Raw genomic sequence first — 68,682 nt, 5'->3', positions numbered from 1 at the left:
AGGAGTGAGTTGAGGACCAGATTCTGCAGGACCTTGCACAGGATTTTGGTTTAAAATGTAAAGAAAAGGGATTTGACCTTCTTGCCCCTAAAAAGGGGACCACTATAATCATGAAACAAATAAGACATTCTGTCATTTAATTGTAGATTCATTTGAGAACATCTTTTGCATACAAAATAAAAGTCAGTTTATGGATCAAGCCAGTTGCTCAAGGCATTTGATGTTTGCTAAATAACATTAGAAAAAGCCAGGAGAAAAACGATCTGTCATCCTGAGATTGAGTTAAACTTGTCACGCTCCTTGTTACTTCCTGGTGTGTCATTAGTTCGATATATGCCTTTGCTCTCCCTCAGTAACAATAAATGTATTGGATTTTTTTTAAGGGCCGAGAAGCAATGGAATGGGTAATACATAAATTAAATGCTGAGATTGAAGAACTGACAGCCTCAGCAAGAGGAACCATAAGGACTCCAATGGCAGCAGCAGCGTTTGCAGAGAAGTGATCGTGACAGTTGGTAGACAACGTCGGGTACTCCAGGTCTCTCCAAACTGACTATATATTTATTTGTTATTTTAAAAATACAACTATATTTTGGGTAGGTTTTTTTTGATGATGTAAGGCTATGTGACTTGATCAAAACAGATGCAGGGCCTCTAAATAAAAGGGATCATCTGAAATTAATGTTGTTTGAAATTACTATCTGATTTTGAGGGTTCCAGTATTTCTGTGAAAATTCAACAAGAACTCCTTGGAAACTGGTATTGATATTCAGTCTCCTTAAGGTAGAATTTTCAAGCTTTTCATACATTGGAACTCCACCTGACTTTGGACCAACCCCAGAACAGAGCAGAGCCACCTCCTATAGACGCCCATTGCCCTGCTGCTGTACACTTCAGCAGCTTGCACAAGGGAGCTCACTTAAAAGGAGAAATTGTGTAGTTTTAAAATATATTTTGTGTAAAATACCTTACTATGCTATAAACCACCATTAAAAACCAGTGTTTTGATTTGGTACTTAAATATTTTTGGAGTGAAAATTATCACTAAAGTAACATGACTCCAACAAAAGTATGGTTTCATTATAAAAGAGTACTGTATTGATTTGCCCAAGTTTTGTAACTTAGTAAAGGTATTAACTTCCTTGGATTTGTACTTTGTGATTTAGTATGCTGTATCGTGGGCTGGTTATGTTAACTGAAAAAAATAAAGTCATTACCTGAGTTTTGCGGTGCTCTAACTTAAACAGAAGAACAGCTGTTCACATCTTTTAGCATTTCACATTTGCCTAACTTAAAAATTGCCATGTGTCAAAATCATGGTTTTGTAATTGCTAAGGCATGATATATCAGGTTATTTGAATATAATTACTTTTTGAAGTAATTGTGACCACAAAACATCTTTTTTACATGAAGAAGCTGTACATCATTTGAAATTACTCAAATGATGTCTTGCTCTGAGGCATAAATCCAGGTACTTAGTGTTTTTAATAATATGGTGCCACTGCAGGATTTGGGGGCGGTGGGGAAGAACAAGGATAATGGTAGGGGGAGGCTTGGCCTGAAACTAACTACTGAGTGAATTGCACTGCAGGTTTTACTTACGGGAATTCCTTATTTGGGATGTCAAGAGGGCAGCTGCAAACTGAAAAACAATCCAATAAATGTACTTTGTTTTATGTATTGTAGCAGGCAATTAACCACTAAATAATAGCTTTGACATTTGCAATTGTTGCATAGAGAGTATTTTTGCTAGATGATTAGCTCTTGCCTTTATTTTACAGTGCTTAGTGTGATAAACTTCTAGTCATGTTTCCTATCAGAGACCAGTTAATATATGTACATAAACCACAGAAATAGTATAACACACTATTTTTAAATGATCGTTTTCCTACTTAAACTTTGTTTAGCTTAAGACTTCTTAGGACATTTGTAAAAGCAGGTTAAATTTAATAAGGTTTCTGATTTTTTTTTGTAACCGGAGATAGTTTTTACAAGTGAAATAACATTTCAGCTAAATAAAACATTGCTAAATAATTGATATTTGATGAAAATCTGCTTTGTATAATTTCTGTAAATTATCCTTGTTCTGAAAAAGGTGTAATGCCCTAATATTTTTAAATCCTTATCCTTTGATATTTTTAAAACTGACCTAATGATAAAACTATAAATTTTCATTTTCCAGTGCAGTTAGTTACCTTTTTAAACATAAATGCACAACAAGCAAATGAATTTAAGAGAACTAAACTGGAAAAAGTGTTGATAAATGAAACCCTTGGACTATTTAATAAAGTTGAAATGTGGATTAAGGAAAACTTTTGTTAATAAAAACTTTCTTTTAAGTGATGTTTTTCCTGATTATAATTTCTTTTTAGTAATTAAAGGTGAAGGGCAAAGGCTTTTTTTTCTTTAGGAGAGAAACACTTTAATTCCTAGACTGTGAGCCTTCACTGCGTTGGGTTAGTTTCTCGGAATCACAGGCACTGAGATGAGCATTTTCTCGGCCGCGTGGCAGTTCCCCTGTGCCTCCAGTGGGTTTTCCTCACATTTTTCTTCCTAGAAAAATGTCCTAGAACTACAGAAAACGCTAGGGGGTCCTCCACTGGGTTTCCAGGGTTTAGTGTCACTCCGAGAAAGGGGGTGCCCTAAGAGCCTTTCTAAATCTCAGCTCTCAGGACACGCTTGTCTGTCCACAGATTTAAAAAAGCCGGCGCCGTTTCCCTGAAGCTGGCGCAAAGCCAGGCCCTAGGGGCGGCCGTGCCTGCGCCGCCTCGCGTCCTCGCTTCCCGAAAGCACGCGGCTCAGTGGCCCTTAGCGAGCGAGGATGCCCCGGCCTTCTTGCCCCGGTCGTCCCCGCCGGGGTAATACGGAAGGTCGGGGGACACACGCCCCGGGAGCTCTTGGAGCCAATAGGTGGGCGCGGCCGGCCGGCCAGCCCGGGGATTGGCACCCGCAGTCCAGACCGCGCGCGCCCATTGGCTCCCGGCGCCGGGGGGCTTCCGCGGCAGGGCAGCAGGGGCCGTGCTCAAGGGCGGGGCCGGGTAGGAGGCGGTGATTGGCAGGCCCGTACGCCCCGCCCCTTCCGCTTCTGTGGTCCGCTCTTCCTGCGGCTGAACCGCCCGGCTGAGCCGACATTGCCGGCGTCTTGGCGATTCGGCCCGACGCGCTCGGCTTTCGCGACAGCATGGTGGCCTACTGGAGACAGGCTGGACTCAGGTAGGCCCAGGCCTCCAGAGGGAAGGGCTTCGCGAGCCGGCCGTCACGCATCCCGGTGCCCACAGGTCATGCAGGACACGGAGCAGCGGCCCCACGCGTGACCGGGGTTGGGCCTAGCCTCGGGCGTCGCCGTCAAGATGGCGTCGCTGTGGGCAAAGCGCTCAAGCGGGCGCGGCCTCGGCCTCGCGTGGGAGCGCGTCTGTGTCCTGCCTCGCTTCCCGCCGGTGTGGCCCAGCACCCACAGAGTGCCCCTGGACACCTTTGTGAATGGGAGGTTTCTCGAGAGAGAGAGGCCAGCTCTTATTCAGCAATTCTTCTAGAATGGTGCTGGAGCCGGGTGGTGAAAGTAGTACAGTCATATCCACCTCGGGAAACAGGAGATTTCTCTCCACGTGACCGCCGTTAGCAGCTTTGACCTTTAATCCAGCATCGAGGTGGAGCCTTTTACAACTTTACACATTTTTTTTTTAACTTTTAAGTCCTGTTGATTTCAGGTTTCCTTATGTGTAAAAGGGGTGAAAGCCATTGGTAAACTGTCGAGAGCCCTTCACAAAGATGAGAGGTGGCTCCTGGAAAGCTCAAATATGGAACCCACTTGAGGACATAGTGTCTCATAGTGGAACCGCAAACCATTGGTCTAGGTGTCACATCCGATTTTTTTTTTACCCGTGCACCTGAGTGAGCAGAAGTACCTTGCTCTAGGTGACACACCTTGTTAGTTGACTGGATGGTGTAGCACTTTACATTTTGTGGGTACATGTGACTACACTACAACAGAGCTTCCCGACTTGCTGATGCTGAGGTCAAGCCAGCGAAGTCTTGTAGAATTGGAAGGATGGAAGGATGATAGTCCCAGTAGTAGATACCGTTTATTAGGCAACCTACTCTGTGATCCATACTTTTTCACACTTGTTTTTCCTCCTCCCAGCTATCAGCAGGACAGGTATTATTATCCTTTTATTCTGTGGTTTTTTTCAGGTGAGTAAACAGTAAACATGCTGAAAAGGTTGAACAGCCTGAAGGTCACCCAGTTAGTAAGAATGGAAGCAGGCATTGGAACTCATACCTCTGAGTCCCCAAAATAAATTCTAAAACATGAGAAAATAGCACCCCTCCCCGCTTCCTGTTTTTCAAAAGTGGGAAAGGTGATCTGACACCTTTTGGAAACTACAGTGTTGATGGGAGTCCATCTACCAAACAGGAAGCAGGTTTTACAATTTTGCTAGAATTGATGATGTTCTCTAAGCACTTTTCAGTTTGATTTAGAAATCTTCATTAGGAGGTTATTCAGTGGCAGACTTGTGAGACAGAATTCAGTATTCTCAGAAAAGAGTTTAAATAATTTAGAACGAATTGTTTTAATTCAAAATAGTTTTCTCTTACTTGTGTATACCTTATTTTCCAATAATAATATAATTAAAGTTTTAAGGAGAGAAATTGAGGAGAGAATTGATGATTCATGTTATAGTCTCCAAACATTTCAGTCTTTTATTTTCTATGCTGTGGGATTTTTAAAAACATTTATGCATCTTTTATTTTGAATTAATATACACTAAAGAGAAAACACAGTACAAAGAAGAAAAATCAAAGATCATCCATCCAAACACCAGTTAATACTTTGGTACATTTTTTTCTAGTTCTTTTTCTTTGTATAGATACTTTTTGGCATTAGTCATATTTTTAAATCCAATTCTACAATAAGGTACAACCAAACCAAAATAAAAAGTACAGGAAGAAAAGCAAAAACACAGTAACAGCTGTCTGGCTGGAATATTGATAATTAACCATATATCTTCTCTCATTTTCTCCCAGCTACATCCGATACTCCCAGATCTGTGCAAAAGCAGTGAGAGATGCACTGAAGACAGAATTCAAAGCAAATGCCGAGAAGACTTCTGGCAGCAGCGTAAAAATTGTGAAAGTAAAGAAGGAATAATCTGTAAGTTACTGATTTATTTAGAAGAACAGTTGCATCTTAAGTTTTTGGAGCACCATAAAGATCAAAATAATTTTAGTTTTGGGTTCTATTCATTTTTTAGTCAGTGTATTTGGAAGTTAGTTATTGGGATAATATAATTTAAAGCATGCAGGTTATAGAAGTCCCCTGGCCTAATAAAAAGAAAGTCTTTTTGGGCCCTGACAAGCAGAAGTAATTGGCACATTGATTTTCAGTTCATTTAGCAATGCTTAGGTAGAGAGCCATCTTATTTTAATTAAACCTGTTTCATTTGTATGCACAAATCAAATAATTTGGAGGATGAACTCCCCACTTGTATAATTGCAATTGGAGTTACGTAACAGTCCAAGAGCATGAAAAACTACAGTTCTTTACATTTTTATTTCCCCCACATCTAATAATGTTCTCACAAATCACTACTTCCCGAACATAATAACTACAAGTGCAGGCAAGGGTCCTGCTGTTGTATCAAGCAATAAAATCTGCAAGACCCCGCAGTGAATACTGTTTTGCTAATTTATTATGCTTTCAGAGGGTTTGGTTCATTTTACTTTTTCAAAGATGTTGGTGATGTAAAGTTAAATTCTCGTGAAATAAAAAGGTCTGTACAGTTGATAAGTGTAGACTTTTGTGTTCCACATTATAAAAGTGATTTGATCTCCAAAGTACTTTCTTGACATTGTTATTTCAAAAGTAGGCAAGGCAAATTATCAGAGAGATGTTTTTCAGATTTAATTTTTCTTGTTTTGCTTTTAAAAAGCTTCAGACCCATAATAGCACAGAAATGTGATAAATATTAATCCTTTGGCAGCTTATGGTTATGAGCAATTTTACTTATTGGAACCATCTCCCCTAAGCACTTTTCATTTTCATTTTGAATTAGTAAATATTTTATTACAAGTCTGGAGATGCAGTGTTTTAAATTTAGCCCCTTTTCTAGGGGCTCTCTGTCTAATCTCATAATTCTGAGTAATGAGACCTGGTTTTATGTTGGGTTGTTTTGTTTTAACAATAAGCTAACAGAAGATCATTTAGCCTCACTCGGCTCAGAGCTGCCAGACTGCATCTAATGCTGAGATTTTGCAAAGTCCTGGGGGTCAGGAAGTAGTGTCGGATCCCCTTAAACAAAGCGTTAGACCCTCTCTGTTATGCCCGTCGGGGTTACAGACCCCACCTCATTAGCACAAGGAGATGTTAGTGTCTTTTAAAGGCAAAGTAGTTTGTTTATGCTGGGAGAGTGTTTCCTTTTACTCAGCGGAGAAATGCCTGCTTGACTAAGCCTGTGTACTTGAACCAGCGCTTTTTATATCTGAGCCACGGCCACAGTTACACAGTTCACTATAAGGAAGTTAGTTCTTATATTCATGTTGAGTTTTTAAGAAAACACAGAGAACTAGCCAGCAACTGTTGGATTTTCTTTTTCCTCCTAGACCCTGACTAAAGCTTGAAATGCTGCATTTCCAAGGTGAAGATGTGTGGGCACATGTTATGGCAGATTGAAAAGGATCTCATTTCATGGGGAAAAAAAAATCCTGTCTTGTTCATAAATTGACAATGTCAATAAATTGAAATATGATTCACTGTTACTCTTGATTTTTAGTTTGTGAGACTTTTTCATTTTCTTTAAAGGAACTGTCTGCACAGCTGCATGATTATGGCCATGTGAACCAGGGTTTCTTAAAAGCAGGGGAAGCCAGATTTAATATTTAGTGACCAAAGGGATACAGAAAGCATTTTGAAAATGTCTCAAAATAGTTGTTTCATGACATTAATTGGTGATCAAAATTATCTGCTCTCATTGAGGCTTTGTAGTCCCTTATTTTCGAATTGTTGTCATGTCAGAATAATGACATGGTTATCAGTACCAAATGGAAATAATTATTAAATACTAAAAGTGTAGATTAGAAGAAGAAATACTAAATTGTACTCGTTTTGTATTGTGCACTTAAAGCCTATAGATAAGAACAGTTACAGAATTTAAGCACAAAGTGTTTTTCACATTGTTTTGTAAATGAATCTTCATACTCTGGTAGCATTTCTCATAGGAAATGAGGCAAAGCTATTTAATAACTTGCTCATTGAGTTGATGGCCAAACTGAAATTAAAACCTAGGAGTTTTGACTGCAAGTCTGGGACACGGTGACCACAACAGCAGTTTCGTGGTATTTCCATAGTGATTCATTCATTCATTATTTAGGGATGAAAAATTGTTGCAAGTTATGTTTTTATCTTTCTTTGAAACTTGAAAGGGCTTGGGCAAGTAAAACACCATTGCAAACTTAACTGCCTGATTTTAACTGTTTTTGGAGACTGGAGAAATAAATTTGAACTGGAAATTTTGAAACACCATTCTAGGACCAGTTCTCACATGGTACTTAAGCTCACAATAATTTATCAGGGCCACTGTCAGCAATGCCGAGGATAAGCCGAAAAGAACGTCTTTGTTCTCGGCTTCTGGGAATGACTTATTGTCCCGACACTTGACCTGTAGGTTTTACTGAATTCTCAGCACAGAGTGAGCAGGGAGGCACAGCCGATTGAGTGGAAGAGGGTGCCTCTGGACAACAGCAGGTTAGGAGCCCTTGGAGTCTTTCGCCTTGGAGCTGTCATCCTGCTGTTTGCAAGTTAGGACACCTCAGTTCAGTGCTGTGGTCCCCAAGATTAAGGTACTAGGAAGTATCCTCCATTACAGGGAACAGGAATAAATGAATCAAAAGGCTGTCGGGCCTTTTTGACATGGGACAAATAAAGTAACTAATAGGCAAAGGGGCTAAATGATTTCCAGTCAAGTAATTAGAGATAAGTCGTTTATTAAGGAGGCAGATGGGGTATCATTGGTATATAGATGGTATAGTAGATTGGTAGTATATTGGTAGATTATTGGTATATAGATGGTATAGTAGATTGGTAGTATATTGGTAGATTATTGGTATATAGATGGTATATTAAGGAGGCAGATGGGGTATTATTGGTATATAGATGGTATAGTATATTGGTAGTATATTGGTAGATTATTGGTATATAGATGGTATAGTAGATTGGTAGTATATTGGTAGATTATTGGTATATAGACGGTATATTATTAAGGAGGCAAATGGGGTAGAGGTGAGACTTAGGGACAGGGCTTATGATATGGAAAGGAGTGAAGTAACTGAGTAAAAGACAAGTTTACTGTCAGCAGAGATTCTTAGAGGCTCTTTTCTCTGTGATTAAAAAAAATCCTAAACCAGTAGTATAATAAACTTCCTGCCTCCAGCAGTGCTGGGTAGCTGGCAGGATGACTGTGCCCAATGGTGAGGTGACCCCAATCAGACCAACTTAATGAGTATCCCACTAACTAGTTGGATGATGTTTGAAGTTGTCAATCTCTTAGTTCACATAGTTCTTGTGAGCAAAGTGAAGGAATCGGATAAGCTCTAAAATTCGGTGATTCTGCTGTTGGTCTCTGAGAGACCAAGGTCGCTGTAGCAACTGTACTGCTAAAGGATAAGCTCTTCAAAATCAAAAGGGACAGATTTCTTAGGTTTCTAGTTTGTTTTGTGTTTTTAAATCTATTTCTACCATACAAAAGAGTAGGATGGTGAGATGCATTTCTAAATATTTTTAACTACTCAGTCTGGATGGTTAGGCTTCAAGAAAACGAATTTATTTAGTCTGAAATAAAGCAATTTTGCCATTTAAAATTGAATTACTTTGTAGTTTAATGATGGCTATTGAGCAAACAAATCTTTACAGTAATATAAGTCAGCAAAAGTTTTTTAAAAGGTTTAAATCCCTCCTTCCTTACATCTATTTCATTGCTTTTTTAGGTTTGAGAAGTAAAGCATCAGAGGAAGCATGTGTAAATCCTTGTATAATCGCAGGCTGTAAGTCTTTAGCATCTCAGGAAGTTACTAACTTCAAACTAAGTATATAGGTAGAGTTTCTTACTAAATCTAGTGCTTCTTGAACCACAAGTAGAAAGCATTTAAAACATGATTGTTGTTTTCTGTTTTTTGAAGTTTGTAAATAGAAGACTTGTTGATGATCCGATGGCAAGGTATTTTTCTCTTGGTATGTATTTTAGTTATTTCCTCATGATGCATAAGTGAAGAGAGTGAAGTTTCTCAGAATGAGCAACTGTCATCCATCTATCTGCTATTTTGTTATTGCTGATTACAAAAGCAAATCAAGAGATGAGAACCCAGTTGCCTGCAAGTAAATATTTACTGCATTGAGGGTCGGAGCATTTTCCCACTACCGGTTATCCATGGATCAAATAGTGTATCTCAGTGGTAATTCTAGAGGGCCATTTAAACCCTGATGGTGCTGGAAGAGATGGCAGTGCTGCATGTCAGAAATAGGTAAACTGTAATTAAGAAGTTACAGATGATTTGATTACGCTCTTGTGTATTTGGTCCTGTTATAATGTGAGCAGATTAAAATCATGTAGTGGTTAAGTCTGTGTCATTATGCAGACATTTATGGCAACTTCTGCAAATTAATTTGAACTGTAAAAGTTCCCTAACGAGACGATGTCCTCCGTAACTGAGAAGGACACTGCAGCCATTGCTGCTTAATTCCTGCATTTGAATGGTTGCCGAGCGGATGGTGTGCCCTTTCTCAAAGAGCAGAGAGGCTGCGGAGCATTTTGGGGGGTGATGACTGAATGAAAGTGAAAAAAGCATTTCAAAATAGCCTTTAAAAGGAAAGCCAAGGATGATTATTAATGAATTCCTGGAATCTAACAGTAGTAAGAAATTTAAACTATATAAACATATATGTTAAAGGCTAGCTCTTCAGAAATAAAGATCAGAGGACTGCAGTTCTTTAGTTTTGCTTGTCTTTTTGTTTTTCTTGTTTGGACCAGGTATTTTTGTGGAGAGGACTGTGGCTTTTCTTTTTTCCTCTTTTCCAGTTAGCATGTTGTGTGCACAGGTCTACACAACATGGATATTTCTAGTGGATGTTGACTCACATTGACCTTGGCTCTGTAGCTCCCCATGTACTAGTCAGGCACCTGGCTCTTCTGAAGGCTGGCAGGCACTGGAAGGCAGGATGCCAGGCAGTGTTTGCTCAGAGGAAAGAACCTAAGGAAAGAGTCTTAGTAGCCCTCGGATAGCAAGTGAGGATTCCAGGGTGCCTATCAGTGCTGCTAAAGTATAAAAATGTAACACCAACTCCAGTGGCTCCCTGCAAATCCACAACGTGTAGTCTGGATGCCTGGCGAACACTTTGAAACAAAGAGAGCACTTTACAATAAATGTGCTATTTTTTTAAGTTAATAAGTATGCATTGAATATCAAACTCTTCAAGGTTAGTAAATGTCAGCAAAGACCCTAATGCCCGTCAGCTGTCCCCACCTGTCTCCCGCAGTCCCTGTGTGGAAGCTAATGATGAGTGCATATCATTCACGGTGCTGCAGTGCAGAATGGGTTTTGGAGTGCTGCAGGAGAAACACTAATCTAATGAGAAACTGTTCTGTAAGCGACTCCACGGCGCAGCTTCTCTCACGGTGAATGTCCCTTATCTTCTGGCTCCATTTCTGCCTCCTCCATGCCCTCTTCATCTTCCTCTAGAACTGCTTTGGCATCTTGAAATTGTTGGTACTCGGATACCAAATCATGGATGTTACTTTCAGCTTCCCCAAATTCGTTTATGTCCATCCCTTCGCTGGTGTACCAGTGCACAAAAGCTTTCCTTTTGAACATGGCTGAGAAATGCTCAGAGACCCTATTAAAGATCTCTTGGATGGCCGTGTTGTTGCCAATGAAGGTGGCGGCGATGCTCAGCCCCCGGGGCGGGATGTCGCAGACAGCCACCTTGACATTATTGGGAATCCACTCCACAAAGCAGCTGCTGTTCCTGGTCTGCACGGAGAGCAGTTGCTGGTCCACTTCCTTGGTGGACATCTTGCCCCGGAAAATGCAGGCCACTGTGAGGTAGCGGCCACGGCGGGGGTCACAGGCAGCCATGGTATTGCGGGCATCAAACATCTGCTGGGTGAGCTCGGCCACGGAGAGGGCTCGGTACTGCTGGCTGCCCTGGGCCGTGAGTGGGGCAAAGCCGGGCATAAAGAAGTGCAGGCGGGGGAAGGGGACCATGTTCACCGCCAGCTTGCGCAGGTCTGCGTTGAGCTGACCCGGGAACCGGAGGGAGGTGGTTATGCCACTCATGGTCAAGGACACTAGGTGGTTGAGATCCCCGTAGGTGGGTGTCGTCAGCTTCAGGGTACGGAAGCAGATGTCATAGAGGGCCTCATTGTCAATGCAGAAACAGGCATCTGCATTCTCAATCAGCTGGTGGATGGACAGAACCGCATTGTAGGGCTCCACCACCGTGTCCGACACCTTGGGAGAAGGCATGACACTGAAGGAATTCATGATCCGGTCCGGGTACTCCTCTCTAATCTTGTTCATGAGCAGAGTGCCCATCCCGGAGCCTGTGCCCCCGCCCAGGGAGTGGACGATCTGGAAGCCCTGCAGGCAGTCGCAGCTCTCACTCTCGTGCCTCACCACCTCTAGGACGTTCTCGATCAGCTCAGCTCCCTCCGTGTAGTGGCCTTTGGCCCAGTTATTGCCAGCCCCAGAGTTACCTGTGGCCAAAAAGAGTAACCAGCAGGGGAAGAAAAGTGAAACAAGAAGGGCACCAGTAAAGCATCCCCCCCTCCTCCTGGTGGAACCTTCTGGAAAAACGTACCATGGACAAAACTGTCGGGTTGAAAGAGGGCTCCTAATTTGCTAGATCGAATGCTGTCCATCGTCCCAGGTTCTAGGTCCACCAAGACTGCTCGGGGCACATATTTCCTACCTGTGAAAAATAGGAAAAAGTCAGCCTACTTGTTTTTCTAAAAGTTAATGTTTTATCAAAATAGAATTTTGTGATACTGGTCCAAAAAAAATCATGGATATTCTAGAAGGGGGCCCTTGGTAGGTCGAGATTTGAGTATCTAACATCATATTTTTTACCCCAACAACAATCCCACAAATCTATAGAATACCCAGAAACAATTTCCATCATTGTCTGCTCTGTGATATTGCCAGTGACAGAGATTCTCTTCCTTCATATTGGAAATGATTCTGGTTTCATTTGTGAAACCACAAAGGAAAGTGAGTACTTAACCTGCCTTGTGTTAAGGTGTCCCTATCCAGCAGCTCCTTCCCCATTCCTGCCTCTTGACCAGGGGTTGGGGACCCACCGCTCTAGGATGCTGGTACCCTGCCTGTCGCCTCCCTGAGCCTAGACATCACTGCTTTGACATTTCCATCTCCTGGGCTTCTGCCTTTCCTCTGCCTGTGTTCCCAGTTGCGGGACCACTGCTCCCAGAGCCCCGCCAGTCCTACCATAGGCTTCGTTGTAGTACACGCTGATTCTCTCCAGCTGCAAGGCCGAGGCCCCGCAGTCGCTCCCAGCCAAGTCGATCCCATGTTCCTCACCAATCATCTCCCAGAACTGAAAGCAGGAGGAAGGTCAGAGTGAACGGACCCCGAAAAAGGCTGTGTTAACCAGAGAGAAAGTTAGCATTCCCAAGCCTGTTTCCCTCTGGTTGCCTGACCCTCCCCAAGACATTCTTTTAGGGCCTTTTCATAAATAACCATGGCATCATTCGCTTTTTGCCTCTACTAAGCAATATGAAATAATATGAAGATTGCATTTTCTCCCCACCTGAACTCCTTAAATAAAATGTCAAACACAAAGTACTAAATCGTATTTTCCTCCTATTAAATTCAGGCCATTATATACATTACAGCTGTTGTTTTAGAATTTAATGTCAATATAGCTCTAATTTCTCCTTATAATGCTCCAAGCTAGTAAAGTGTAGATTCCATTAAAGGAAAATAAACTGAATTCTTATCTGATTTCACAATAATATCTCATTTCACTTTGGGGATTTCTTTTCATGAACTTTTCCAAACAACCCATAACTTGGACCTCTGTGCATGATTTTAAGTAATTAGCACCTTTTTTTTTTTTTGACGGAGTCTTATCTGTGCAGTGGCATGATCTCAGCTCACTGTAACCTCTGCCTCCTGGGTTCAAGCGATTCTCCTGCCTCAGCCTCCTGAGTAGCTGGGACTACAGGCACGCACCACCACGCCCAACTAATTTTTATATTTTTAGTAGACACGGGGTTTCACCATGTTGGCCAGGATGGTCTCTATCTCTTGACCTTGTGATCCACTCACCTTGGCCTTCCAAAGTACAGAGATTACAGGCATGAGCCACGGCACCCGGCCTTTCTTTCTTTCTTTTATTTATTTATTTATTTATTTTTTTTTTTTTTTTTTTTTTTTTTTTTTTTTTGAGACAGAGTTTCACTCTTGTCACCTAGGCTGGAGTGCAGTAGCACAATCTTGGCTCACTGCAACTTCCACCTCCTGGGTTCAAGCAATTCTCCTGCCTCAGCCTCTCAAGTAGCTGGGATTACAGGCGTCCACCACCATGCCCAGCTAATTTTTGCACTTTTAGTAGAGACAGGGTTTTGCCATGTTGGCCAGGCTGGTCTCAAACTCCTGACCTCAGGTGATGCACCTGCCTCGGCCTCCCAAAGTGCTAGGATTACAGGCGTGAGCCACTGCGCCCGGCCAATAATGTGCATTTTTGATGATCAGGTGTACATACAACTCAAAATTACACATAGTTGTCCTCTGGTAACTATTGGAAACATACTGCACTTCCAGTCACATACACAGTACTTATTAATATAGATATGTGCCAAGCTCTTAATATGGAAACGGTTACTGGGAAGACTCCTTTTGATCACCCTGAGAAGCACGTATTAAAATGCAATGAAAATGTATTCACATATATTGAAATCCCCAAGGGTATGTTAAAAACCCCAACCATATCTTCTAAATGACAGCGCTGCTCTGGCCATGGTCTTAATAACAAGGCAGTTCATGGTAAACTGCCAGCACTGTTCAGGGAGTGGAAGAATAAATAAATTCAAGTTCTAAGATACCCCAAATTAAATGTGTCTTAAAGTTCTTATAGCTCTAAATGATGAGTCAGCCAGGACTCTTAACCGCTAGACAATACGACTCTAGAGTGAGAACTAAGACCCTATCTAAACCTAACACTTTATCTCGAGGGCCCCTTTCCGTATTATCTTCCAGCTTCAGAGCAGCAGGGCTCCTGCCTCCCTCTTCTCTGTATGTGAGTTATGAGTGTCTTACCCCTGAGGCATGGAGGAATGGTGACTTCTTTTCAAGCAGTAATGTTCTTTGCCCCGGGTTTAAAACACCTGCATTTAAAAGCCTTAGTTGTTTCCTAGCAGCATTACTTACAGTAGCCAAAAGGCAGAAGCAACCCAAGTGTCATTGATAGGTGATGAATGTAGCTGTTTCAAAACCTTACTTTTAATGCATCTCATATTAGTAAAAGTAATTTCACAGTAGCAAAGAGAACACGATAAATTTTGCACAGTGCAACCGGTCCTTTTAAAATCAAGATTGGAGATCGTGGGTTCGGGCATCTGTGTTCTTGGGGTTGGCCAATTAAGTTACGTACTTGGGGGAAAATTTTAAGCAGGGGGGGCAAGGGAAAGAAAAACTCATTTATATTCCAGAGAGTGTATTTTAATTAATTATGTTACTGTACACAAAAACTTTATTTTAGGTCTCTCTCTTAAATTTTCAATTGCATACTAATAAAAGTGATTTTTTTAAGCGTTACAATAAACATGAGGGGAAGGAAAAGACACCATAGTGACAGGGTATAGAAAGTTTCTCAAAAAACTTCAAAAAGCTGTTTTGAGACAAATTACTGTTTTAGATATAAAAAGTTCATTGTTAAGATGATAAAAGTGGGCCAGGTACAGTGGCTAACGCCTATAATCCCAGCACTTCGGGAGGCCCAGGCGGGCACATCACCTGAGGTCAGGAGTTCGAGACCAGCCTGACCAACATGGTGAAACCCAGTCTCTACTAAAAATACAAAATTAGGCAGATGTGGTGGCGCATGCCTGTAATCCCAGCTACTGGGGAGGCTGAGGCAGGAGAATCACTTGAACCCAGGAGGTGGAGGTTGCAGTGAGCCAAGATCACGCCATTGCGGTCCAGCGTGGGCAACAAGAGCGAAACTCCATCTCAAAAAAATAAAAGATGATAAAAGTGCCAGGCACGGTGGCTTACACCTGTCATCCCACCACTTTGGAAGCCTGAGGCAGAAGGATCACTTGAGCCCATGAGTTCAAGACCAGCCTGAGCAACAAAGTGAGATCCCTGTCTCTCAAAAAAATTTAAAAAATTAGCCAGGCATAGTGGTGCATGCCTGTAATCCCAGCTACTCAGGAGGCTGAGGCAGGAGAATAGCTTGAGCCCAGGAGGTTGAGGCTATAGTGAGCCATGATTCTGCCACTCTACTCCAGCCTGGGCAACAGAGTGGGCAAAGAAAAAGATGATAAACGTATTATGTAATATAATGGTTGGCATGTATTGTACATATGTATCTATGGATAAAATTAACATTAATTAAATTAACACCCTAAGCCCTTAACGTGTGTTGTAGCTCTTTAATTAAAGATTGTTTCCTTCTTTTCCCATGGGAAATTTTTTTTTTAAGAATTTTTTTAAAGCCCAAAGGCATTTTCTGATATTTAGCAAGTACATTAAATCTGCTAGACTTATTGTCTTCCCTGCTAACTTAGGGTATTTTTTTGGTTGTCCGCCTCTATGGACTGTGGTAAAGCTAGGATTAGTAACCAGACGTTACTTACCTTGGCTCCGATCTGGTTGCCACACTGGCCAATCTGAATATGGACAATTTCACGCATCCTTGCTCTGAGCCCAAGTCTCAGATCTTCACGGAATCCTCAGACTCTCAGAATCCAGAGCTTCGGTTCACTGATGTGAGCCCAGCACAACTGTGGTCACTGCAGTGGTGGGACTGGCCAACCAAGCTACCCTCACAGTGTGACCAAGGGTGTGTCCACCCCAGAGGCCCAGCTCCCCGCCCTCAGCCAGTCCTGGCCCTTCTCTGCTTTCTGCCTGTCATGCTTTTGGAAGGGAGTGTTTTTCCTCTCTCAACACACAATACAGCCCCATCATTTCCTAGAGAGTGAGTGCAAGATCAAAGGCCTCCTCGGTGCACAGGGCCTGGAGGCTGGCACTGTTTGCAGGCTTCTAGGTGACCTTGCTGGCCCTGATGACCGTGGTGTGGTGACTGTGGCTCCTAGCTCACCCAGGTAACCAGACCACCTCCAAGGGTTTCCCTGTCCAGCTTCCCGGCCCCTTTTCCAGACTTTGGTCCCCAGAAGCCCTGTGCCCCGACACAGCAGGAGGCTCCACAACTGGGCCTCACAGATCCCAGGTCCCGGGATGGCCTGCATCAGGCACTGTCTGCCCGCCCCTCCCCCATGTGCCCTTTCTTGCCCCGTATGCAAGTTACTCCACAGTGTCCTGCAGGCCTCTTGGACCCCTGCCCTATCCGTGCCGGGGCTGAGCTGTGCCTCAGCACCCTTCCCAGCTCCTGCTCTGTCATCCTATCTCAGCTCATGGTGTCTGGGGTCTTAATGTTTGCCATAGGGTCCCTTTACCAGACCCTGAATTCTCCAAGTGCAAAATGGACTCCCAATTGTATTCCCTTAGACGTGGGTGTGGTGGCTCACTCCTGTAATCCCAGCACTTTGAGAGGCCAAGGTGGGCAGATCACCGGAAGTCAGGAGTTCAAGACTAGCCTGGCCAACATGGCGAAACCCCATCTCTACTAAAAATACAAATATTAGTCAAGTGTGGTGGCACACACATGTAGTCCCAGCTACTCGGGAGACTGCGGCAGGAGAATCGCTTGGACCTGAGAGGCGGAGGTGTAGTGAGCCGAGATCATGCCACTGCACTCCAGCCTGGGCGATAAAACAAGACTCTGTCAGAAAAAAAAAAAAAAAGCATTCTGTCATGCGCAGTACAGGAGTGGCAGCAGGCTGGGTACTCAGCAGCTTGAAAGCAGCTGTTCTGTCTCCTGGTCCTCAGTACATCCCCTGCCACCAAGCTTCCATCATCGTCGAAAGCCAGCCCTAGGCTTTATTACCTCCAACCAGGCAAGGGCATCCAGGCCAAACACCAGCTCCATATCCTTGCCCAGGAGGGTGGCAGTTCCCCACCGCCTGGAGGACAGAAGGTGGAAGCTTCCAAAGAAGATGGGGAAGGGACTCCCTGAGAAGGTGTGAGAGCCCTGGCTCGGAAGGGGAGAGCTGGTGGGCGCTGCCTTGTGCCTGTTGAGCTGTCGAGATGCAGGTGGGCAGGTACAGGGCAAGGCCTCACTCCTGAAGCCCCGAGGATGTGGACAACCACCATCCGGTGAGCAACCATCTCTTGAGGCCTCTCTTTAACGTCTGCCGGGCACCCTGAGGTTACCCCCATTCTTTGAACAGCTATGGACAGGGACCTGTCGTATGCTGGGCTCACCTTGGGTGCTGCAGACAAGGGAATGAAGGAGGCAGATGTAGCCAGATCCTGCACTCTTGGAACTCTGGCTTACTTAGGAAGAGAGCACTCCTAGCTCTGGAGCAGCTCAAGGACACCATCTCTCAGGACAGGGACTCAAGGCAAGACTACTGAACTCAGAGCCAGAAGCCCTGGAGGTCCTTCCCTTCCCTGCCTCTCGCCAGACCTGTGACCTTGGTTGAAGCATTGGAGCCCAGCCTGGTCCATGAGGGGCCTGTGCTTCCTGTGCCCCAAGCCCAGGCTTGACTCCTAAACCTTGTATTCCCTGTACAGGCCTGGTGGGGCCCAGGATGTGAGGTCAGGAACACAATCAGGGAAGTTCCTAACGATGGCGTGTCTGGGGGAAATCGCTTCTGCTTACTCCGTAAGGAGCTCAAACACACAGCCAAAGGGCCTGAGCTATAAACCAGACGAGAAAGCCAGAGGTGGGGAAGAAGAAAGCACTGTGTCCTAAGAGTGCCCGGACTGGGACTGCTTCTCACCTCTGTCTAGTGTGTAGATCCCAGGCTGCCCTTGAGTACTGACAGTGCACCCCGTGATCCTGGGCTGGATCCAGGACCAGGGAAGAGGGCTGCTATAGAGGATGGTATAAGGATAATTGTCAAAATTCAAATAAGGATTGTGTACATTGGAAAATAGTATTGTATCAGTGTTCCATTTCTTGACTTTGGTCATGGCATGGTGGTTCTAAGTGGAAGTCCTTGTTTCCAGGAGATCCCATATTATGAAGCACTGTACTTCAAGGTCGTTTTGATGCTGGCAGCTTACTCTGAAACAGTTCCACAACCACAATAATGTGATAAACGGAGAGAGAGCAGTTAAGTAAAGGGGCAAAGTGGTAACAATTGCTGATTCTTTTCAAAGTTAGCACAAGATTAGTACCCTTGCAATATATCTCTAAGTTTGGAACTTTTTTGTGCTCAAACCTGAATGTCACATGACTCACAGATGCTTCCGGTCCAGTCACCCCTCCTCCCTGCCCAAAGGTAAAGAAAAGAATGTGCAAATTCAAGAGGAGGATATTCATAGGTCCTCAGCAGTATTTTTCAGAAATTAAAACAGACCATTTTATTAATGATCTGTTTAAATTAAAACAGACCTATTCATAGGTCCTCAGCGATATTTTTCAGAAATTAAAACAGAAGATTTTAAAATTAAGAACAGACTATTCTGTTTCCATAGACGTTAGCCCATCTTGCCTCACTTCCAGCCTTTCTCCCGGCGTGCCTTGGCCTCTTTTCCCCTTGTCTCTGTCCCCGCCAGCTCTCCCCACCCAGGGGCCCCTGCCTATCAGACTTCTCCAAAGATCAAAGACAGCTCCATGATCTTCCCACAGGCAGGTCCCTCATCAGAGACACCTCGTCTCCTGGGGACCAGAGCACTTCAACCTGCGGTGCCCACACACAGTCCTGTTTGCTAATTACTTATACACATGCCTTATCTCCCGCCAGCCTGGGAGCTGCCCGTGTCATTTCATCTTTGAGTCCCCAAAGTGCCTGATCCATGGCAGGGCCTCAGTAAATGTTTATTAAGGGCACATCGACAGCTGGGCAAGTTTGAGCAGTGATGCTCAGAGCGGGCTGTGTTCTTAAAGCCAGTGATGTATTTATTCACGAGTGTGTCCTTCTCCAGGTGGGGTCACCTTTTTCCTCCATTCTATAAGAGGTGGTCTAGGCTGGAGATATAAACTGTTCCAAGAAAGCTGGATGTTGGGGACAGACTGTAGATGGAATAACCGCAGTGAGCTATTACGGGAAGGTGTGACTGGTGGGCAGCCATGGCCTTCTGTGGCCCACCTCCTGAAAGGAGCCCCTGTTGGCCACAAACCGCCTTGCTGCAGGGACCACGGGGCTGGGCCCAAGGGGCATTTCTGATCTGCCTGTGTTCATTGTTTGCCATGTGAGCAGGATCCAGGGTGCTGGGGTCCTCCGCCCACCCTCCGCACTGCAGCACATTCCGCTTGGCCATCTTAGTTTGCTTAGGGAGGGGAAAAAGCCAGGTTTCCAGGTGGGCGCTTAAAAGGTTTTTCTGTTAATGGGGCAGTTGGCAAAAAGGAGGAAAAAGAGAGAAGCCCTGTTTGCTTTGATTCCTGTATCGCCGGCCATGTTTATTCAGGCCAGGCGAGTGCTGAGCTTTGGACGCTGGGCTGTGAGAGGGTGAGGGACGGAGTGGCAGCTCCTAGACCTGAACATTTTCACGTGAAAAATGAAATAGAAGTCTCCACGTCACAAGTCGGCGTGAGGACTGGGCCTGCCAGGGCTGACCCCTAACATGTGGCTGCTGGTGGTATTTTTCAAGCGGGCTTCGCAGGGTGGGAGGGGGAGATGCGGCTCTCGGTGCAGACTGGCCCATGCATTCCACACCTACAGACGGAGCACCTACCATGCGGCAGGCTTGACATGGCCGTGGACATCGGGGCCTATCTCAATTTAAAATGTCTGGGCAGAACAGAGTGGCAGGAAAGGCAGCAGTTCTGGAAAGCCGTGCGTCCTGTCTCAGCTCTCTTGTCCTTGTTTCTGAAGGTACCTGCTCCCCAGAGGAAACAGCTCTCCTCTGATTGCCAACTTAGTGACAGCAGTGAGGTGGGGAATACAGTCTGCCTTGCCCTCGGATTGGTAGAAGCGAGCCTTGTGCAGGACAAAGGTGAACACTGCCCCTGGAGATGCCGGCATGACCCCACGGTCTGTTTTGCCAGGCTGAAGGTGACCGCCCCCAGTCCTGAACCACAGCAAGTGATTAACAGTGGCCACTGTGATGAGTGACAAAGTCGTTTTCTGCCCCCCCCTACAAAGGACTGTGACCAAGGCAGGTTAGCAGTGACTGCATTTAGGTGAGGGGATCAGCAAGCATTGCCCCAGAGGGCAGGAGCTTCCTCCTAGCAAGTGTGGTGAGGACGCCCATGGCCCACAACACTGAGATTCCCAACCAGGACCAGCCCAGCCCTGAGCCTGAAACCCTCTCCTCCAGTGGCCTGTCACAGCAATCCACAGAAGGCTCTGTAGCAGCAAGCCTTTTCCTGCATGACACTTGGGTCTATTACAGAAATAGAACCAGAAAGATAAGAAAACCCAGTGTCACCCAGAAACCCCGAATCGGCTGCTTCCAGACTTCCCCCAGGAGTTATCCCCCAGGGGTCAGATGGAGCTGCCCCCACCCTCCATTTGGCAAATGAAATAGAATTCAGAGAAAAACAGAGCACTCAGAGAATTCATTGATTTCATCCGCCCTGATCTTCCACTTCTGAGTGCGTTGAAGTTCCCTGAATAACTCAGAGAAGATTGTTGAATTATACCGTTTGCGTGTGATTTAGAACCAGAAAATTTTTCCAAATGTCTTAGCAAGAAAATGACATCTGAGGGGCCATTATGAGTGACTCAGCGGGTGTAGGCAGGCCGCCAGAGGAGCTGAGCTCCACTTTCTTGTACCCTGCCTCGGTGTATGTTCTCTTACTGGAAAAGAAAGTTCTAGGAGGATGAGTAACTAACTACAAGAGGAGAGAGACTAGGAGGACATCGCTGAGTTTCGCTGAGCCAGGAGTGTTAACCTTCTTCCCCCACAGCTGAGATGCTCATGGTTCCTGTACCAGGCAGACTCTGGCTGCTCCTCATGCCTGTCCAGCCTCCAAGCCCAGAAGGTGGAAACACCTTGCTGTCTCTCTGGGTGCACTGGTGAGCAGCATGCAGGCTGTGGCATCCCTGATTTACAGGAGAAAACACACACGCGCACACACACACACCTACCACCACCACCACTTCCCCTGAACTGTGCAAAGATCTAAGAGATGGACACCTGAACCCTCTCACTTGCATCTTTCCTGTCTCCCAAAGTTGCAGCTAGTGATAAGTGATGTTCTGTGGCATGAACAGAGATAAGCATAAAATGGGTCAGCACCTGGAGCTGAAATCGAACAAAAATATGTACTACTTCAAGCCCAGTGTTTGTCCAAGAAATCTCTGATATATGAGTTTTGAGGGACCTCAGAAAAGTAGAAAATATGGGCCCTGCCCTCCAGGGACTTAGAGGGTGAAAGCAGCACTAGCCTCCCGCTCTGCCGGTCTTTACCAGTTAATCTGCCGCCACCACCGTCTACCACATGCTCCCTCGTTTAGCCTGCATGACACCACCACCTTCAAGAAGAAACTAAGGCTCAGAGAGGAACTGACATGTTCAAGTCTCAGGATAATGTGGCAGAACCAGAAGAAGAAGATTGCTGGTCTTCAGACACCTACATCCAGAGGTGTTACAATTCAAGGGGCCAAGAGGCAGGCTCCAGGAGCCCGGGGTGCTCACGTCCCCTGCTCCTCACTCTGTAACTGCATCCTGCAAGTCCTGCTCCCAGGTGGATGTCCTGATGCATCTACTCTCCCCTTCTCTCAAGCAGCGTTCCTCATCCATCACCTGTGGCTCTCCCCTCCAGGGCCCTTCCTGTCCCACAGCTGTCTCCACTCACAGCATCCTTCCCACAGCCACCAGAGGGATCTTACAAACAGAAATCAGCTCTCAGCCACTGCCCTCCTGGAAAGCCAGTGGCAACCGGGAGAAAACCCAAACCTCTTACAAAAGGAAGGTCGATGTGTGCCTTCAGATCTTCCAAAATGCACACGCCCCATGAGACAGGGATGGCAAACCCGCTGGGCAGGGAAATTAGGTGGGGGATGAAGGAGGTCAGCAGAGCCTCTGTCAGATGGCAGAAAGGGGAGGGAAGGGGAGAGGTGGGCTGGCCGTATGAAGCTGGCCTGAGTGCCCGCATGGTCCCTGCAGCTTGGAGGCTGAGCCCACCTGTCTGCAGCCTCCCCGCGGGCTTTCCCCAGTGCATCACACACTTACCCAGTGCACTCACATTCTCAGGACTCTGCAGACACTCTTCCTTCTGCTGAGTCTCCTTCCAGCACCTTCCATGACTGTCATTATTCAATCCCAACTCACTGGATACCTAAAAGAATGGTCCCAGACCAAACTTCTCCAGAGACCCCCCATCTCTCCTGTTCCCCGTTTTAACTGTTTTCAAGCACTTCCTACCTCCTGAGCATTTTACTTTTCCACACGTTCCCTTATGCAGAAAACATAAGTCCTTGCAAACAGGGACTTTGTTCACTGCCGAATCCCCGGGGAAGAAGACAGTAGCCTGCACATACTAGGTGCTCAACAAATATTTGCTGACAGCCTAACTTTAGAGGGCAAACAAATTCAGTCGGGTAAATAGTCATTGAGTGCCCCTTTGAAAGACTTCCTGGTGAGTTCATGGGTGGGCTGTGTCTGTTACATGCTGTGCTGCACAGGGTGTGTCCCAAAGGTGATGCTGATGAGGCTGCCCTCATCAATGTCAGCCCAAGGAGCCACCTCCACTCCCAAGCAAGTGTGCTCCACCAGTCACTGTGCAACTGTCAGAGGCGTTTGAACCAGAGCGACTCCATCTTGAATACAGACTGGGTAAAATAAGGCTGAGACCTCCTGGGCTGCATTCCTTGGAGGTTAGACATTCTACATCACAGGATGAGATAGGAGGTCAGCACAAGGTACAGGTCACCAAGACCTTGCCAATAGGCCAGGCACGGTGGCTCAGGCCTGTAATCCTAGCACTTTGGGAGGCTGAGGTGGGTGGATCACCTGAGGTCAGGAGTTCAAGACCAGCCTGGCCAACATGGTGAAACCCCATCTCTACTAAAAAAAAGCCAAAAAGTTAGCTGTGCATGGCAGCAGGCGCCTGTAATCCCAGCTACTCGGGAGGTTAAGGCAGGAGAATCACTTGACCCCAGGAGGCAGAGGTTGCAGTGAGCCAAGATTGTGCCATTGCCCTCCAGCCTGGGTAACAAGAGCGAAACTCTGTCTCAAAAAACAAAAACAAACAAACAAAGACCTTGCTGATAAAAGGATGTGATAAAGAAGCCAGCCAAAACCCACCAAATCCAAGATGGCTATGAAAGTGACCTCTGGTTGTCCTCACTGCTCATTATACGCTAATTATAATGCATTAGCATGCTAAGAGACACTCCTACCAGCACCATGACCGTTAAGATGCCACGGCAGCATCAGGAAGTTACCCTGTATGGTCTAAAAAGGGGAGGAACCCTCAGTTCCTGGAATTGCCCACCCCTTTCTGAAAAGCTCATGAATAATCCACTCCTTGTTCAGTGTATAATCAAGAAGTAACAGTAAGTATAAATAGCTGAGCATCCCATGCTGCTGCTCTGCCTGTGGAGGAGCCATTCTTTTATTCCTTTGCTTTCTTAATAAACTTGCTTTCACTTTATGGACTTTCCCCAAATTCCTTCTTGCGTGAGGTCCAAGAACCCTCTCTTGGGATCTGGGTTGGGATCCCCTTTCCCATAACACAACCAGGCCAGAATGTGATGCATGGTGGTGCCTGGGGACAGTGGCATGGTGGATTGCAAACCTGATCCACCCTATCTGAAGGCCTGCACTGCAGAGATATCTGGGTGTTAGCGAGTGCCTCTGACCCGTTGACCAAGTGGATCAAGAAGAACTCCTGTAGCTGGTGAGGGAACCGTTGTGCCCTGCAAAACCAGCCTAGCCTAGCGAGCATTGTCGGCATCCACCCAAACAAATGCCGGTATCCAGGATGTGGCTAAACTCAGGAATGTGGAATAATAGGAAATGTCTGCAGCTTGCTGGGGTGGGAGCCAGACAATATGGCACAAAGGAAAAAGAAAAAGGATTTCGAGGCCATTCCACAGTCGATGAAAACTCATCTGTGTTCTCCTCCTCCAGGTTGGGAAGGTGGGCCAGCCATGGCCTGAGTGCTGATCTTTATCAGAATGAGGAGAAAAATCAGCCTTATTTTTAGAAATGAATAGGCTTTTGTGTCTGTGGCCTTGGATCATGTGTTTTCCAGGAGAATTCATGGGGTTAAAAAAAAAAAGGGGGGACTGGATTCGAACCTGCCACCCAGGAGCCTCGTGCTGAGCACAGGTCTCCTGACATCTCCAGAGGCTCAGTCTTTTTGCCAGTAGAATGGAGTAATAGCATCTGCCTCCCAACCCCCACCCCCACCTCACAGCGTTGTGCAAAGGATCAAATGTGGCTGCACAGTCCTCTAGAATGTCATTGGCTCAGCCCTCTGCCCTCAAGCACCACTGGGAGCAGGAATGACTCCGTTACCTCCAGGAAGGAAAACCCAGGACAGGTGCCAAGCTTTCCAGGCAAAGTGGTTTCAGGGGAGACGCCTCACTCTAAATACCTAGTCAATTCTGCCCCAAGCTGGAAGGCGGTGGCACACAGCTGCTTATAAAGAGCTGCTAGAAGCAATGCTTAGGCAAGTGGGGCCTCAGAGGTAGGAAGCTCTAAGTGCCCTGCCCCAAGCCTCTTCGGATCCCGGCCCAGATGAGAAGATGAGTCAGTATCCACAAAACCACCTTGCAGGCACCTGCAGCCAAGTCAGGAGGAAACACCTTTCCGGTTTCCAAGAGTCCCCAAGCTGCTCTGCAGGTGAGTCTGCTTTGAAGAGAGAGACACAGCTCTGGGGCTAAACTCAACCCCCAGCAAGCAGTCCCCATCAAGAAACGGCTGGGGTGGCCTGTCTATCAGGTTCCCAATGTGCTCCCTCCTCTTTTTCCAGTCCCAGACACCTCCTGGTTTTATCTGCGTGCCCTTCAGAGAACTCCTCCGGCTAAACATCCTTCACTAATAGCAGCACTGGAATTTGAGTTTGGGTGGGTTTGTGGCCATCCCCAACCCCACCCCCACAAGGAACATGTTTAAGATCTTGCATTGAGTTAAGGGAAAAACAAAAACAACCAACAAACACCCCAAAACCAAGAAAACCAAAAATCCTATTTAGGATCCTCTGCTGCACAATTTTAGTAACCCCCAAAATGACACAGCCCGCCAGCTTCCCGGAGCAGTCTGGCAGCCAGACATGCATCCACTTGACTAGGGCCAGGTTCGGAGATGAGGAGCCCTGTCTCTGCGTGGTTTGCTGTGTTGGACCCATCAGAAGGGGCTGAAGAGGTGAGTCTCATCGGGCCCCCTTCCTTCTTGGCTTGAAAATGATGATTTCAGACCAGGCGCGGTGGCTCACACCTGTAATCCCAGCACTTTGGGAGGCCGAGGCGGCAGGATCATGAGGTCAGAAGCTCGAGACCAGTCTGGCCAACATAGTGAAACCCCGTCTCTACTAAAAATACAAAAAATTAGCCAGGTGTGGTGGTGTGTGCCTGTAATCCCAGCTACTCAGGAGGCTGAGGCAGGAGAATTGCGTGAACCCAGGAGGCGGAGGTGGCAGTGAGCCGAGCTTGCTCCATTGCACTCCAGCCCAAGTGACAGAGCGAGACTCTGTCTCCAAAAAAAAAAAAAGAAAAGAAAAAGTAAATGATGATTTCAAATGGATGGGCTCCCTCCCTCTCTTCCTGCCCTATTCCATCAGATTCTGATCTTGAATTGCTTCTATGTTAGGGAAACCCAGGGGGCACAAGTTGTCAACTTTGGACGTCCTTTTTGTTACCAGCCTAAAAATATCCTTCCCTTTAACCAACTTTCAATAGGGTAAATCCGGAGAGTCTCCTCTTTGGAACTCCCCAGATAAATTAAGCTTTGTGCCAGCATTTGGGAGCAGGACTGTGAATGTTTATTCCCCTTCCTGACTGTCTCACCCCTCCTCCTGACCCTTGTTTGTGAGTCTGATTTGCTAGAGGCTCTGGGCTGAAAGCGGGTGATGTACAGGACTTGTGATGGAGCAGGTGTGGTTGCTGTCATCAGACCCAGCTACATAATTTGCAGGGCCCAGGGCGCAGTGAACCTGGAGAGCCCCTTGTTCAGCTCTGCATTACACTTCTGGACTTAGGGCCCCATGTGACTGCAGGGGTCGTGGGCCTGCCTTGCTGGCCCTGCCTGTCATGATACCTTCTACATGCACTGGACCTGCTCGGAGAGTCTCGGGGCATCTTCAGAGCACCCCAGCTCTCCCCATGCTACAGGAAAGAAAAGCTTACACCTTGGGTGCCTTTTCACCCAGATTTAGGGCCCAGGGCCCAGGACATCACAGCTCAGGCATCAGAGGCCAAGCACAAGGGGCCCTCCCCTCTCCAGGTTTGTTTTTCATGCTGTAGAATGTGCTGTTGGACTTCATAGCACCTGGATCATAACAGTCTATGGGTACTTGGAGGGAGGGGCACAATAGCTCTTACCGCACAATTTTGTGAGTTCTTAGCTTTTTCTTTAGAAGAAGCCAAAAACCGGCCGCTTTGGTAGATGCCACCTGATGACCTGACAAGGGCAGCTGTGTCTGGGTTTCTTCCTCACAAGGACCCAGCTCCTGTAGTCAGGGAGGCCAGAGAGTTGACGTGGGAGGAAGAAAGGCCCCCTATTGGCAATTCTCTTTCCACTCCTTTTATGCCCAGAGGTTGGGAGGCCTGGCTCCCACCCCCACCGCCAGCTCAAGCTTGGGGACTTCTCCCAGGATGGCCACCCCACCCCACCTTCTGATGACTGATGGACACTAATGGTTTCCATGAGCGACTTGCCAAACAAATAAGAGACACATCAGTAGACAGAGCCCCGGGTCCACACTTTGCCTCAGTGACCGCTTTTTGGGGAACAAGGACTGAAACTTCTGGGCTGACGGAGCAGTTCTCCAGCCTTGCTATCCGCTCGGACAGTCATGCGGGGATTCCATGGCCACCTCAGCCCTTCCGGGAATGGTCATGGAAGCTTTTGGAAGTCATGAGGCAGCCACTGTGACTTCCCCTTGCCCATGTGGCACCCTCGGAATGTGGTGAGTGCCACTGAGTATGGAGAGAGTCAGGCAAGCTCATCTGTGGGCCCTGTGCCAGGGTCCCCCAGCAAGGACCTGTCAGGCCCCAGCCCAGAACGCGGGGCCCTGTTCTTGCCAGAGAAGAAGGCCATGGTGTGGGCCCAAGGGCCGTGACAAACAGAGGGGCCGCAGGGAGCCAGAAGCCCTCCTCCAGTTACAAAACCACGTGCTGGGGGACCACTTCTGCTTTTGGTTCCTCATTTGACTAAGAAGAGTTTCGTTAGCAGAAAACCTTTTCAAGGCATCTTTGGAAGTCACATTGTAGAACTCCTGATGTGTGCGCCAAGTGGAATTTTCCTTTGGGGCATTTTCTAGAAGGATCCCTCCTTCCTTCTCTGCAAAAGGGAACCGTCCCTCCGAAAGGGCCTGGGCCTTCGGGAAAAGGGGTTTAGAAAGCCAGGCGCGGGGACCCTTCTTTGGGGGCGGTGGCCGCATCCCAGGATCCCTTCCTAGGGGAGGCCTGGGCCCAGATGTGAGGCTGGGGGCCTCTCCCCAGGGCTCAGGGCCCCAGGAATGCAGGGCCAAGGGGGCCCATGAGCCTGCGGCCCCCCACCCCGAAGCCAGGAACCCCGGCAAATGAGTCCAGCTGGACAGTCCCGCGCTCAGGGCGGCGGCCGGCGGCGGGGTCAGGCTTGGGGTCTGCCCGGCGACCTCGCGCCTGGCCCGCGAGTTCAGGCGCCCCGGAGCCAGGGAGGGAGCGGGGCGCGGAGCCGGGCGGGGAGGGCAGGGGTCACCGGGCGGGGCAGGAGCCGCGATGGGACAGCCCCGCCCCGGGGGAGTGTCCGGGCCTGGCTGCCGCAGTCTTAAGGGCCGGGCGGGGCAGGGGCCCAAAGTGCGGGGTCGGCCGGGTGCTGGGCCGAGGCCGAGGCCGGGGAGGGATCCAGAGCAGGAGCCGGCGCGGGATCTGGGACCCGGCGCGGGATCTGGGACTCGGAGCGGGATCCGGAGCGGGACCCGGGAGCCGGCGCGGGGCCATGGCGAGGCGCGGGCCAGGGTGGCGGCCGCTTCTGCTGCTCGTGCTGCTGGCGGGCGCGGCGCAGGGCGGCCTCTACTTCCGCCCGGGACAGACCTGCTACCGGCCTCTGCGGGAGGACGGGCTGGCTCTGCTTGGGCGCAGGTGGGCATCGGCGGGGAGGCAGCCCTGGGGGGACGGGAGGCCCATCGCCCGGGCCAGGCGCGCGCTCTGCCTCCTGGGGGCCCTTCCTCGCCAACAGGCCTTGGAAGGTCAGATCCAGCCGCTTCGTTTTGGGGGTCGCTCCTTCTCTTCCACATCCAGGGTGAGCCCTGATGTTTGTGGGGTTGGACAAGCCCCACCTGGCCAGAAAACCAGGCCAGCCCCACCTCCTCGGCCTCTGGGGGTGGCCCTTACGGCGCGGCATGGCTGGCGGAGCACCCCGGTTCCCTCCTTTCGGGGGTGCCCTGCCTCCTTCACATTCTGAGAGCGCTGGAGCCTCCTAGCGTGAGGTGGGCCCACACCTGGCTCACCTCTGGTGATTGTGGCCCCACTCCCATGCCCTCAGGTGTTGGGAAAGGCGGGAGGGCCCTACCGAGGGCTTCCTGGGCCCATGGCCCCGGGGGCCCCAGCACCGATCTGGGTGGGGATGATCTCTTCTCAGCACATACCCCCGGCCTCATGAGTACCTGTCCCCAGCGGATCTGCCCAAGAGCTGGGACTGGCGCAATGTGGATGGTGTCAACTATGCCAGCATCACCCGGAACCAGCACATCCCCCAATACTGCGGCTCCTGCTGGGCCCATGCCAGCACCAGCGCTATGGCGGGTGAGTGGCCGCCCTTTGACTGTGGGCCAGGAAAGCCCATCCCGGCTGCCTCTTTATAGGCCCAGGCAGCTCAGCCCGCGGTTCCAGGGGCCTGTGATTCAAGGCCAGGTCAGCCTGGGCTGGGGTGCTAAGGCCGAGGAGCGCGGGCCTTTGCCCTCTGCTGAGGTGACCCAAGCTGGGTCATTCTGGGGCTTTTGGGTGATAAGCAGGACTAGGACTGAATCCCAGTGACGAGTGGCTGCCAGGTGCCCTCTCTCCCCCAAAGCTTGTGACCTCAGCCATTGGGATAGAAACAGAAATGCAAAATCACTGAGTCCCCAGGCTGTATTTGAGGTTACAGAAGGAAACTGCTTCTCAGCACAGATGAAAGCCTGTCCTGAGCTTGGAATATTGGGTGAGGCTAGTTGGCTACAGCCCGTGGCCTAACCTGGTCACTACCTCCAGCGTGGTGGGTTTCTATCTTAGGCTTTTGGTGGGAGTAGGGTAGGAAGGCTCTCAGCAAAGAGGAAGGGGAAGCTGAGGCCCTCCCTATCAACGAGGCTGCTGCACCCTGCTTTGGGAGAGAATGTGGGAGAAGGGACAGCTGCAAACTAGCCCCAGGCCCACCCCACAGCATTTGGAAGGGACTCTGCTATCCCCTCTCCGGTCACAGCACAGGGTCCAGGAGCCTGGATTTCCCCTGGAGATGGGACTTGCGTGGCCTGGGAGTTTGGCCCATGAGCACTGTGGTGCTGTTGCCTCTTCCCTGAGCTTGGTCCTCCTGGGTCAGGCCTGCTGTACACCCATGTGAAAAGGATAGACTACAGTGTGGCTGCTGCTGTGGGCCAAGGCTGGGGGACACGCGTTTGTGTGCGCTCCATCTCACTGACGCCTCCTCAATGCCGTGATTGCTTTCAGTTTGCAGGTGAGGAAGCAGGCTTCTTGCAGAGAGATGGGGAGGCTTGAGCATAGTGTGAGTGACAGCTGAGATTTGAGCCCGGAAGCCTGGGCTTTGTGCCAGGATGTCTGATGGGCTCAGTCTTGTGAATGAGGGGTTCTCGCTCTGGGGGTAGGGTCTGGACCCCAGAGCCAGCCAGCTGAAGCTGTGGCATGTGTGGCGTCTCCCCCGGGGGCTGGAACACACTTCTGACCGTTCAAAGGTCCCTTTGATGTGGATGGAGCTGGAAGGTCTGGGAGACCTTGGGCAGGCTGCAGGGTGTGGGTGGGGCTAGAGGCAGAGGACTGGGCAGAGTCTAGGGGAAGTGTCCAGGCCTGGCACCAGCTGAGGAAGTGAAAGAGCCTGTGAGGGTGGGGTGAGGGTGACGGGAGGATAGAAAGGTCACCAGGTGCCTGTGGGAAGCCTTGAACTCTTTGAGAGGGAGTCAGGTGACAAGATGTACGTCTGTGAAGGACTGCGGGTAGGAAGGAGATGGCTTTCAGATGGGTGCAGGACCCTGGCCAGGGGTCAGCCCTGCTGCACTTCCCCAGGGGACTCTCTCCGGGCGGATGACTGCTTCACCCCACTTTCTCCTGAAACCTCCTTCTCAGCGCACCCAGGCCCAGGCCTTTGCTTCCTCTTTCACTGAGGACTAGAAGCCACCAGAAGGGGACTTCCACGGGGCCCTGGCCATCTGCCAGCCAAGGCAGCAGGTCCTCCATTTGTCTTCCCTCCTCTCCCCCAGGATCAAACGTCTTGTCCCCTCACTGAGCCCGTCCCTTCCCACTCAGGGAAGCTTTCCCACCTGGAAAAAAGGAACACAAAGCCCCCGGCCCCACCCCGCCCCAATTCTGGGCTCCCTGGGGAAGTATCTGGAGTCCCTCCACTTCCTCTTCTCTACCCTTGAAGCCACTCCAGCCTCAGTCCCACCTCTGCCACTCCACCGGCACTGTCCTTTCCACTGCCACCTGGAGCCCACCGTGAAGCATTCTCCTGATCACGTCTCCCCAGGATGCTTCCCTCTCCTGCACCACACTGCCCGCCCCCACCTCCCTGGCCACTCCTTTCCCTCTCCCCAGCTGTCTCCTCCCCAGAGTTCTGAGTGTCAGCTTCCCCAGGACCAAGCCTTCACCTGAACTCAGCTTGACATCCGCCTGCCCACTCGCCCGCTGGCCTGGTCACCTGACGCCTCCAGCCTCAGACCTTCAGGTCTGGATGGCTCTTTCCACCACTGTCACCCGACAGCCCATTTCTTCCCCAGTCCTCCCTGGCTGTCCTTCCTGCTATGCAGGCAACAGCCTGGACTGGTACCCGACTCCTCTGTTTTCTGCCCTCATATAATCCACCCACAAGTCTTGTCGGTTCTACCCTCGAAGCAGTTGCAGAAATCGTGCACCGCCCACCGCCTCCTCCAGGTCTAAGCCACACCGCCCCACTGCCGACTGCCCTCACTGGTCTCCTGGCCTCTGCCCCTGCGGCCACAGTGAGCCTCTGAAAACCCATCAGAGCATGTTCTTTGACTTGAAACCCTCTCAGGATTCCACTCAGATAAAAGACAGAACCCTCTGGCCTTCAAGAGCCTTCACCATCGGGCTCCCTCCCAGTCCCCACTTGCTCCCCTGCTCCTGCTGAGGGTGGAGCGGTGAGGTAGCTTCTCCCACCAGGCACCTCCTCTCTCCCTGAGGTCCCATGGCTCCTTCCCTCCCTCCTATGGATGTCACCTCAGCCACCCTATGCATATGACACCCCACTTCCTGAATTATCTCCCCGATTTATTTTTCTTCATGGTGCTGTATACTTTGCACGGTTACAGATGCTCCTTGACTTAACAGTGGGGTCGTGTCCTGACAACCCCATCGTAAGTTGAAAACACCGTGAGTGGAAAATGCGTTTGAAACACCCAACCTCTTGCACACCCTAGCTTGGCTTTGTCTGCGTTAAACGTATTCAGGACACTTGTGTTAGCCCACAGTTGGGTGTGAGTAATAAGCCCGTTCCCAGATGGGGCTGGTGGGATGAAGGATTGAGTTTGGCTGTGGGAGAAGCTTGTGCACACCTCAGTGAGCTGGTTAGGCCGGGTCCAGATGCTTCAGGCAGGAGTAGACGGAGAGGCCAGAACCGAAACTGCTCATCCATCTGAGCTCTGCCTCTGGGCCAGGACTGCTGTCGCTGGGTTGGGTTGGACATAGAAGGGTAGGGCTCGGGGCAGGCCATGGGACGCCCTGCACTGCCAAGTGGAACTCCAGAAGCCCAGGCAGGAGGTGCTTCCAGAAGGATGGAGCGACCGCTGTGCTGACTGCTGCCAGGGAGTGGTCAGCTCAGATGACAGTGGAGAAGTGACCTTTAGCAAGAGAGAAAGGGCTGAAGAGGAGCGGGGCAGTAGGGGTCGGGGCACTGTCTCAAACCATTGAGTAAAGCAGAAAACTGTGATAGTGAGTGGGAGGGGCCGGGGGCTTACTCTGTTGTTGTGAGAAAGGCAAGTCTGGGGTGTGCAGATCTGCTTAGAGGGGGCATGGCTGACAAGGGAGCGGGGAGAAGGAAAGCTGGAGGGAGCCAAGTCCCTGGGAGGAAACAGGATGGAACCTAGGGTGGGTCAGTCAGGTGGGAGGGGACGAACCAGCCACTGGCTGCTCCAGGAAGAGTGTTTGGGGTGCAGAGCATGGGCAGGCTGCGTGCCGGCAGGATGGAGGTCTGCTTTGGGACTTTTCAGTGATGTGTGAAGCAAAGTCACCAGAGCAGGGCCAGTTCCAGAAGGCCCCTGGCTGGGCGACCGGGAAGAGGCCAGGTGGTGAAGCAGACTGTGCGGCAGTGTGGGAGAGTCTGGAAGGTGACAGGAGATGGAGGGGATGTGCAGGCCCAGAGGGGGCTGCCAATGGGCAGAGGGGCCCCCTGCTCATTGTGCCCTGGGGGAGGGGCAGGTGAGGCTGCAGGGAGATTTCTGACTTGAAGGTGGGATCAGGAGATGAGGCCTGAGGCTGGTGCAGGGGTGTGTGGCTGTGAAGTCATTGTCCTGGGAGGGCAGAGAGTGAGATGACCCTGAACAAGGGCCTGGGTTTCCTTCTAGGATCTGTTTTATTGCGCGTGTGCATGGGAAGGAAAGCAGGTCCCTCGGTGACCACCCTCAGGTGTCCCTGGCTGCACCTTGGGATTTAGAGCCCAGGCACCTGGGCAGTGAGGGCGTGGTCAACCGGCCGCTGGGAGCCCTCTGCATCCCCCAGTGCCTTCGGGGCTGCGTCCCTGCTGGCCTTCCCCAGCCCTCGAGACCGCATCTGGCCCCTCACTGGGGCTCATGCGGCTCCCTGGGCTATACTCGTTCACAGAGCTGACACCTTGGCCCCCTGTCCACGAGGGCAGGGACGGTCTCTCCTGGCTGGCTTTGGGGTGTGGCCCACTTGCCATGGGTGGCTGAGTCTCTGTCCAATCAGCCCTTCATTCAGCAGGCACTTCTCAGGTGTCTGCAGGGCCAGATGCTGGTGACTGCCTGGCCCTAGCCCTGCTCTCATGGCATTTTTAGTAGGAGGTGTGGCAGACAGGACAGTGCCCAAAGAAGGCCAGGGAAGGCCTCTCTGCAGAGCGACGTCTGAGCGGAGACCTCCATGAAGAGGTCAGCAGGGAGAGGGAGACATAGGCAGCTGGGCAGAGCTGAAGGCAGGCCAGGCTGGGCAGCGCCTGCATCCCGCCGGAGGCGTCCAGGTCCATTCGGGGAAGTGGGTGGAGGGTAGGTGAGTGCTGACCGGCGGGTGCTGACTGTTGCAGATCGGATCAACATCAAGAGGAAGGGAGCATGGCCCTCCACCCTCCTGTCCGTGCAGAACGTCATCGACTGTGGTAATGCTGGCTCCTGTGAAGGGGGTAATGACCTGTCCGTGTGGGACTACGCCCACCAGCACGGCGTCCCTGATGAGACCTGCAACAACTACCAGGCCAAGGACCAGGGTAGGGTGCTGCCCGTGCCCCCACTCCACCGTCCTGCCCTCCACTCCCTCTTCCACAGGCATTCGTGGCTGAGGACCCAGCCTGACCCCGTGCTCCTCACATTGGCTGGTGGCTGGGGAGCTGCGGGAGGGCAGAGGTTGCAGCCCCCAGGGGCACTAGTGTTCTTGACCATGAGGGGTAGTGTTCCCAGCGCCGGTTCCAGCCTCTCCCTGCAGCAGCCCCCTCTGCTACCTTGCACCCGCTTGAGCTGGGGATCAGAAAACTGGACCCCGTAGTCCCTGTTGAGAAGCCCAACGAAAAAGCCTGCTGCAGGAGTGGTCTGAAGAGCATCCTTGGCCACGCGCAGTGGCTCGTGCCTGTAATCTCAGCACTTTGGGAGGCCAAGACGGGCAGATCACTGGAGGAGTTCAAGACCAGCCTGGCCAACACGGTGAAATCCCGTCCCTACCAAAAGCACAAAAATTAGCCAGGTGTGGTGGTGCACGCCTGTAATCCCAGCTACTCGGGCAGCTGAGGCAGGAGCATTGCTTGACCTGGTAGGCAGAGGTTGCAGTGAGCCAAGATCGCGCCACTGCACTCTAGCCTGGGTGACAGAGCAAGACTACGTCTCAAAAAAAAAAACAAAAAAAAAACCACAGCCCTGTCCCCATGTCTCCAGCCTTGTGGAAGAGTGTCTTGCTCCTGTGCCCCTTTGGCTGGGCCTGAATGTAGTGTTTGGGTTCTGACATGCTGGCATTTCGGTGGCTTTTTGGGCCTTTGTAGGGGAGAGGTGTAGGGGGCCTTGTGGAGGGAGAGTTCATTGTCCAGGAGCTTTGGTGGAGAGCAGGTGGGGAGGTGCTGCCCCAAACTGGAAGCAGCCATTGGCTTGGTTCCTGTTCTGGTGACCCAGGGCCCAGATCCCCCACATTCGGGTGCGGCTATGGCCAAGGGGGTGCTGTGTGGATGAGCAGACCCAAGCTAGCCTGGAATCCCTAGAGCTGGCACATTCCTTTCAGGCTGCTCCCATTGGAAACAGAAGGAAAGAAAAGTCCAGACCCTAATCCCATAATTGGTAGGTTTTGTTTGTTTGTTTGTTTGTTTTTGAGACGGATTTTCACTCTTGTTGCCCAGGTTGGAGTGCAGTGGCACGATCTCTGCTCACTGCAACCTCCGCCTCTCCTGCCTCAGCCTCCCAAGTAGCTGGGATTACAGGCATGCACCACCACGTCCAGCTAATTTTGTATTTTTAGTAGAGACGGGGTTTCTCCATGTTGGTCAGGCTCGTCTTAAACTCCCAACCTCAAGTGATCCACCCACCTTGGCCTCCCAAAGTGGTGGGATTACAGGCATGAGCTACTGCACCCGGCCATAACTGGTAGTTTTTTTTTGTTTGTTTTTTTGAGATGGAGTCTCGCCCTTTCGCCCAGGCAGGACTGCAGTGGCGCGATCTTGGCTCACTGCAAGCTCCGCCTCCCGGGTTCACGCCACTCTCCTGCCTCAGCCTCCCGAGTAGCTGGGACTACAGGTGCCCACGACCGTGCCCGGCTAATTTTTTGTATTTTTAGTAGAGACAGGGTTTCACTGTGTTAGCCAGGATGGTCTCGATCTCCTGACCTCGTGATCCGCCTGCCTTGGCCTCCCAAAGTGCTGGGATTACAGGCGTGAACCACCGCGCCCGGCCATAACTGATAGTTTTAAGCCACCTGACTCAGATCTCCCTCACAGCCAGAGCAGAGAGCTGGGAAAGCCCAGCAGCCGCTTGCTTTGCTGCCTCCACCCCTGCCCCAGGCTATATAGGTTGGCCCCAGCGCCCTGTGCACTCTGAAGTGGCAGAAGGTCCTCGGGCACCACCCTCTGCGAACGGTGCTCCCTTGCCTTGCCTCTCAGGCCTTATCGTTCAGCCAGAAAGAATTCTCCTGGACTGGTTTAGTGAGTCCTTCGAGAAGGGGGACAGATGAAGGGGCAGAGGGAAGGGCTGTCAGATGGCTCTGGAAGCAGGAAGCAGGTATCAGGTGGTCTCCAGGGCCACGCCCACCCCACTCCACACCAAACTGCTCTCGCCCAGCCAAGGCCAGGCCCCTCCAACCCACCCAGCCTGACAGGCGCAGATGGAGCTCATCAGAAACCTGATTGTGTGACTGGTGACCGCGATGGTTCACACCTGTCATCCCAGCACTTTGGGAGGCTGAGGCGGGCGGATGACTTGAGACCAGGAGTTCGAGACCAGCCTGGCCAACATGGTGAAACCCTGTCCCTACTAAAAATATAAAAAAATAGCAAAGCGTGGTGGCATGCGCCTGTAATCCCAGCTACTCAGGAGGCTGAGGCAGGAGAATCACTTGAACCCAGGAGGCGGAGGTTGCAGTGAGCCAGGATCGTACCACTGAACTCCAGCCGGGGTGACAGAGTGAGACTCTGTCTCCAAAAAGAAAAAAAAAAAAGAGAAAAGAAAAGAAGAAAAAAACCTGATCACGATAAATAGTCGTCTTTGTAGTGTTAGCAAAAGTGTGGCCACAAATCCACCATTTTCCCATAGTACTGGGCACTGGGCACTTGGTGTGCAAGGAACAAATTGAACCAGTGTCTGAGCCTCAAGGTGCTCACGTTCCTGGGGGAGGAATCCGGACAGATGTGTAACTATGACAGACAGGTCGCGCCAAAGCAGTGAGTGGCAGGCCGAGGGCCGCCATGTGGATGGAGTGAAAAGTGGGAACACAGCGACTCTGAGCCTTGCAAAACCGAGAGCTGTACTTTTTCTTCTTTTTAAATTAATTTTTAAATTTTTTTTTCTGTAGAGATGAGGTCTCACTCTGTTGTCCAGGCTGGTCTCGGACTCCTGGCATCAAGCCATCCTCCTGCCTTGGCCTCCCGAAGTGCTGGGATTACAGGCGCCTGGCCCTCTTTATTTTTTAAGCCTAATTCTTGATAACCTCTTAAGTCGAAATAACCAGAATTTTTTTTTTGGTCCCCTCAGCGTGGGCACAGAAGAAAATGCTTTTTTGTGGTTGTTGTTAACCAATGTATTAGCCTATTTATTCACCAGCCAGCAATAGAGACATTTTATTAAGTGCTAATCATTTGATTTTGCTCCATTTTCAGCTAGAAAGTATTGTGGAAAGGTCCTTCTCCAGCCATTAGAGGGAAAAAGGCGAACTCCTGGGTGCCTACTATGTGCTAATTAATGTCTGTCTCTTTTCTTCTCTGCCAAGGCCTGGGAAAGGGCTTTTCATAACTCCCTGGCAGCTGAAAGAAGAGCGTCATTAAGCAGCACCTAATAGCAAGATGATTTCCGTTCTTAGCTGCTGAGTGGTAGGCTGCATGATGAGAGTAGAGAGTGGGCTTGGCGGGCTTCTTTGTCAGTGGGTTGATGAGGAGACGGCCTCATGCTGACTTTTCTTGCTCTTCCCCAGAGTGTGACAAGTTTAACCAATGTGGGACATGCAATGAATTCAAAGAGTGCCACGCCATCCGCAACTACACCCTCTGGAGGGTGGGAGACTATGGCTCCCTCTCTGGGAGGGAGAAGATGATGGCAGAAATCTACGCAAATGGTCCCATCAGGTGAGGAGAGGTCCCACGGGCGAGTGGAGGTTTGCAGGTGAGGAAAGGTCCCGCAGGTGAGGAGAGATCCGCGGTGACAGCGCCAGTGTGGGCTCATGTAGGTACTCATGTAGACGTCTCCGTCTTTCGCCACTTCCCTTTGGCTGGTTGTATTCAGTGGGCTCGAGACAGCCACATCATTTCCCCTCTACGAACTTCAGTTTTCTCAGAGTTAACACTGAGCTGACAGCAAGTCTGCCCTTATGGATGGTTGTGCGGAACGCGGATGAGACGCTCCCCCAAGCTGTACTGAGGGGGCAGTTTCAGCGGGGAAGACACTATGAATAACAACAGAAGTTTTCCAGAACCGTCAGATATACACTATCTGAGTCAGGTTTACACTTTTTTGTCATATCAGATTTTTTTTTTTTTTTTTTTTTGAAACACAGTCTCACTCTGTCACCCAGGCTGGAGTGCAGTGGTATGATCTTAGCTCACTGTAGCCTTGACCGCCCAGGCTCAAGCGATCCTCCTGCCTCGGCCCCCTCCACCGAGTAGCTGGGACTACTGGCGCACACCACCGCACCCAGCTAACTTTTGTATTTTCTGTAGAGGTGGGGTTTCGCTATCTTGCCCAGGCTGGTCTTGAACTCCTGGACTCAAGTGATCCACCTGCCTTGGCCTCCCAAAGTGCTGGAATTACAGGAATGAGCCACTGCGCCTGGCCATATCAGATTATTTCTAATGACGGTAAATTGTCTCAATTTAAAGTGGTAATTCTTTAACTGCTTGCTCTCAGCTGTGGAATAATGGCAACAGAAAGACTGGCTAACTACACCGGAGGCATCTATGCTGAATACCAGGACACCACCTATATAAACCATGTCGTTTCTGTGGCTGGGTGGGGCATCAGCGATGGGACTGAGTACTGGATTGTCCGGAATTCATGGGGTGAACCATGGGTAAGATGTCTTCATTTTCTTAAGGTCATTCCTAGAAAAAAACATCCTGGTACTCCTCTCGCTTGAATGGTTCTGTTGACTTTTAGCTAAAAACTGGGGCCTTGACAGAGGCCCTTGCTCCAGCTGTCTCAGCCACCGCGCAAGTGGCTTTTGGGGCCAGACCTTTCTGTGTCATGCGTGGCTGCCGCCATCCTGTGCACTTTGGGTGTTCAGCAGCATCCCTGGCCCCTGCACCCACTAGGTGACTCCCCGCAATCCCAGTGTGACCAAAACTGTCTCCAGATGGTGCCTGGTGCCCTGGGGAAGTCCCTGTGAGCGCTGCTGGAGAGGAGCTCTGCCACCCTCTTCCTTTACAACCAGCTCATTCTTTTTCCTATCATGGTTTTTGGGCTCCCCTAAAATATTGTGTAGGTTTTTCAAAAATACTCGAGTTGGGCCAAAAATCCAGGAGAGAGAAATTAACTGCCAGACCTAGTCTTAGCCATTAATAATTTAAGACACAGAAATTCATTATTAAGAACTAGGGGGAAAGCGGTTCACGTGCAGGTGATGAAATATCATCTTTTTTACTGGGTGACTACTAACGGGGGTAGTGGTAGGTGGGAGTCACCAGTCTAGAGTCAACATGTTTTGTTAGATGAATTCACTTTTGGCATAGAGGGCCCTCATGTTAAACATTAACCAAGTGAAATCTTTCACAAAAGGTATTTCAGAACAGGGGTTATGGGAAAGCTGAGGGGCAGCTGAGTGGGTTGTCTGGATCCCCCAAGGCTGGCCTGAGATGGAGGCAGAAAGCAGGGGGCAGGGTGCTGACAGCAGCAAGGGGAGCGGGAGACGGCTGCAGATGGGCTGACGCGCGATCCCACTTTGCACAGGGCGAGAGAGGCTGGCTGAGGATCGTGACCAGCACCTATAAGGATGGGAAGGGCGCCAGATACAACCTTGCCATCGAGGAGCACTGTACATTTGGGGACCCCATCGTTTAAGGCCATGTCACTAGAGCAGTTTAAGAAAAGGCACGGTGAGCCATGACCAGAGGGGATCCTATGGTTATGTGCGCCAGGCTGGCTGGCAGGAACGGGGGTGGCTATCAATATTGGATGGCGAGGACAACGTGGTACTGGCTGAGAGTGTTCCTGAGAGTTGAAAATGGGATGACTTATAACACTTGCACAGGATGGCTCTGCCTCACAATGACTGCAGTCAGCCACCTGGTGAAGAAGTGATCTGTGACACAGGAAACGATGGGACCTCAGTTTTCTTCAGTAGAGGACTTGATATTTGGTATTTGGCAACTGTGGGCAATAATATGGCATTTAAGAGGTGAAACAGTTCAGACTTATCACCAGTCTTATGTCACTTTAGAATCAAGGGTGGGGGAGGGAGGGAGGGAGATGGCAGTTTCAAATCGCCCAAGTGATGAATAAAGTATCTGGCTCCACACAAGACTGCGGCTGACCGTGCCTTATTCACACACAAAAACAATGTCACATCAGGACCTAATCCAACCCAGCAGAAAGGCTTTTTAAAAATTTACTTATTACTTGTTCTTAGCAAATTAAGACAATTACAATAAAACATCAACTAACTGGGTTCTTGTGAGAAAACTGAGGTCAGCTTTGAAACGAGTTCCCCGAGTAGAGTTCCCAGCGGCCCGCGGCCGACGGCCGGATCTGTCCTGAGGGGTCATGGGAGCCCAGCGCCTGCCTTGAGGGAAATGAACACTGAAAACAGGATTTGGGAGCAGTATTGGATTGACAGCAGAGAAGGGACTGTTCGTAAGAGCAGTTTCTCACTGAAGCTGCTACCATTTTCCTTTGTAAAGAAGTCATCCACCTCCTCCCAGCGGTGCCCACTTTCAAGACGCTGCCCGAGCCTCTTAAAACAGCTTCTTGAAAGGGTTTTTTCCACAACTGGTTCTGGAATGTTCTGCTTCAGCTCTGGAGGATGCTCTAAATTAGTTCACCATGATGAAGTTAGATTTGCAGTGAGCTTTAAAGAGGAAAACAGTGACTGTGTTAGAAACAGGAAGTAGAACATGACATTTTCTTTTTTTTTTTTTTTTTTTGAGATGGAGTTTTGCTCTTGTTGCCCAGGATAGAGTGCAATGGCGCGATCTTGGCTCACTGCAACCTCCGCCTCCCAGGTTAAGCGATTCTCCTGCCTCAGCCTCCCGAGTAGCTGGGATTACAGGCACATGCCACCATGCCCAGCTAATGTTGTATTTTTAGTAGAGATGGGGTTTCTCCACGTTGGTCAGGCTGGTCTTGAACTCCCCACCTCAGGTGATCCACCCACCTTGGCCTCCCAAAGTGCTGGGATTACAGGCATGAGCCACCGCGCCCAGCTGACATTTTCTATTGTAGTAAAGGGCTAGGCAGTGGGCCTCACCTATAAACTCCGTCACAGGGTCATGCTCGCCTTCCGTTTTGATGGTACCTGCGATGCTGTCATTCTCCAGGATGGGGAGGAAAAGTTGCACGAAGTCAGAGGTATAAGGAGGAGCAATGACGTCCAGCACCTGTGTGGGGGAGCACAGGGTGACTTCTTCCGCACACTAGTGCGGGGCATCCACCGACATCCGGGTGAAATGGCCATCAGTGTGGAAAACAATCCTTCCCCGCCCCCACCGGCTTCCCTGGTGACACCACCCATCTCCAAGATTCAGATGCCCAGGGTGGTAATGGAGGTAAAGTGCGTCATGCAGCTGCCGCAGGCAGAAGGTGCTTTTTGGTAAACGAGTATCTGTCATCGCCATCACTACATCAGAAAGCACAGTTCTCAGTTAGGTACAAAATGAACTAAATTAAGCCAAAAAGGGCAGTGCTAGTGTCAACAGTATGAAACACGAAACCAACAGTGCATTGCTGACCTCAGTGACAAAATAGCGAATGAGTGAAATGTCAGTGTCCAGCTTCTCCAGACACTTTCGGATGTAACTGACAACAGGAAGTACATAACCTCGACTCAGCAGGTGAACCATCCTGTCCAGCAGTGTCTTCTTCAACTCAAGCTACAGAAGAAGGGGGACAGGGAGCTGGTTAGAGGGGGTCCTCCCCAGCCCCCTGGCGAGCCCCACGGGCACTGCTCACCTGCTCCATCACGTCCAGCTGGGAGTGCTCAGTCTCAAAAAGCTTAACAAGCAGCTGCAGGACCTGGGGGTGCAGGAGCTGGTGGCAGGTGCTGATCTACAAACAGGCCAGAGGGAGCTTCGCTGAGCAGTGTGGTCACGCTCAGCACACAGAGAAACCGGGCACTGTCACAGCCACCAAAGAGCTTATCACTGAGGAAGAAGGTCCTGACACCTAAGCCAGAGCCATCAGCTTCCAGTAACACTTGACTGAGGTTAAGAAATTTCTGCAGTCAGTGAAGCTAGGTCCTTAAGAGGAAAATCCTCACTTAGGACAGAAATAACTATTTCTGAAAAGAGTATCCTCTAAACTCACTAAATAGATGCAATGTTAATGCCAACGTAAACAGCATGAGACAGACACTGTGTACGCCGTGAACAGCCCTCCGCCCTCTTACCTCATCCAGCAACGCCAGGTGGACGGGGGTATGGTCAGTCTGCAGCTGAAAGTACCTTGGTTCTGATACAGTCCAATCCACCCACTTCAGCACACCCATTGCTACCACTGGAAACCTACAGTTAAGGCAGAATGCTTCCTTTAAAAAACAATTTAAAACACAAAATATGCTAGAAAAGCATTAAAGGAAGGTTAAAAACAAACTCAAATGACTCCATCATTCACCCTTCAATACGCCCCTCAACCCTTTTTTTTTTTTTTTTTGAGACAGAGTCTCACTCTGTCATCCAGGCTGGAGTACAATGGCACAATCACGGCTCACTGCAGCCTCCCGAGTACCTGGGACTACAGGTGACTGCCACCATGTCTAGCTAATTTTTTGTAGAGAGAGGGTCCACCATGCTGCTCAGGCTGGTCTCAAACTCCTGGGCTCAAGCGATCTTCTTGCCTTGGCCTTCCAGATTGCTGGGATTCCAGGCGAGAGCCACTGTGCCCGGCCTAAGCTCTGCTTATTAGTAAATAGTGTGAATGGATCAGCAGCCACTCAACATGCGGTGCGAGAAGCAGAGTTCAATTCTCTGCTCACTTTAAGCCACTTATTGAAAGGAAAAGATCATTAATGAGCGATACTCAGTGAGTTTGGTGGACTGGGTTGAAGTTTACCTTTATTTAGCAAACTCTTTCTTCATCCCTAGTATAAATTATTAGGGGAAAGACATGCCTAAGAGGACACACTATTTCTACGACACGTCTATTTATATGATTGGCATAATCACAAATCATTTCTATCTAAGCAATACTTTGTGGGCATAACTTTACCTATAAATAGACCCTTCAAATCAATTTTTGTTAACTCTGGCTATCTTTTACTTAGTCTAATTTGTACTCAACAGACTTCTGGCAAATAAACACCTGAAAATTACTCATGCTGCTAAAGCTGTTTAAAGTTCCCTACATACTGTTTAAAAATGAAAAAATAAATAAAATGAACAAGTATCGCTGAAGCTTTTGTTATTTGAGCTTTCAATATGAAAACTCAAACCACCTCCTCCCCAAAGGACTGATTTAAGAACTAAGTTTCGTTTTGCTTACCTAATACACTGATAAAGTGTGCTCAATTCTGCCACTAGTTCAGAGGCCCCTTTGTTCTCGTTGCAACACAAATTGTGAACGGTTTCGACAGCTTTTGACGTTGACTTCAGCTCATCTTTATTGATGCTCACTCGCTTGTTCTGAAAACACACACACAAGCTGGTGAGCCTGACAGGGCAGATATCCCTGCTGTCGGGGTGTTCTGGTGTCGGCCACTTCTCCTTGCAAATCACTTTCCCTATTTCTCCTTAAGTTGGGGGTCAATTTAATTGTCAAACTTCAGTCACACAGTGTACAGAAACTGAAAAGCAATGAGACTAGTGTTTGTCCATGTCTTAAGGAAATCAGTTTCATTTCTTTAGTCACATTTCAATTTACGATGTGCTGAGCATTGGAGACATTACACACATTTTCTGGAGACTTTTAGCACTTTCTCTACGCAGAAGCACAAGAAAAGACGTGCCTCACACTAGGGAGGATCAAGATTTCTTGCAGCCAAAACTCCAAAATTATATCAAAGCAGAGGAGGATATCTGTCTCCTCAAAAATCCACAAATTCCCAGAACCGATGGTACCTTCTTCCAGGTCTCAACCACGCTTGCTGCATACGCCAAGATGTGGATGTATTTGTGCTTGTGGTCCTGGTTGATCCGAGCCCCTGGTTTAAAGAGTGACTGCATGAACAGGTCCAGGAAGGCTGGAACGCGGATCTGAGGAGAAGCATATGCCCAGTTCAGGATGGCACGCGTGAGGGCACTGCTCATCCACCTCCCCTCAGGGTTCCCTACACAGCAGGGGCCTAACAGGCTCCAGGCAGAGAGTGTGACTGAGGAAGGGCCAGGACAATGATGGATTTGCATTCACAGCCTTCAGAGAATCAGACAAGCACAGACTTTCCAAAGTCACCCTACCAGTTGGCATTGGGGGTTCTTGAGAAGCAACTTACGAGTTCAACCGGAGGGGGGTCCATGCTTGTGAACATCTTGAACAGGACGGTGATGTCGGCAGGGTTCAGGGCTCCTTTGGACAACATGGCCCCGAGAGCCTGGCAGGCCCTGGGGTAGGAGGCAGCTGTGCCCAAGGCTAGTGTGATCTGACTGGCGTCGTGACCTCTTGATGAGAAAAACCATAGAGCCCGTTACTAACAAGGCAGCCTCTTTTTTCTGTTCTTTTATAATACTTTGCATTGTTGGGATCTGTTTTTCTGTCATTCACGAGTATACTGACTGACCCACAAAAATAACATTTACAACACTGGAAAAGTGATTCAAATACAGCTTGCTGGCTCTATAATAAAGGAGTCACATACTTTAAATACTTATGAACACTCTATTGGTAGCAGAAAATAAAGCTAATATGAGCTCATTTTGCGACACTGTAACAATGAGATTGCTGAGCAACTATTTCAGGACTAACTTTATTTGTTACTTATGAATCCCAGTGTAAAAACCCAGGTCCATAAATCCAACAAAGTGAAGAAGAATCAAGTGCTTTACAAAACAGTCCTCAAAGCAGCACTTTAGAAAGCCAGCTCTCCAAGTATACCAAAAACAACTCTAACTTTTCCAGTTCTGCTGGATAAAAGAAAGTTTTTTTTTTAATTTTTTTTTTTTTTTTTTTTGAGACAGAGTTTCGCTCTTGTTGCCCAGGCTGGAGTGCAATGGTGCAATCTTGGCTGACCACAACCTCCACCTCCCAGGTTCAAGTGATTCTCCTGCCTCAGCCTCCCAAGTAGCTGGGATTACAGGCATGCGCCACCACACCCGGCTAATTTTGTATTTTTGTTTAGTAGAGACGGGGTTTCTCCATGTTGGTCAAGCTGATCTCAAACTCCTGATCTTAGGTGATCCGTCCGCCTCGGCCTCCCAAAGTGATGGGATTACAGGCGTGAGCCACCACACCCAGCCAAAAGCAAGTTTACCTCTATGTTGAACAGAAGGAGCTAGCAGCTTTGGCTGTGGAACACGGGCCATGGGAAGGGTTTTGTGGGGAGCACTAGGGAGGGAGGGGTTGAGCAGAAACAGGGCCTCTCACTTCTCCTGGGCAAAGCGCTGCACTTCCTGGGCGATCCTGCGCACAGCGGAGCCCCCCTGCTCCTCCTGGGCCAGCACGGACATCATGGCCTGGGCAAACAGGTACGTGTGCTCCCCGTGGCACACCATCTTCTGAAAGATTGCAGGGAGAGAAGGTGTGGGGTTTACTACTCTAGCACAGATGGGCGGACGAGAGCCAAGCCTCTACCGGGCTCAGGCCCGGGAGTGAGCATCCTGGAAGGTGCCCTCAGAAATGGAGATTCTCTCCAGGGAAGAAGCATCTCATGCTTGAAAACCAAGACCCAAAGCAGCCTCCTTCTAATCTGAGGTTCATAAAGAAAGAACTTACGGCAAACTCAGGGAGATTTTTTTCAAGGTTTTCTTCTCCTCCATCTAAAATTGTAGCTAGAGAGGTCCGGAGCACTCTCGAGAACACTTCTAGCTGCTGGCATGCTGTGGACACACTGGTGATCTCCCCCTGGTACCCTGCGTCAGAAATAAGCTAGGACACAAAACAAGAAGTCAGAGGGGCAGCACGCAGTGACCGCGCCTCCACGGGAAGCTGGCTTGTCAGTGTTCGTGGTGAGGTGGAGTAAGTGTGCGCTGGTCGTGGGTCTCAGGCCTTCACTCCGCCCTCACCCTGCTATCACCTAGGTGTGTGCCCTGGGCTGACCACCTCTCCATCGTTTCTTCATATGCAAGAGGAAGATCAAGCAGGCACGCCTAAAGCTCCTCTCAAAGCACAAGAGAATTCTTGTGTCCCTGCTAAATCCTAAAACAGTCAACACTGACCCAAAAACACAGATACAAATTTTACACTTCTCTTTCTCAGTGTAAGGCTTATGAAAATAAAACAATAAAGACATTTATGAAAAAAAAGCAAATACGAACTGTCAAAGGAAACAGACCAACAACCAAAAATAAACATTCATAAACACTTTTCTCTTTAACTCTAGAACTCTTCCTACCTTAACGGTGAAGTTCAGCATCAAACAGTCTGGATGGGCTTCAGCCAGTTTATAAAAAAGGTCCCGCCATGTGGTATGTGCAATCATCTGTTCCAGCCACGCTGGGGTCTGCCAACAAATACACAAACAGCAAGATAGGAGGAGGCCCCGCTTTTACTTGAGTGGAGATTCTGTTGTATAAACGATCACAGGAGATTGGTGCTGATGGACTCCCCATGGGCATCTAGTTCTGGGGGAGGCAGACCCAGAGCTGGCCATGGCCACACAGTCGGCTGAGTGACAGGAAGGTCCCTAGATGCCCACTCAGCTTTCAGAAGATCGGACTCAACACAGGAGGGTACTGAAAGTTGCTTCCTAGGAGACACCGAGAACTGCATAGAGCTGCCTTGCACACACACGGAGCTCATGCTGCCCCAGCTGTATGCCCTTAGCAAAAGAGAACGAGGCCATTTAAATGGCACAGGTGGTCTGGCCCATCACCACATGGAGTGGCCAGAAAAACATTTCTCTCAGCTCTCCTATGTGACGGATGGCCTCAAGGGCTGTGCTCTGAACCTGCCATCCTGTTTGTGCCAAGGCCAGCTCCCCAAGGCTGCTCCCAGCCACAGATGGAATGCAGCAGGGCCTCAAAAGCAGGCCTGTTCAGGAGACGTGGGCTCCCAGAATGGGCACCTGTGGCTTAAAGATTCCCCACTGATATGGCTGGAACGTTCTGGAAACTGCACTGCAGCCTAACATTCTTCCTACTAATCCTCATTCCTTCTCTCTTGCCCTCAAGGGTCAGACTGCATCACAGCTACCCCAGCCTCCTCCAGCCCTACCCCATCTTCCCTCATAGTCGCTTCCCCATAATCTCCTGCAGGCCTGGCCCTGTCTTGGCAACTGCTTCTTGGAGGAACCAAACGAATCCACCACGACACTCCAAGGGCTGTGCCCTGGAGTCAGCCTGAGAGGCAAAATGGTGGGAACTTGCTGTTCATTCTCTTGATCTCAGCACCTGTGTGCCTCTTGTGTGCAAGCATGTCACGACCCTGGGTACAGAGTTTAAAGGGCAATTCTGACTAGATGCAACTTGTGTCTCACACTCTGATTTTAGTCCTCAACTCTGCCATTACTTACATGATATGCCACACTCCACTGTACACAGGGAATTTGCAAAAGACCCTAGGGCCTGGTACTAGACAAAGAAAAGCAATTTCTCACCTCTCCTTCTTCAGTAAAAATAGAATCTGCTTTGCGGGGGTCAAAATGTTTGATCAGCAAACTCTTCAAGTGATTTTCCACAGTTTCCTGAACCTGCACTGGCTCAACACCTGAAAGAGAATAAAAGCAACTAGACAATGGCAAGCTGTCCATTCACTGTGTGGCTTTAGAAAGCAAATGGTCAAAAGTCTCTATGTGAATCAAATACCAAAGAATTCCTTCTGTCCACTTATAAATGTAAGGTTTTGGAACTCTTCCAAGTAGTTATCAATGATAAGACCAAAAAGCAGCACAGAACAGAACACACAAGTCTGGTCCACCCCTAACTTCATGGAAAGGACAGCACCATCTGCAGAGCCTCACTAAGGATAAAGACAAATGGCCCCAGCAGACAGGTAGGGGGATGGAAAAACATCCCTGCCCAGTGAGGAGGGAACAGATGGCAGCCAAAAGAGACACACTTGTATCTAATCACCGGGACAGCAGTGTGTCCACAAGCTTCCGGACAGCACGCACTTCAGTGATGTCATCCACACCCGGCTCCGTGGATTTACAGTAAGACTCTACTTTGATCATATTAGCTAAAAGCCATAATCACAGCCAGTCCTAAATTATCCGTCATTTACTGCTTGCTGTAATAGACGTCTTGAAAATGACACACTGAACACACACTGTATAATCCTATAATTCTACAACATGGTAGGGAAAACAGCTCAATGAGAATCACGTTTGCAGGCTACCAGTAAACCTCAATTACTGAATCAAAGATAAGAGGCAAGCAGATACAAATGAGTAAGATAAAGATAAAAATGAGTAAGAAGTTCAGCTCTTTCTTACACAAGTCTCAGAAACCAGGAAATCAAAGAAGGTATCGTATCAGTGTTATAAGGACCCAAAAGTCTATTTTTAAAAAGGTGGGGGTGACTAGCCAGGACAGGGGCCACCCACAAAGCACCTGTCTGAATGAGCCACTCGGCCAGCAGGTTCACAGTCTGGGCCACAGCGGTGTAGTTTTCAGATAAGAGCTGGATAACATTCTCTGGAGACCCTCCTGCCTGAAAATACCTAGGGAAAGTAACAAAGCAGCAATTACACCCGAATGAATGGAATGATGGACAACAGGAAGGTAAGGAAGGAGGAAGAGAATCAGGTTTCAACATTTTTAAAGCGGTGGAGGGGGCTGGGTGCAGTGGTGCACACCTGTAATCCCAGCACTTTGGGAGGCAGAGGTGGGAGAATCACTTGAGCCTAGGAGTTCAAGACCAGCCTGGGCAACGTAAGGAGCCCTGTCTCTCCCAAAAACAAAAAAAACAAAAAAAACAAAAAATAGCCAGGCATGATGGCAGACGCCTGTGGTGGCCACCTTGCGAGGCTGAGGTGGGAGAACTGCTTGATTCCAGGAGGCTGAAGCTGCAGTGAGCGGTGATTGTGCCACTGCAACAGAGCAAGACTCTGTCTTTTAAAAAAAAAAAAAAAAGTGGCAGAGGGAACCCCCCCTTGAAGCCTTTAGTTCAGTTCGCATTACTCTTGCTTTACATAGCACCTTCTGGGTGTATTACAAAACTTTCTCTAAATTATCCCCAGCCTCCTCCCAATACAGACACCTTTCTCACATACCTCTTCAGAGTGTTGAAGATGGAGGGTTCCATGATATAATCCCGGGTGGAAAATTTATGCAGGCATTCTTGCTGAACCTCTGCATCATCCTCTCCTTCTCCAGAATCATCCTCCTGCTGTTGGTAAATGCCAAGAGCCAGGATTTTTTTTTTCATTAATACAAATACCCTAATCTCACCTTAAATCGTATAATGCTGCCCATTTTGAAAGTATTCTACACACATTATTTCATTTGACTTTCATGACAATTTCATGAAATGGTATGGACAGGTAGTGAGTGGCTAGGAAAATGGGATCCAGGATCACACTGAGTGGCTGTGTACAACTCCTCCCTGGCAAACCGCGTTCCATGCTCACACAAGTTACCCAACCTCTCTGAGTGTCCATTTCCTCCTCTGTTAAGTGAAGATAATAATAACGCCTATTCCCATTTGGCTGTTGTGAGGATTCCATGAGCTAATTTTTGGAAGAACCCAGCATAATCCCTGACATTTAGTAACAGTGCAATAAACAGTGAACTATCATCATTATTGTTTTCACTGTTCTTATTTCATACATGCCACTGGAGAGTAACAACCTGATTCTTGAAAGCGTGAGCCGTCACTCACCATTAGAAAGTAAAGATCACTAACTCGCCCTGCATCCACACTTCTGGCTGGACTCCAGTCCCAATTCTATGTGGAAGCAACCTCAGGCCTGTCACTCCATCTAAGGGCAAAGCAGGCTTCTTCACCTGCTGATGACCATGTGAGGATGGACTGTGATCCCAAACCCTGTCCAACTTTAACACTGCCACCCTAACTAACAAGCAGATGCTTTTTGAACATTCAGTCTGCACTGTGCTCATCAACCAAGGAACCTAAGAAAATATAAGACAAGACAAGGCTTTTTCCACCAAGGAAGTTCACAAACTAATAGGAGAGACAGACCTCCATGCAACCTACTCTAACATAATGGGGCAAGAGCTGGGCCAGGGGTCAGCAAACTATGACCCAGAGCCAAATCCAGCCCTCTCCTATTTTTGCAAATAAACTTTTACAGAACACAACCACACCCATTCTTTTAAGGAGTGTCTATGATTGCTTTCCCCTATAAGGACAGAGATAAGTAGTTAAGACAGAGACAGGCACAACCTAAAATATTTGCTATCTAGCCTTTTTCAGAAAAGTTTGCTCACTCCTGATCTGGACTAAGATCCTAAAAGCAGTGCTTTGGGAGCAGACAGAACCCGATGACTTCTCAGTAAAGGCTGTGGAGTCTTCTCTCAGACCAGATTTGTGTGGGGAACGCGGAGCCCCTAAGGGCGTGACAGAGGCCGGACTTCACCCTGAGCTTCATTCCCATGTGTCTGTTCTCTTGGGCTTCCACCCTGGGCACTCACCTGCCTCTTCCACCACCTCTTGGGTCATGCTATCTACCTGCTCACAAACCTAGAATTAGCCTGGATCTCTCTCTCCGTCTTTCCTCTCTTAAGCTCCAGACTCAGGTATCCAACATTCCATTCTCATTTCCAGTCAGATGTCTCACAAGTATCCAAACTCCTTAGGTCCAAAACTGACATCTTTTCCCTGGAAACAGATCTTCCTACAACCCATATTTCGGTAAAGGATTCCATCATATATCTACCTGTTACTCCCCAAACCTGAAAATCCTCAGCTTCTCTCCCTCACCCCACCCCCACATCCTGTCACAAAGACTCATCAGTTCCATCTCCCATCTGTCTATCCAAGGTGGTCCTTCTTTCCACATTTGCCTCTGCTCTTCCTTATTTTTGTATGCTTGCAGTAGCAACATTCCCCTAACGTCTCAGTCTTATTCCTTCCTTTCAATCATCTTTCACACCGTGGCCCCAGTGATCTTTGTAAGCCACAAACTGACGTCTCTCTCCTGCTTAAAGATTCCCATCTCCTTCAGGAAAAAACACCCCAGCTCTAGCAAAAGGGTGCCCTTCCCACTTCTCCTGTCCGTTCTGACCTCTCACCACTCCCCATTTGCAATCTGCAACAGGACTCATCTATTTGCATGTCTGTAGCTCTTAGTTTCCACCATCCAGACTGAACATCACAGTGGCCTCCTTACACATCTTCCTACCTCCCACTATGTAACATGGCGTCAGGCGAACAGAATTTGGGTCACCGACTATCTTTTAAAATCCAGTTCTTGCCACCCTCCTAACACCTTTCCTAACTTTCTGTCCCTCTTCCAAGCAGAGTCACACAATAAACATGAAATGAACGTCTGGTCCACCCCCCTCATCCATGAGAGCCCACTGGTGTCAATGGGCCAAATTAGGATCATGATTAAAATTTCCCAAACATGAGACTCCCCAATCTCCCATCAGTGGGGTCTAGGTCTGACTGCATAAACTTGGGCAAATAACTCACGCACTTGGTCTATAAAGTGAAGGTACTGATTAGATGGCCCTTATATGCCCCAGTTCTAACACTTTATGACTCAAAGCCTCAAGGTGAGGCTGGGCACGGTGGCTCACACCTGTAATCTCAGCACTTTGAGAGGCGGAGGCAGGCAGATTACTTGAGGCCAGGAGTTTGAGACCAGCCTGGCCAACATGGTGAAATCGCATCTCTACTAAAAATACAAAAATTAGCTGGGTGTGGTGGCACTGGCCTGTAATCCCAGCTACTTGGAGAATCACTTGAACCCAGGAGGTGGAGGCTGCAGTGAGCCAAGATGGCACCACTGCACTCCAGCCTGGGTGACAGAGTGAGACTCCTTCTCAAAGAAAAAAAAAAAAAAAAAAGGGCCGGGTGCGGTGGCTCACGCCTGTAAAATCTCAACACTTTGTGAGGTCTAGGAGGGCGAACCACCTGAGGTCAGGAGTTCAAGACCAGCCTGGCCAACATGGTGAAACCCCGTCTCTACTAAAATACAAAAATTAGCCAGACATGATGGCGGATGCCTGTAATCCCAGCTACTCAGGAAGCTGAGACGGGAGAATTGCTTGAACCCAAGAGACGGCGGTTGCAGCAAGCTGAGATCAAGCCACTGCACTCCAGCCTGAGCAGCTAAGCGAGACTCCGTCTCAAAAAAAAACAAAAAAAAAAAAGAAAAAAAAAGGCTCAAGGTGATATACTAGATGCCCCAAACACCAACCCACCACTAAGCTAATTCACACCTTCTCATCTGGACCACTTTGGTAGTCAGCAATTTGACGAAGTGGCAATGGAGGCAAAGGATGTGGGTTTGGGTCCCCTCTCCTTCCTTTATTAGTTTCATGACCTTGGGCAGGTCACTAAGTCTTTTCGTCTCATTTTCTTCACTTACCAGATAAGCAGAGTAACACCCAACTCAAAATCTTGTGTGGAAGGCGATAATGCATGACACACATGGCCCAGGCTCTCAGTTAGCTAAGTCTGACTCTATCCACTCCACCCTAAGCCTCCAACACTGTGAAATGATACAACATGCAAATCTACTCGTGTCACTCCCTGCCCCAAACTCCTGAACAAGCCATACCATTCAGCAGCTCTCCAAGGATCTTCAGAACCTGCTCCCTACTGACCTCCTGCCACTGCTTCCACCAGGCAGCTAACCTCACAGGGCTTCTTTCAGTTCCAGAAACACATCGCCTGCCTTGGCATTTCATACCATGGCTCCGAAGCCGCCATCACACCACCACCCATGTTCATCAACGTAAGCCCCACTTCATCCTTTATTCCCTCAAAATACCAGTTCAAAATGCACCAGACATCCCCAATCTTGATTCTTGTTAAAAATGCAAGTTCCTGGGCCACGAGCAGTGGCTCACGCCTGTAATCCCAGCACTTTGGGAGGCCGAGGTGGGCGGATCATCTGAGGTCAGGAGTTTGAGACCAGCCTGGCCAACATGGTGAAACCCCTTCTCCGCTCAAAATTTTAAAAATTAGCTGGGCATGGTGGTGGGCGCCTGTAATTCCAGCTATTCGGGAGGCTGAGACAGGAGAATCGCTTGAACCCGGGAGGCAGACGTTGCAGTGAGCCGCGATGGCGCCATTACACTCCAGCCTGGGCAACAAGAGCGAAACTCCGCCGCAAAAAAAAAAAAAAAAAAAAAAAATGCAAGTTCCCAGGCTCCCGTCCAGACCAACTGTTGGGCCGTCTCCAGGGGAGGGACGTGAGAAGCTACATTTCAATCATGCGCCGCAGGTAAGGTCTTTTAGAGTAAGGTGGGGACACACTAGCCAGACTAGAGCTGCCTGCCCTGGCTCTGCAGTCCCTGTCCTCAAGGTGGAACAGAGTGATCCCTCCTGGGCTTCCACCCCAAACCCTGGAAAGTCAAGGCCCGAAGATCCTTTCCATCAGTTTGCCCAAAGACAGATGAAATCAGCCCAAGGTGCTGAAGAGTAGTTTATAAAACAGTAAAGCACATGTAGGAATGCCCTAAGTTCTACTTTTTCCTCATGATGCTGGTGTGAAGTTTTTCCACTTTATTTTTGTTTAAAAGTGTGTGAGCTGCGGGCCAACCCTCCACCTTAGCGTTGGTGTCCCGCCCGCCGTGGGGGTCGCAAGGCCGGCGCCGGGCCTGGCCGGAGCGAGGGAGCACTGGGGGCCTCGGGCCGCCCCGCGCCAGAGCCTCCGGCGCCTCACCCCCACCCCACGGTCCTGCAGGCGAGGAGGCGGGGACCCCGACGGCCGCGCCGCGGGACCCCGGGTGGGAGGGCGGGGGCGGGGCGGGCTGTGCTTGAACCACACGGTGACCGCGCGGGCCGTGCGCGCGCACACCCCCCCCGCACGCCTGCGGCCTCGCGCCGCGCGGCCTCGCCGGGAGTGGGACTGGCCCACCGGCGGCGGAGACGAACGATCCTCTCTGGGGTGAGCCCAGTGCCCCGCCTCACCTGGCCGCCGTCAGCCTCGTCGCCCCACTCGGCCGCGCTCCCGTAGTAGTCCTCGTCCATGATGGCGCCCGGCGCGGCCCCCGCCATGCTCTAACGCGAGCGAGCGCGGCGCATGCGCGAGGCGGGGACAGGCAGGCGGGCGCACGCGCGGCCGCGCGCCTCGGCCCGGGCGGGAGGCGGGGCCTGGAAGAAGGGGCGGGGCCTGGAGGAAGGGCTGGGCCGCAGGCTCGGCGCTGGGAACAAAGGGGACCGGCGGAAGGAACGCCCCCAATCGATCCCGGAGAGATGCCGGGGTGGACCAGGGGCTTAGCTCCGGAGAGAGGTTTCCCACTGGATTTGTGCACAGCCCCGCCCCTGCTGCGCCGGCTCTGCGAGCGCCAGTTTCCTCATCTGACAGCTGGAAACAAATTCTTCCGGAAGTGTCTAGGACCCACGAAAGTGTTTTAATTTCTTTTAGTTTTGGTAAAAAGTACTAAACGGGCACCAGGCGTGGGGGCTCACACCTGTAATCCCAGCACTTTGGGAGACCGAGGCTGACGGATCACTTGAGGTCAGGAGTTCGAGGCCAGCCTGGCCAACATGGTGAAACCCCGTCTCTACTCAAAATACAAAAATTAGCTGGGCGTGGGGGCATGCGCCTGTAATCCCAGGTACTCGGGAGACTGAGGCAGGAGACTCGCTTGAACCCGGGAGGTGGAGGTTGCAGTGAGCCAAGATCGCACCTTTGCACTCCAGCCTGAGCGACAGAGTGAGACCCTATCTCAAATACATACATACATACATACATGCATACATACATAAAAAGGGCAGGGCACGGTGGTTCACGCCTGTAATCCCAACACTTTGGGAGGCCGAGGCGGGCGGATCACCTGAGGTCAGGAGTTCGAGACCAGCCTGGTCAACATGGTAAAACCCCTTCTCTACTAATAATACAAAAATTAGCTGGGCATGGTGGCCGGCGCCTATAGTCTCAGCTACTCAAGAGGCTGAGTCACGAGAACCGCTTGAACCCAGGAAGTGGAGGTTGCAGTGAGCCAAGATCACACCACTGCACTCCAGCCTAGGCAACAGAGTGAAACTGTGTCAAAAAAAAAAAAAAAAAAAAAAAGAAAAGAAAACGAAAGAAAGAGAGAAAAGAAAAGAAAAAGTACTGAATGCAGTGGAAAGTAGCATTTTTAATTTTTTTAAAAATGGAAGATAGGCCCACAAAGCAAAAGTGCCCAGAGCCGACAAAAATCTCTGGAGAAAGGATCTCTCTGGTCGTTGCCAAAGGGAGCAGCTGATGCTGTTGTAAAGCCCACAGCACGATTCCCAGCGTGAAGTAGGGGGTGAGAATATGACAGCCTCCTGATGATCACGGAAAGGTTTTTGTTTGGTTGTTGTGTTTTTGTTTTGTTTTAATTTTAGATTCGGTACATGTGCAGGTTTGTTACATTGGTATATTGCGTGATGCTTCTAATCCTTTCGCCAACCTTTTTCAGCCTTTACCCCCCTCCACACCTTCTGCCTTTTGGAATACCCCATGTCTGTTGTTCCCATCTTTGTGTCCAAATCACGGAAAATTTTAAACAGGGAGATTAATGCCATCAAATCTGGATGCTTTGAAAGGTAACGCCCATGGCTGAGCGCCGTGGCTCACACCTGTAATCCCAGCACTTTGGGAGGCCAAGGTGGGAGGACTGCTTGAGGCAAGAGTTTGAGACCAACCTGGGCAACATAGCGAGACACCGCCCCCCCTTCCCCCGCCCCCAGCCAGGTATGGTGATGCATGCCTGTAGTCCTAGCTGCTCGGGAGGCTGAGGCAGAAGGATTGCTTCAGCCCAGGAGTTTGAGGTTACAGTTTGCTATGGTCGTGCCATTGCATTTCAGCCTGTGTGACAAAGTGAGACCCTGTCTATAAAGAAAAAAAGGAAAGGTAATGCCCATGTCAGTAAGGAAAGAATATTAGAGAAAAGAGCTCCAGAAGATTGATAAGTGACTACTTTTGGAGAACTTGTCAGGGAATATGTCTTCATTTATTCAACAAATGTTTATTGAGTGTCCCCTAAGTGCACAGCGCTGCGCTGCTCCCTGGAGCTTGATGAACAAATTGGACGTGATCCTTGCTCTGGTAGAGCCTACATTCTACTGAAGGAGCTGAATGGGGGGAGGGGGTGGGGGGAACAAATGAAATAAAGACAGAAGGTGATCAGTGCTAGTATTCTGTGATAATAGAATCTTCTTGGGGAGATCAGAGATGGCCGCTGAGAAGCTTACATTTGAACTGAGTCATGTCATGAAAGGGGCAAGCTAGCTAAGACCCAGGCGAGAGCATTTCCAGAGAGCAGAACTGCCAGGGCAAAGGCCAGGCATGCGTACTTGGAACAGAAAGGCCACTGAGAGCAGCACCTGGCAAGCCAAGGAGAAATCTAGATGAGGTGGGCAAGGCAGGGAGGGCCAGATCTTGGGAGGGAGTTAGGTCTGTATTAACTGAGGGCCATCTCTAAGGATTGAATGTAATAAGATATGCCAAGCACGGAGCAGAGAGCTTGCACATGGTAGGTGCTCAGCAAGTATGCATCATTATGAGGAAGATGAAACGTTTGGATTTTTTTTTCTTGCTCTGAGCGGGTGAACGGACATATCTGAATTTTCAAAGGCATTTCTCCTAGCTGAGGGGGCCTTACAGAAGGAAGTGAGAAGGTGAGAATGTAAATTAAGAGGCTCCAGTGAGCATTAACGGAGGGGGTGCTGAGAAGGAGCTGCGGCTAACTGCTATGAAGTTAGGGTCAAGTCCAGAGGATACCACAGCCTTGGGGGTGGGAGATGGGGGCCAGGAGCAGGGTCAGGGAAGATGCCGCTGTGACCCCCAGCTTGTGTGCCTGGGGATGGCCCATGGCTGAGACAGGGAACCCAGGAGGAGGGCAGGTTTCTGCATGGGATGATAATGAGTTCAGATTGGGTTGTCCTGAGTTAGAGGTGCCAACAGAACACCCATGTGGAGATGTCTTGCAGGCGGTTGGAGGTGGAAGTCTGCAGCTCCGATTCAAAGGATCCAGCTCCAGCTTCTATTCACAAGATTAAAGTGTATTAAGTTAATGAGTGCCCCTGCTGTTGGCTTGTTTCAGGGTTCATTTTCACTTGCTTTCTCAAAATGTTGGAAAGAATAGATGGCTGTTAAATTCCTACTACCTCTCCTCTTAGATTTTTTAAAACATAGTGCCGGAATTGAAAGCAGACCAATTAATGTATGTATAACTAATTGTGCCTACGGAATTGGGGATTATTCAACTCACTTCTCCTTCAACCAAAAGGTTGGTTAATCCATTTATTGTTAAATGGATTAACAAACAACCCATAATGAAAGCATTACATTCAGTCTATAAGTCACAATGATTTGAAAGTAATTGGGTCAGCCAGGCGCAGTGGCTCAGGCCTATAATCCCAGCACTTTGGGAGGCTGAGGCAGGCGGATCACGAGGTCAAGAGATCGAGACCATCCTGGCTAACACGGTGAAACCCCGTCTCTACTAAAAATACAAAAAAATTAGCCGGGCATGGTGGCAGGCACCTGTAGTCCCAGCTACTCGGGAGGCTGAGGCAGGAGAATGGCGTGAACCTGGGAGGTGGAGCTTGCAGTGAGCCCAGATCATGCCACTGCACTCCAGCCTGGGTGACAGAGCGAGACTCTGTCTCAAAAAAAAAGTAGTTGGGTCTATAGGTCTTCCCTCCTGAGATATTGTGGATCTGTTGTTTTTTCCAAAGCCTTATCTAGATTGTCCAGATTAGCTTGCGTTTCTTAAATACTCCTAAAGTCATTTAAGTTCTAAAGTCATTTTCCTGTTTAAGAAGAATTCTGGGCTGGGTGCGGTGGCTCATGCCTATAATCCCAGCACTTTGGGAGGCCAACACAGGCGGATCACTTGAGGTCAGGAGTTTGAGACCAGCCTGGGGTTTAGTGAAACCCTGTCTCTTCTAAAAATACAAAAATTAGCCAGGTGTGGTGGCGGGTGCCTGTAGTCCCAGCTACTTGGGAGGCTGAGGCAGGAGAATCGCTTGAACTTGGGAGGCAGAGGTTGCAGTGAAGTGAGATCACACCACTGTACTCCAGCCTGGGTGACAAAGCAAGACTCTGTCCCCGCCCCCCACCAAAAAAGAAGAAGAAGAAGAATTCTGGTGGAGAATTTTTATGAAAATTAGAAGTTGGTTTCACTTAATCCATTGAAGAAATACTTACTGAGTGCCTACTAGGTGTCATGTGCTGGAATATAGCTGAATCAGAGACACAGTTCATCTGGTGCTAACGGCAAAAAAGGAGAAAAGAGAAGCTATCTCTAACAATTTTTTTAAAAAATGCAGCAACCTCAGAAAGAGGTGAAGAAGTCCTTTCCAGGGAAATTATGTTTAAGCTGAGACTTGTGACTTCAATCTGGAGGACAAAGAGAATAGGGTACAGTGGAGAAAATAACAAATGACAGTAAAGAAAATGGCTGGAGTGCAGACATCAAAAGGAGAGAGAGAGAGACAGTAAGGGGAGAGAGAGAGAGGCCAGACCCGAGAGAGAGAGAGAAAGGGAGAAAGAAAGGGCAGGCCAGAGAGAGAGTAAGGGAGAGAGAGAGACAGGCCAGAGAAAAAGAAAGAGAGAGAGAGAGGCCAGGCCAGAGAGAGAGAGAGTAAGGGAGAGAGAGAGGCCAGGCCAGAGTCTGTTTTCTTCTCTCAGAACATGGGGCCACCACGTCCTTAGTTACAAATACCAGACACCTGGAAATCATTTGTAACTTCTGTTCCCGCATGATTCCTATTTAACCCAAGGCAAATTCTGCATCAGATCCACTTGCAAAATCTACTTCAAATCTATCCGCTTGTCTCCATCATTATGCCACTGTCTTAGTTCAGGCTCTTACCAGCTCTCACCTGGGTGGCTGCAGTAGCCACAGACTGATCTGACTCATCTTTCTGTTCTCTATTACAGTCCATTCTCCAAACAGCAGTGTGATGGTTTACAAAATATATCCACGACTTTTTTTATACTCCTCTCTTCAAAAGGCGGAGCTTAATGTCTTTCCTCTTGAGTGTGAGCTGAACTTAGTGATTCACTTCTAATGAACAGAATAAGGCAGTGACAGTGGGGGACTTCACGCACCAGGTCATAAAAAGACACTGGGACTTCCATTTTGGCCACACTCTCTCAGATCACTCACTTTGGAGGAGGCCAGATGCCACACTGTGAACAGCCCCATGGAGAAACCCATGGTGAGGAACTGAGGGCTCCTACAGCAGCTAAGTAAGTGGGCTTGGAGGTGGATTCTCCACTTTCAGTCAAGTCCCAGCTGACATACCACTTGCAACTTCATGAGAGACCCAGAGTCAGAACCATCCAGCTAAACTGATGGCAAAATTCCTACAGAAACTATGACATAATAAATGTGTGTTGTAAGTAAATCAATTTGGGGTAATTTTTTGTGCAGCAATAATTAAGTAATATGAGTGTCTAAAGCAGTCTTTTAAAATGCAAACAGATTATTTCCTTCCTGTGCTTAATACATCTCAGTGGCCTCTAATTTCATCTGAAAAAAAAAAAAAACCAACAAACCATTTGTGTGAGACATGACAATGGAGTAAGGTCAACAAATCTTGCCCCTTAAATGCCACATTGATACTGGACAAAACTGTCAAAAATAACCATTGCAGGCCTCTGGAAATAATAGACCAAAGGCATACAGCAAACGGAGAAGCATTTATTAATTAAAATTACTAAACTTTAAGTAAGAACAGTGTGAATCTGTGATATTTTGGCCTGTGTATTTTCTTATTCTTGAAAGCAACAAGGGAAATGTAATTAATGACTTCACTGCTCATCAGAAAAAAATGGAAGCCAAAGGTAGTGGAAGGACATATTCCAAATGCTAGAATAAAGCAAACTGTCAACAAAGAATTTTATATCCAGCAATATCAAAATAAAGATAAAATAAATACATTCCCAGATAAAGACTGAAAGCATTTGTTGCTAATGACCTGCCTTACAAGAAACACTAAAGGAAATTCTTCAAGCTGAAAGTTACTCTAGATAGTAACTTCAATTCACAAGAGAAGAAGAATATCAGAAATGGTAAATATTAAAGTCTATAAAGAGACTAAAGAGACTCTAGTTCTTCTCTTGCCTTTTAAAAAATATGTAATATTAAATAAAGCATCATCATAACACTGTACAGTTGGGGTGAGACAAATACAAATTGGAGCGAGCGTTTTTTTGGGGTTTTTTTTGTTTTTTTTTAGACAGAGTTTTACTCTTTTGCCCAAGCTGGAATGAAGTGGCATGATCTTGGCTCGCTGCAACCTCCGCCGTTCGCTTGAACCATCATTCAAGTGACTCTCCTGCCTCAGCCTTCCCAGTAGCTGGGATTATAGGCACCCGCCACCACGCCCAGCTAATTTTTGTATTTTTAGTAGAGATAGTGTTTCGCCATGTTGGCCAGGCTAGTCTCGAACTCCTGACTTCAGGCGATTCGCCCATCTCGGCCTCCCAAAGTGCTGAGATTACGGGCCTGAGTCACCGCACCTGGCCGAGGTTTCTATATTTTACTGAAATTAAGTAAATTTGGGCCAGGTGTGGTGGGTCACACCTGTAATCCCAGCACTTTGGGAGGCCAAGGCGGGTGGATCACGAGGTCAAGAGATCGAGACCATCCTGGTCAACATGGTGAAATCCCACCTCTACTAAAAATACAAAATTAGCTGGGCGTGGTGGCGCATGCCTGTAGTCCCAGCTACTTGGGAGGCTGAGGCACAAGAATCGCTTGAACCCAGGAGGCGGAGGTTGCAGTGAGCCAAGATTGCGCCACTGCACTCCAGCCTGGCGAAAGAGCAAGATTCCATCTAAAAAAAAAACAAAAAACCAAATTTGACAGACTGTGCTAAATTAAGATGTGCATTGTAATCCCTAGAGCAATCACTAATGAAAAAACTCAAAAAAAAATAGTAAAAAAGAAAATCAACAGATAAATCCATGTAGTTCATGAAAACATATTTAACATAAAATAAGGCAGTAAAGCAGACCAGAAGAGACAGGAGATAAATATAAAACAAATAGCAAAGTGGCAGCATAAATCCAACCATATCTGGAATTTTATTAAATGTGAATAGACTAGATACCTCAAAAGACAGAGACAGTCATACTGGATGAAAAAGCAAGACCCCACCCATATGCTGTCTATAATAGAAACATCATAGATTTAAAGACACAAATAGGTGGAAAGCAAAAGGATGGAAAAAATTATACCATGCAAACAGTAACCATAAGAGAGTTCAAGTTTCTATATTAATATCAGACAAAATAGAATGTAAGACTTTGTCTTCCTCTTCCTCTTCCTCCTCTTCTTTCTTCTTCTTCTTCCCCTTCTTCCTCTTCTTCCTCTTCTTCCTCTTCTTCCTCTTCTTTCTCCTCTTCCTCTTCCTCTTCCTCTTCTTCTTCTTCTTCTTCCTCCTTCTTCTTCCTCCTTCTTCTTCCTTCTTCCTCTTCTTATCTCGCTCTGTTGCCCAGGCTGAAGTGTAGTGACACAATCTCGGCTCACTGCAACCTCCACCTCCCAGGTTCAAGCAACTCTCCTGCCTCAGCCTCCTGAGTAGCTGGGACTACAGGTGCATGCCACCACGTGTGGCTAATTTTTTTGTATTTTTAGTAGAGACGGGATTTCACCGTGTTGCCCAGGCTAGACTTGAACTCCTATGCTCAGGCAATCCATCCTCCTCGGCCTCCCAAAGTGCTAGGATTGTAGGCATGAGCCACTGCGCCCAGCCTTTCTTTATTATTATTATTATTATTATTATTATTATTATTATCATCATTATTATTATTATTTAGAGATGGAGTCTTGCTCTGTTGCCCAGGCTAGACTGCAGTGGCACCATCATAGCTCACTGCAACCTTGAACTCCTGGACTCAAATGATCCTCCTGTCTCAGTCTCCTGAGTAGATAGGACTACAGGTGCATGTCACCACACCTCACAAAAATCACTACATTTTTGAGAAGCTTTGCCCACTTGAAGATGAATTTGCAGCATCGCTTGGGGAACATCTGAATGAAGCTGTCCCTGAACCACGAAGCTGCTACCAGAGTGGATAGCAGAGCAAATCCCTCACCAGTGGCTGGGAGCACTGTGGCTGGGCAGAACAACATTAGGTAGTTCAATTTCAAAGTGACCCCAGGGGCAGGAGGGAGGAATAGGAAAGGAGGGAAACCAGTACAAGGGTGCTGTGCTGAGGTGGTTATGACTGTGGGCCATATTCTTGCAGGACCTTTGGTGGAACCATCTAAAATATGCCTCAAAATTGCTCACTTAAGGATAGAGGGGAACACGTTTACCTCCCCCTGGCTTTTGTTTTCTATTGGTCAAGGACTGCCCTAGGGGGCATTATCTTCCCTACTCTTCCAGGCAGCCCAGGTGCGAGTGTCTTGCAGATTTCTGCAATTGTCACATGTCACAGTGTCCTAGGAGTCCTGGGACAGGAAAGAAAAAGTAAGAGGTACAGCGGATGCAGGAGCAGCCAAGTCTCACCTGAGCAAAGTTGGCAGCTGTAGTAGTGCCTGGAGGGAACGGTGAGCCGAGAACAGGTGAGCTGGTGACACGAGGCGTCCAATTAATCACTTTTGGAGCATATAAGGGCGCCAGACTGTTATTTTCATTTATTTATTTTTTATTTTTATTTTTATTTTTATTTTTTTGAGACGGAGTCTTGCTCTGTCGCCCAGGCTGGAGTACAGTGGCGCAATCTCGGCTCACTGCAACCTCCGCCTCCCAGATTCAAGCAACTCTCCTGCCTCAGCCTCCCGAGTAGCTGGAACTATAGATGCCCACCACCACACCTGGCTAATTTTTTTTTTTTTTTTTTTGTATTTTTAGTAGAGACGGGGTTTCACCGTGTTAGCCAGGATGGTCTCGATCTCCTGACCTCGTGATCCACCCGCCTCAGCCTCCCAAAGTGCTGGGATTATAGGCGTGAGCCACCGTGCCCGGCCTATTTATTTATTTTTGAGACAGATTCTCACTCTTTCACCCAGGGTGAATGCAATGGTGTGATCATGGCTCGCAGCATCCTTGATCTCCCAGGCTCAAGCAATCCTCATACCTCAGCCCCCTCTCCAAGTAGCTGGAACTACAGGCATGTATACCACCACACCTAGCTAATTTTTGTATTTTTTGTAGAGATAGGGTTGCCCAGGCTGGCCTCAAACTCCTGGACACAAGTGATTTTCCTGCTTCAGCCTTCCAACGTTCTGGGAATACAGGCATGAGCTCGGCCTCAAACCATCATTCTGAAATTGAAAACTAAAAGAAAAGAATCCCACCTCTCTTGTCCAAGTTATCCAACACTTTAAGGAAACCAGATAGTGGATGAGGAAAAGTTCTCTTCTTTTTATAACAGAAGTTGGCAAACTATGGTCCATGGACCAAATCTGGTTTGCAGCCTGTTTTTGTAATGCCTACTGTCTAGGAAGATTTTCACATTTTTAAAGAGCAATAAAGAAAGAAAAAGATTCGACAGACTATATGTGGTTCATCAGGCCTAAAATATTTACTATCTAGCCCTTTACAGAAAAACTGAGCCAATTCACTTTAGAAAGAATTCTAGCTAATAAATTCAGAAGGAATGATAGATAGATAATGGATACTGAAGAAGAAATGGATCCCAGCAATGGTGATCAATATCTGCCAAAGCCCTCAGGTGGAAACCTGATGGGAAGCCCTAAAATGATGGCCAGGTGAGACACCTGAAACCTTTCTCCAGGCTCAGGAAAAGAGAAGCCAGCAGGCTCGCTGTCTCCCATCTTGATGCTGAGGGAGCGCCCGCCACCTGTCAGGTAGCTCGCCTGCACACCCCAGCGTGGGAAAGGAGGTCTCTAGATCTACCAGCCAACGAGGTCAGACAGAGGATCCTGTGGAAAGACCCTGCAGAGATGCCACACAAGGCCTGGAATGCGGGGAACTCTAGATGGCACATGGCTCGGTTTCTTGGGAAAAAAAAAAAAAAAAGCTACAAAGAGGAGGAAAAAAGAGGAGGAATTTGTAGATTGAAGGAGTCTGCAGAGACACAGCCACCAAATGCAATGAGTGAAGCTTGTTTGGATCCTGATTTGAAGCCAATTTTTCAAGTTTTTTTTCTTTTTTCTTTTTATTGAGGTAAAATACACATATGTAGTTTGCTCTCTTTATCATTTTTTAAATTTTTTGTTCTTATTTCTTTTTATTAACCTAATTCAAAAATGGTCAATACCTCTTTACCATATTTAAGTGTGCAGTTCAGTGGTTATAAATATATTTATATTCTTTTTTTCCCCTTTATTCCTGCCTCCCTGCTCCCCTTCCAGCCTCTGGTAACAAACATTCTACTGTTTCTCCATGAGAGCCACGTTTTTAGCTCCCACGTATGAGTGAGAATGTGTGATATGTGTCTTTCTGTGCCTAGCTTGTTTCACTTTACAGAACAGCCTCCAGTTCCATCCATGTTGCTGCAAGTGACAGGATCTTTTCTTTCTTTCTTTTTCTTTTCTCGATCTGCTGCCCAGGCTGGAGTGCAGTGGTGCAATCATGGCTCATTGCAGCCTTGAACTCCCAGGTTTAAGTAATCCTCCCCTTAGCCTCCAGAGTAGCTGGGACTACAGGCACACACCATCATGCCTGGCTTTTTTTTTTTTTTAAATATAGTAGAGATGGGGTCTCCCTATGTTGTCCGGGCTGGTCTTGAACTCTTGCCCCAAGAGATTCTCCTGCCTCTGCCTCCCAAAGTGCTGGAGTTACAAGTGTGAGCCACCGCTCCTGGCTTTTTTTTAATGGCTGAATAATATTCTATTGTGTGTGTGTACTACTTTCTCTTTATTCATCTGTTGATGAGCACTTCAGTTGATTCCATATCTTGGCTATCGTGAATAGTGCTGCAATAAACATGGCAGCATAGATGTCGCTTTGGTATATTGATTTTCTTTCCTTTGAATATATACACAGTAGTGGAATTGCTGGATCACTTGGTAGTTTTATTTTTAGGTTTTTGAGGAAGTTTTATAGTGTCCCCCATAGGGGCTATACCAGTTGACATTCCTATCAACAGTGTAAGACAGAGGGTTCCCCTTTCTCCACATCCTCACCAGCATCTGTTACTGTTTGTTTCTTTTGACACAAGCCATTTTAACTGGGGTGAAATGATACTGCACTGTGGTTTTGATTTGCATTTCTCTGGTGATTAGTGATGTTGAACATTTTTTCATATACCTGTTAGACATTTGTATGGCTTCTTTTGAGAAATGTCTATTCCAATCTTTTGCCCATTTTAAAATCAGATTGTATTTTGTTTTTTGTTTTTGCTGTTGTTTGAGCTTCTTATATATTCTGATTATGAATCCCTTGTCAAATAGGTAGTTTGCAAATATTTCCTGCCATTCTGTGAGTTGTCTCTTCATTTTGTTGATTGTTTCCTTTGCTGTTTAGCTTGATGTAATCCCATCTGTCTGTTTTCACTTGCTTTTGTTGTTCGTACTTGTGAGGTCTTACACAAAAAAATCTTTGCTTGCCCGAGACCAATGTCTTGGAGTATTTTCCAAATGTTCTCTTTTAGTAGTTTCATAATTTCAGGTGTTACATTCAAATCTTAATCCATTTTGATTTGATTTTTGTGTATGGTGAGTGATAGGGGTTTAGTTTCATTCTTCTGCATATAGTTTATCCAGTTTTTCCAGCAGCATTTGTTGAAAAGACTATCCTTTTTCCATTGTACGTTCTTTGTACCTTTGTCAAAGATGAATTGGATATGAATGTGTGGATTTATATCTGGGTCCTCTATTCTGTTCTATGGGTATGTTTTTCTGTTTTTATGCCAGTACCATGCTGTTTGGGTTACTATAGCTTTGTAATATATTTTGAAGTTGGTAGTGTGATGCCTCCAACTTTGTTCTTTTGGCTTAGGATTGCTTTGGCAATACAGAGTCTTTAACGGTTCTATATAAATTTTAGGATTTTTTTTCTATTTCTGTGAATGTCATTGGTATTTTTGATAGCGATTGCATTGAATCTGTAAATTGCTTTGGATAGTATTGTCATTTCAATAGTATTAATTCTTTCAATCTGTGAGGATGGAATATCTTTTCACTTTTTTATATGTCCTTTTCTATTTTTTTCATTGGAGTTTTATAGTTTTCCTTGTATAGACCCTTCACTTCTTTGGTTAGATTGATTCCCAGGTATTTAATATTCTTTGTAGCTATTATAATGGGATTGCTTTCTTGATTTTTTTTTTTAACAGATTGTTCGCTATTGACATATATAAGTGCTACTGACTTTTGGATGTTGATTTTGTATCCTGCAAATTTACCAAATTTGTTTATCAGTTCTAATGGTTTTTTTGGTGAAATCTTTGGGTTATTTTAGGTATAAGATCATGTTGATTGTGAAAAAAGTTAACTTGACTTCTTCCTTTCCCATTTGGATGCCCTTTACTTCTTTCTCTTGCCCAATTGCTGTGGTACAGTTTTTCAATTTTTAAGGCAATTAGAGAAATGTGAACACTGGTTGACAATACTGATGGTATTAAGGAGTTTTTGCTAATTTTTTTAGCATGATATTGGCATTATGATTAAGTTTTTAAAACTCCTTACGATATGTCAGAAGTATTTCAGAGGAAGTGACAGAATATTTGGGATTTGCTTTAAAATAATCCAGTGGAGGGTGGATGTACAGATGAAACATGATTGCCCATTTTTTGATAATTGTTGAAAACCAGTGATGAGTACATAACATTTTTTAAAAGTACAATTTTTCTACTTTTGTTTGTTTTAAATTTTTTGTCATATATATCTATGTATATTTTCCTAACGAGTCCTCATGGAGGATTTTTCAAGCTCAAATTGGAGAAAGGCTGCTTTTGCCTTCGTTGTAGGGATGGTCAAACATCAATCCGAAGGGCCTCCTGCCGTGCTTCCTGGCATGATGCATACGAGGTCCCAGGCGGAGAGGATGAGGGCATTCCATAGGGAGAAGCAAAAGTGAGCGGAGAAGACAGAGGGTCAGACAGTGTCCTGAGTCCCTGGGTCCTGGGTCCAGTCCTTCCAGAGGCCACCATGACTCTGTCCTTCCTGCTGAGGTGTGCTGGTTCATTGTCTCCCACTTGCCCTTTTTCTGTTTCACTTCAGGTCATTTGCATTTCAAGACTCACCATTGAAAAAGGTCCTGACCATTACAGGGACCCTCTTTTGCTCCAGTCAGGTGTGGCCTGGGAGTCAGCGTCATCTGGCAGAAAGTAAGGCAGAAAGTAAGGCAGTGTCTCTGGACGGGTGCCCGGAAGGGAGGTTTGAGCAAGGCGGCCCCTTACAGTTTCTGCACCTGGGTGCGGAGTACACAGGCCCCTCAGGGAGGACTACCTAGCTCCTGCCTTCCTTGAGAACTGCCTGTCCCCCAACGCTTTCTAAAGGGAGAGTGCCCGCTTCTGTGTCAGCATTCCATGCCCTGATCTCACCTGGCCATGGCAGATTGGACTGGGGTGGACCCTTGCTCCAAGGCTGGGTAATTAAGTTCTCTTTCCTAAGTATTGAAACTGGGATCAAAGACTGTAGTTCAGAGATGTTGGTGGCTGCAGCAGAGAGGTGGTGCAGGGCTGGAGCTGGAGAGTCAGACACTGCTGAGCTGAAGGGCTGAGGGGTCATGTGGTTCCTGAGAGACACCAGTACACTCTTCTGACTTACTTGGTACTGATTCTTCATGAGTGACTGCATTTTTGACCATTGTTGCCATGAGGTCCCATTCCTTTGTCCTTCCAATTAATTACTTTTTTTGCTTGACCTAGCTTGAACAAGTGAGCAAATGTATCCTAAGAGTCTAAGAAACTTTTAGAACAATCTCACTTGTGTCATTTTCAGTTATTTCACTCTTCGTAATAGAATTTCAATGTGTCTTACCTTTATATTCAGCTTTATTGGTGGAAATTAATTATTAATAATTCCATACTATGTTACATTTACCTAATCCTATTGATAAATACTACTGAGTGGCTTGGGGACTCCTTTAAATGAAATTTTCAATTTATCACTTCCTTGCTGGGTTGGTAAGGAAATTTGGATTCAAGAACTAGGCTGGGCGTGGTGGCTCACATCTGTAATCCCAGCATTTTGGGAGGCTGAGGCAGGTGGATTACCCAAGGTCAGGAGTTCAAGACCAGCTTGGCCAACATGGTGAAACCCTGTCTCTACTAAAAATACAAAAATTAGCCAGACATGGTGGCACGCATCAGTAATCCCAGCTACTTGGGAGGTTGAGGCAGGGGAACTACTTGAACCTGGGAGGTAGAGGTTTCAGTGAGCCGAGATCGCACCACTGCACTCCAGCCTGGGCGACAGCAAAACTCTGTCTCAAAAAAAAAAAAAAAAAAAAAAAAAAAAAAAAAAAAAAAGCTGGGTGCGGTGGCTCACGCCTGTAATCCCAGCACTTTGGGAGGATGAGGCGGGCAGATCACTTGAGGTCAGGTGTTCGAAACCAGCATGGCCAACATGATGAAACCCTGTCTCTACTAAAAGTACAAAATATTAGCCGGGTGTCGTGTCATGTGCCTGTAATCCCAGCTACTCGGGAGGCTGAGGCAGGAGAATCATTTGAACCTGGGAGGTAGAGAATGCAGTGAGCTGAGATCACGCCATTGCACTCCAGCCTGGGTGACAGAGTGAGACCCTGTCTCAAAAGAAAAAAAAAGGAAAAAAGAAAAAAGAAAAAAGAAACTAGATAGTAACCTAAGAAAATAGACAATTTTGGCTCACGCCTGTAATCCCAGCACTTTGGGAGGCCAAGGCGGGCAAATCACGAGGTCAAGAGATCGAGACCATCCTGGCTAACATGGTGAAACCCCATCTCTACTAAAAAAATACAAAAAAATTAGCCAGGCATGGTGGCGGGCACCCGTAGTCCCAGCTACTTGGGAG

General features: G+C 48.2%; 5 protein-coding genes across 6 annotated transcripts in view; 3 read left to right on the top strand and 2 right to left on the bottom strand.

Annotated features, from left to right (window-relative positions):
- The window catches only part of PRELID3B (PRELI domain containing 3B), a 9,734-nt gene extending 7,391 nt beyond the window's left edge, over positions 1–2,343 (top strand). The window contains exon 6 of the mRNA XM_054467650.2: positions 384–2,343. Within this exon, the coding sequence (XP_054323625.1) occupies positions 384–503 (120 nt within the window). The 3' untranslated portion in view covers positions 504–2,343. The remainder of the gene's footprint in view (positions 1–383) is intronic.
- Positions 2,344–3,059: 716 nt separating this feature from the next.
- On the top strand, positions 3,060–6,756 carry ATP5F1E (ATP synthase F1 subunit epsilon). Its single transcript, XM_054467648.2, has 3 exons — positions 3,060–3,213; positions 5,026–5,152; positions 6,601–6,756. The coding sequence occupies exons 1-2, from the start codon at positions 3,182–3,184 to the stop codon at positions 5,147–5,149; spliced, it is 156 nt and encodes a 51-aa protein (XP_054323623.1). The 5' UTR covers positions 3,060–3,181; the 3' UTR covers positions 5,150–5,152; positions 6,601–6,756.
- A 429-nt stretch (positions 6,757–7,185) lies between these two features.
- TUBB1 (tubulin beta 1 class VI) lies at positions 7,186–15,923 on the bottom strand. Its single transcript, XM_054467649.2, has 4 exons — positions 15,867–15,923; positions 12,493–12,601; positions 11,849–11,959; positions 7,186–11,744 (listed from the first exon to the last, which is right to left on the bottom strand). Exons 1-4 carry the CDS (start codon positions 15,921–15,923, stop codon positions 10,660–10,662), a joined length of 1,362 nt encoding a protein of 453 aa, XP_054323624.1. The 3' UTR covers positions 7,186–10,659.
- Positions 15,924–28,171: 12,248 nt separating this feature from the next.
- CTSZ (cathepsin Z) lies at positions 28,172–39,920 on the top strand. Its single transcript, XM_054467115.2, has 6 exons — positions 28,172–28,478; positions 28,978–29,141; positions 33,814–33,993; positions 37,383–37,533; positions 38,312–38,474; positions 39,350–39,920. The coding sequence occupies exons 1-6, from the start codon at positions 28,336–28,338 to the stop codon at positions 39,458–39,460; spliced, it is 912 nt and encodes a 303-aa protein (XP_054323090.1). The 5' UTR covers positions 28,172–28,335; the 3' UTR covers positions 39,461–39,920.
- A 73-nt stretch (positions 39,921–39,993) lies between these two features.
- NELFCD (negative elongation factor complex member C/D) lies at positions 39,994–53,927 on the bottom strand. Of its 2 annotated transcripts, XM_054467113.2 has the most exons (15): positions 53,750–53,927; positions 48,915–49,030; positions 48,253–48,362; positions 47,298–47,407; positions 46,095–46,202; positions 45,476–45,628; positions 45,128–45,258; positions 44,040–44,205; positions 43,669–43,803; positions 43,094–43,233; positions 42,003–42,117; positions 41,567–41,662; positions 41,347–41,487; positions 40,866–40,995; positions 39,994–40,466 (listed from the first exon to the last, which is right to left on the bottom strand). In XM_054467113.2, the coding sequence occupies exons 1-15, from the start codon at positions 53,834–53,836 to the stop codon at positions 40,432–40,434; spliced, it is 1,773 nt and encodes a 590-aa protein (XP_054323088.1). In that variant the 5' UTR covers positions 53,837–53,927; the 3' UTR covers positions 39,994–40,431. The 2 variants fall into 2 exon arrangements, with proteins under 2 accessions (XP_054323088.1, XP_054323089.1); XM_054467114.2 differs by lacking the exon at positions 39,994–40,466 and having other exon boundaries at positions 41,436–41,487; positions 53,750–53,869.
- Positions 53,928–68,682: the final 14,755 nt, after the last annotated feature.

Source organism: Pongo pygmaeus, chromosome 21 (genome assembly GCF_028885625.2).
Source record: "Pongo pygmaeus isolate AG05252 chromosome 21, NHGRI_mPonPyg2-v2.0_pri, whole genome shotgun sequence".
NCBI classification, from domain to species: Eukaryota; Metazoa; Chordata; class Mammalia; order Primates; family Hominidae; genus Pongo; species Pongo pygmaeus.
The sequence above is the reverse complement of the archived record's forward strand: the minus strand, read 5'-3'. Positions and strand labels throughout refer to the sequence as shown.

Excerpts from the sequence above, each read along its gene's own strand:
- ATP5F1E (XM_054467648.2), top strand. The coding sequence starts at position 3,182 with ATGGTGGCCTACTGGAGACAGGCTGGACTCAG. Across the intron at positions 3,214-5,025 it reads TGGAGACAGGCTGGACTCAG|CTACATCCGATACTCCCAGA; the intron begins GTAGGCCCAGGC and ends ATTTTCTCCCAG.
- TUBB1 (XM_054467649.2), bottom strand. The coding sequence starts at position 15,923 with ATGCGTGAAATTGTCCATATTCAGATTGGCCAGTGTGGCAACCAGATC. Across the intron at positions 12,602-15,866 it reads GCAACCAGATCGGAGCCAAG|TTCTGGGAGATGATTGGTGA; the intron begins GTAAGTAACGTC and ends TCCTGCTTTCAG. Across the intron at positions 11,960-12,492 it reads GTACTACAACGAAGCCTATG|GTAGGAAATATGTGCCCCGA; the intron begins GTAGGACTGGCG and ends TATTTTTCACAG.
- CTSZ (XM_054467115.2), top strand. The coding sequence starts at position 28,336 with ATGGCGAGGCGCGGGCCAGGGTGGCGGCCGCTTCTGCTGCTCGTGCTG. Across the intron at positions 28,479-28,977 it reads CTGGCTCTGCTTGGGCGCAG|CACATACCCCCGGCCTCATG; the intron begins GTGGGCATCGGC and ends ATCTCTTCTCAG. Across the intron at positions 37,534-38,311 it reads TACGCAAATGGTCCCATCAG|CTGTGGAATAATGGCAACAG; the intron begins GTGAGGAGAGGT and ends GCTTGCTCTCAG.
- NELFCD (XM_054467113.2), bottom strand. The coding sequence starts at position 53,836 with ATGGCGGGGGCCGCGCCGGGCGCCATCATGGACGAGGACTACTACGGG. Across the intron at positions 43,234-43,668 it reads TGGTTGAGACCTGGAAGAAG|AACAAGCGAGTGAGCATCAA; the intron begins GTACCATCGGTT and ends GTGTGTTTTCAG. Across the intron at positions 40,467-40,865 it reads CCCTGTGACGGAGTTTATAG|CTCACTGCAAATCTAACTTC; the intron begins GTGAGGCCCACT and ends TCCTCTTTAAAG.